Source organism: Zea mays, chromosome 1 (genome assembly GCF_902167145.1).
Source record: "Zea mays cultivar B73 chromosome 1, Zm-B73-REFERENCE-NAM-5.0, whole genome shotgun sequence".
NCBI classification, from domain to species: domain Eukaryota; kingdom Viridiplantae; phylum Streptophyta; class Magnoliopsida; order Poales; family Poaceae; genus Zea; species Zea mays.
Genome location: NC_050096.1, coordinates 194,708,293 through 194,780,381, shown reverse-complemented (window position 1 = coordinate 194,780,381; position 72,089 = coordinate 194,708,293). Strand labels below are relative to the sequence as shown.

The 72,089-nt window shown below is 47.5% G+C and overlaps 1 protein-coding gene across 1 annotated transcript; it reads right to left on the bottom strand.

Moving 5' to 3' along the window:
• Positions 1 to 32,188: 32,188 nt before the first annotated feature.
• Positions 32,189 to 47,506, bottom strand: LOC103642400 (auxin response factor 21). Its single transcript, NM_001365477.1, has 13 exons — positions 47,215 to 47,506; positions 46,216 to 46,314; positions 46,053 to 46,109; positions 45,801 to 45,965; positions 45,629 to 45,713; positions 45,340 to 45,430; positions 35,859 to 36,023; positions 35,654 to 35,776; positions 35,346 to 35,421; positions 35,125 to 35,263; positions 33,213 to 34,969; positions 32,928 to 33,118; positions 32,189 to 32,690 (listed from the first exon to the last, which is right to left on the bottom strand). The coding sequence occupies exons 1-13, from the start codon at positions 47,371 to 47,373 to the stop codon at positions 32,537 to 32,539; spliced, it is 3,261 nt and encodes a 1,086-aa protein (NP_001352406.1). The 5' UTR covers positions 47,374 to 47,506; the 3' UTR covers positions 32,189 to 32,536.
• Positions 47,507 to 72,089: the final 24,583 nt, after the last annotated feature.

Genomic DNA, 72,089 nt, shown 5'->3' with positions numbered 1-72,089 from the left:
GCACCATCATCGCGACCGTCGGGCCCACCTCGACGAGAGGGTGCGCCGAGGCTACCACCCCAGGCGTGGGGGACGCTACGACAGCGGGGAGGATCGGAGTCCCTCGCCCGAGCCGCCCGGTCCACAGGCCTTCAGCCGGGCCATCCGACGGGCACCGTTCCCGACCCGGTTCTGACCCCCGACTACTATCGCAAAGTACTCGAGGGAGACGAGACCAGAACTGTGGCTCGCGGACTACCGTCTGGCCTGCCAACTGGGTGGAACGGACGACGACAACCTCATCATCCGCAACCTCCCCCTGTTCCTCTCCGACACCGCTCGCGCCTGGTTGGAGCACCTGCCTCCGGGGCAGATCTCCAACTGGGACAATCTAGTCCAAGCTTTCGCCGGCAATTTCCAGGGCACGTATGTGCGCCCCGGGAATTCCTGGGACCTCCGAAGCTGCCGACAGCAGCCGGGAGAGTCCCTCCGGGACTACATCCGGCGATTCTCGAAGCAGCGCACCGAGCTGCCCAACATCACCGACTCGGATGTCATCGGCGCGTTCCTCGCCGGCACCACCTGCCGCGACCTGGTGAGAAAGTTGGGTCGCAAGACCCCCACCAGGGCGAGCGAGCTGATGGACATCGCCACCAAGTTCGCCTCTGGCCAGGAGGCGGTCGAGGCTATCTTCCGAAAGGACAAGCAGCCCCAGGGCCGCCCATCGGAAGATGCTCCCGAGGCGTCTACTCAGCGCGGCGCCAAAAAGAAAGGCAGGAAGAAGTCGCAAGCGAAACGCGACACCGTCGACGCGGACCTTGTCGCTGCCGCCGAGTACAAGAACCCTCGGAAGACCCTCGGAGGTGCCAACCTTTTCGACAAGATGCTCAAGGAGCCGTGCCCCTATCATCAGGGGCCCGTCAAGCACACCCTTGAGGAGTGCGTCATGCTTCGACGCCACTTCCATAGGGCCGGGCCACCCGCGGAGGGTGGCAGGGCCCACAACGACGACAAGATAGAAGATCACCAAGCAGGAGAGTTCCCTGAGGTCCGCGACTGCTTCATGATCTACGGTGGGCATGCGGCGAATCCCTCGGCTCGGCATCGCAAGCAAGAGCGCCGGGAGGTCTGCTTGGTGAAGGTGGCGGCGCCAGTCTACCTAGACTGGTCCGACAAGCCCATCACCTTCGACCAAGCCGACCACCCCGACCACGTGCCGAGCCCGGGGAAATACCCGCTCGTCGTCGACCCCGTCATCGGCGACGGCAGGCTCACCAAGGTCCTTATGGACGGAGGTAGCAGCCTCAACATCATCTACGCCGAGACCCTCGGGCTCCTGCGTGTTGATCTGTCCTCTGTCCGAGCAGGCGCTGTGCCCTTCCATGGGATTATTCCTGGGAAGCGCGTCCAGCCCCTCGGACGACTCGACCTTCCCGTCTGCTTCAGAACGCCCTCCAACTTCCGAAGGGAGACTCTGACGTTCGAGGTGGTCGGGTTCCGAGGAACCTACCACGCGGTACTGGGAAGGCCATGCTACGCGAAGTTCATGGCCGTCCCCAACTACACCTACTTGAAGCTCAAGATGCCGGGCCCCAACGGGGTCATCACTGTCGGACCCACGTACAAGCACGCGTTCGAATGCGACGTGGAGTGCGTGGAGTACGCCGAGGCCCTCGCCGAATCTGAGGCCCTCATCGCCGACCTGGAAAGCCTCTCTAAGGAGGTGCCAGACGTGAAGCGTCACGCCGGCAACTTCGAGCCAGTGGAGACGGTTAAGGCCGTCCCCCTCGACCCCAGTGGCGATACATCCAAGCAGATCCGGATCGGCTCCGGGCTCGACCCCAAATAGGAAGCAGTGCTCGTCGACTTTCTCCGCGCAAATGCCAACGTCTTCGCGTGGAGTCCCTCGGACATGCCCGGCATACCGAGGGATGTCGCCGAGCACTCGCTGGACATTCGAGCCGGAGCCCGACCCGTCAAGCAGCCTCTGCGCCGATTCGACGAGGAGAAGCGCAGAGCGATAGGCGAGGAGATCCACAAGCTAATGGCAGCAGGGTTCATCAAAGAGGTATTCCATCCCGACTGGCTTGCCAACCCTGTGCTTGTGAGAAAGAAAGGAGGGAAATGGCGGATGTGTGTAGACTACACTGGTCTCAACAAAGCTTTTCCGAAGGTTCCCTACCCTCTGCCTCGCATCGATCAGATCGTGGATTCCACTGCTGGGTGCGAGACCTTGTCTTTCCTCGATGCCTACTCAGGGTATCATCAAATCAGGATGAAAGAGTCCGACCAGCTCGCGACCTCTTTCATCACGCCCTTCGGCATGTACTGCTATGTCACCATGCCGTTCGGCTTGAGGAATGCGGGCGCGACGTACCAGCGGTGCATGAACCATGTGTTCGGCGAACACATTGGCCGCACGGTCGAGGCCTACGTCGATGACATCGTAGTCAAGACGAGGAAAGCTTCCGACCTCCTTTCCGACCTTGAAGTGACATTCCGGTGTCTCAAGGCGAAAGGCGTCAAGCTCAATCCCGAGAAGTGTGTCTTCGGGGTGCCCCGAGGCATGCTCTTGGGATTCATCGTCTCCGAGCGGGGCATCGAAGCCAACCCGGAGAAGATCGCGGCCATCACCAGCATGGGGCCCATCAAGGACTTGAAAGGTGTACAGAGGGTCATGGGATGCCTCGCGGCTCTGAGCCGCTTCATCTCACGCCTCGGCGAAAGAGGCCTGCCTCTGTACCGCCTCTTAAGGAAGACCGAGTGCTTCACTTGGACCCCTGAGGCCGAGGAAGCTCTCGGGAACTTAAAGGCGCTCCTCACAAAGGCGCCTATCTTGGTGCCTCCAGCTGCCGGAGAAGCCCTCTTGGTCTACGTCGTCGCGACCACTCAGGTGGTCAGCGCCGCGATTGTGGTCGAGAGGCAAGAAGAGGGGCATGCATTGCCCGTTCAGAGGCCAGTTTAGTTCGTCAGCGAGGTACTGTCCGAAACCAAGATCCGCTACCCACAGGTTCAGGAGCTGCTGTATGCGGTGATCCTGACGCAGCGGAAGTTGCGACACTACTTCGAGTCTCATCCGTTAACTGTGGTGTCATCCTTCCCCCTGGGGGAGATCATCCAGTGCCGAGAGGCCTCGGGCAGGATTGCAAAGTGGGCAGTGGAAATCATGGGCGAGACAATCTCATTCGCCCCTCGGAAGGCCATCAAGTCCCAGGTCTTGGCGGACTTCGTAGCCGAGTGGGTCGATACCCAGCTACCGACGGCTCCGATCCAACCGGAGCTCTGGACCATGTTTTTCGATGGGTCGCTGATGAAGACTGGAGCCGGCGCAGGCCTACTCTTCATCTCGCCCCTCGGGAAACACCTACGCTATGTGCTACGCCTCCATTTCCCGACGTCCAACAATGTGGCTGAGTATGAGGCTCTGGTCAACGGGTTGCGGATCGCGATCGAGCTAGGGGTCCGGCGCCTCGACGCCCGCGGTGACTCGCAGCTCGTCATCGACCAAGTCATGAAGAACTCCCACTGCCGCGACCCGAGATGGAGGCCTACTGCGATGAGGTTCGGCGCCTAGAAGACAAGTTCTACGGGCTCGAGCTTAACCACATCGCTCGGCGCTACAACGAGACTGCGGACGAGCTGGCTAAAATAGCCTCGGGGCGAACAATGGTTCCCCCGGACGTCTTCTCCCGGGATTTGCATCAACCCTCCATCAAGATTGACGACCCGCCCGAGCCTGAAGCGCCCTCGACCCAGTCTGAGGTACCCTCGGTCCAGCCCGAGGTACCCTCGGTCCAGCCCAAGGTACCCTCGGCACAGCCCGAGGCGCCTTAAGTTCAGCCCGAGGTACCCTCGGCCTCCGAGGGTGAGGCACTGCGCATCGAGGAGGAGCAAAGCGGGGCCACGCCTGATCAAAACTGGCAGACCCCGTACCTGCAATATCTCCAACAAGGAGAGCTACCCCTCGACCGAGTCGAGGCTCGCCGGGTGGCACGGCGCACCAAGTTGTTCGTCTTGCTGGGCGATGAGAAGGAGCTCTACCATCGCAGCCCCTCAGGCATCCTCCAGCGATGCATCTCCGTCGCCGAAGGTCAGGAACTCCTGCGGGAGATACACTTGGGCTCCTGCGGGGGCTTGCGGCCATCACGTAGCACCTCGAGCCCTTGTCGGGAATGCTTTCCGACAAGGATTCTACTGGCCGACGGTGGTGGCCGACGCCACTAGAATCGTCCGCACCTGCGAAGGGTGTCAATTCTATGTGAAGCAGACCCACCTGCCCGCTCGGGCTCTGCAGACGATATCCATCACCTGGCCCTTTGCTGTGTGGGGTCTGGACCTCGTCGGCCCCTTGCAGAAGGCGCCCGGGGGCTACACGCACCTGCTGGTCGCCATCGACAAATTCTCCAAGTGGATCGAGGTCCGACCTCTGAACAGCATCAGGTCCGAGCAGGCGGTGGCGTTCTTCACCAACATCATCCATCGCTTCGGGGTCCCGAACTCCGTCGTCACCGACAACGGCACCCAGTTCACCGGCAGAAAGTTCTTGGACTTCTGCGAGGATCACCACATCCGGGTGGACTGGGCCGCCGTGGCTCATCCCATGTCAAATGGGCAAGTAGAGCGTGCCAACGGCATGATTCTACAAGGGCTCAAGCCTCGGATTTACAATGACCTCAACAAGTTCGGCAAGCGATGGATGAAGGAACTCCCGTCGGTGGTCTGGAGCCTGAGGACCACGCCAAGCCGAGCCACGGGTTTCACGCCGTTCTTCCTAGTCTACGGGGCCGAGGCCGTCTTGCCCACAGACCTGGAATACGGCTCCCCGAGGACGAGGGCCTACAGCGATCAAAGCAACCAAGCCAGCCGAGAAGACTCGCTGGACCAGCTGGAAGAGGCTCGGGACAAGGCCTTACTACACTCGGCGCGGTACCAGCAGTCCCTGCGACGCTACCACGCCCGAGGGGTCCGGTCCCGAGACCTCCAGGTAGGCGACCTGGTGCTTCGGCTGCGACAAGACCCCCGAGGGAGGCACAAGCTCACGCCCCCCTGGGAGGGACCGTTCGTCATCGCCAAGGTTCTGAAGCCCGGAACGTACAAGCTGGCCAACAGCCAAGGCGAGGTCTACGGCAACGCTTGGAACATCCAACAGCTACGTCGCTTCTACCCTTAAAATATTTTCAAGTCGTTCATATACCTCGCACCCACGCCCAGGCCCACGCGTCACGCAACCGGCGCGCCGGATGCTTCATGCAAGAAACTGCACCGCCACTTGCGCCACCGCCACGCCTCCTCGATTGTGGAACCAATACCGCGACTCGAGGCGACCCAGCGCACGACCCAGCAGCGCCAGCCTGGCGCGGCGGTCAATGCGGTCAAAAATGGGTCGGCAGTAATGACAGTGGCAGGCGGGCGAGAGCAGCGGTCGCGTCGTCAGCCAAGCTCACGTCCCATCCGGGGGCAGCAAGAGAACCCCCTCTCACGGCGTGAAAACAACGCACCCGTGATCCGTTCCTCGAACGGCTCGCGCACGCGCAACGGCCGCCCCGCCAACCACTCGCCCCGTCGCATTAACTCCGCGGCGGGACAGGCGGCGCCTCTGGCAGGAGAAGCGGGCGACGCTTCGCCTTTGCCGTAATAACCGCGCCAAAAAAGGTACGCCGCGTCGTTCGATTTCGTATCCTTTTCCTTTTTTCCTCTTTCTCTCTCTCTTGCAACAGGGACCGGGAAAGGGGGATACCCCGAAAAGGATCCTTCCCCGTGAAGGAACCAGGCTCCGAGCCTCCCTACTGATCAGAGGTTCGAAGGCTGGCCCCCCGAAGGGTTCGACAGCCGCCTCAGATCGCGTGGGCCCTACACCCACTACTGGTCAGAGGTTCGAAGGCCGGCCCCCCGAAGGGTTCCTCGGCCGCCTCAGGCTACTCGGGCTCCGCGCCCATTACTGATCAGGGGTTCGAAGGCTGGCCCCCGAAGGGTTCACAGCCGCCTCAGACGCCGAGCGAGGGATGACCAGGGGTACGTTCGATACATAACCAAGGCTCGGGCTGCGCTCCCGAGGTACCCTAGGACATTTCCGAGACCAGCGGGAGCGATCTTGTAACGGAATCCCATCGGAGGGAGGCATCGAGCCCTCGGACCCCGTCGCCAGGGGACCGGGTCCGGCAGATCACCCGCAGGTACTTTTGGGCGTGCCTCTGGGCCCCTAGCCGACCCCTAACGAACGGGGCACGGACGTTGTAACACCACAAAAACCATCAATTAAAATAATGAATTTAGTTATTATATTAAATAGGGTCATAATTTTTTTTAGTGTTTAATTATTTATTTGCATTTTGATCATTTTCTTTCTATGTGCTTGATTGGTTATCGGATGATTGTTATTTTCCTTTTAAAAAGAAATCCTAGTAATTAAACAATAATTAAGAAATATAGTAATTATTAGTCTAAAATCAAGTACTCCATTTATAAATATTTTTGGTAATTTTTTTATGATTTTTAGAGTTCTTTAAAAATGAATTTCGGAATTGGAAAAAAAAACTAAAACTACCTAGCCGGCCCACCTAGGGGCCCATGCCCCAAACCCTAGCACTAGCACCGCGCGCGCGCTGCTGGCAAATGCCAGGCAGCAGCAGCCGCCGCCTCCCTCATTCTACTCCCTCTCTCCTCAACTCTCTCTCTCCCTCACCTCTCTCTCTCTCTCTCTTCAACGCGCTGGCGCCCAGGCTCGACCGCGCGTGCAGCCGGCCTCCAAGCCGCGTGACCCCGACGCCGCGTCGAGCGCACCCCGTCGCGCGACACCCGAGCCGGCCCCTGCGTCCCACGCGCCTGCTCCCCGCAACCGGCCGAACGCCCTGCCACGCGCACGACCCCGAAGCCCAACCGTCCCGCGCGCGAAGAAGCCGATGTCCAACCGATACACGCGTCGTCCGTCGTTAATGGTGTTTGATTGCGTCCGTTTATTTCTCCTCTCGCTATTACGAGCAAGAAACGACAACTCCATTGATGGTCCATGAAGACCGCCGGCGACCTCTACTCTCCCTCCCTCTCCTCTATAAAACGACGCCGAGCTTCATCTCGCCTCTCTGCTCACTCACACAAGCTTTCCTCCCTCGCTGCTCGCCAGACCACCGAACGTAGCTTTTGCCGGAGCCCTTCGTCGACCGCCGCTAGAACCCAGAGCTCCGGTGACTTTCCTCGCCGAAGTCCGACCTCGCCCTCTGTCAGCCTTTCCTGCTCGCGTCGACGTCGTCCGTCGTGCTCCCATCTATCACTGCGCAGCAAGGTGAACGTAATTTTATGTGTAAAAATTATTTAGACAAATTTTTCTAGCTCAAAAGAAGAGAAAATAAGCCCATGCAATTTTATGTGCTATCACAATCTAATTTCCGTATCATTATGTAATTTTATTTGTATATTTTTGAGTTTGAAACCATGTGTATAATGAATGATTAATTTCATGTGTATGTGATAAGTGTTTTTTTAGTGTCCCCGTTGCCTTTCGCATTTGTGTATTTTAATTTGCTTATGTCTATTAAAATTTAAAATAAATATAGTTTGTTAGAGTAAAGGATTAAGGGATAGGGTACATTACATATTTGTAACAAAAACACTAGATGCACGATTATCTTTGCTCATAAACTTTAGATTTTTAGTCACACCGTATGTGTTCGTATGTGCGAGTATACACAAATTTCTAGTCATGCTAGAGCCTCGATTAATAAAATAATATAGCGACTATGTCCACCCTAATCTAAATAGTATAGTTAAAATTAGTTCTCTTAAATATTAAGGTTATGTGATTTTTAATAATATTGTAACGTCGGCTATATTTATTTTTAGAAAGAAGGAAATAAAAATAAACCCCCATACTATCCGGTAGAAATAATTGATTAGCTAATTAAACTAAATCCATAGAGTTTGGTTTAGCGCTATATCGATATTAATAAATTTATATAGTACACACTTCCATAGTCAAATTTGCCACATAGATCTCTCTAGTGAATTATGCAAGCAAAATAAATAATATGTCGTAGCAAATATAATGATCGTTGATGTGCTTTATATTGTAGTTACAAATTAAGTTTTCTTTTTGGAATGTTTTTCTTTTATATGTATGATTTGTAAAGTGTATGTTTTATTGTTTATTGAATGGTGCGTGTTTATTTATTGGTGAATGATTTCTTTTGTATGTACGATATGCGAATCGATATTAGAAGCGGACTGTGTGGTAGAGAATTCGAATACGTTCGAGGACGAACCACAGGACACGTTTGAGCAAGGCAAGTGGATTCTCCCTCTGCATATTCTGTTTGTACCTATTCATTGCATATAATAATGTTTACTTTTTGATATATTGCATAATTTGATGGGATTTACCTAATTAAGGATTTCCTAGATTTACTACCCGTATTCCTTGTTTAAACTTGGAAAATTATTAAGCTATGCAAGAATTTGTGCTACCGCTCAACTTAATTATTTCTTAATGTCACTCATTAATTGGTTTTAATGTTCCAAAGATTTAATTGGCAATTATGGCATTAACCCGATGGTTAAGATAACTTTATTGAAAATTTAATTGGAACATGGAGTGACCACCCAGGATAACAGTGCAACCACGAGTGCTATCATGGCTCTGGCTTTGGTAATTAGCTCTATATGCTTAGTGCCTAGCAACCTTACCTGAAAGATGGGCAAGAGGGGGAGCGGTAGGTGCTGGCAGCCCACGTTAACATGGGATCGTATTCTTGGCTAAGGTACTTCACCCAGGGGGCCACCACCATCGTCTTAGAAACCTTAGCGGGTTGCTTTGTATTAAGTGTGTTTTGTGAAAACCTCATAATGGATCCCTAGCCATTCACCTCGGCAGTGTCTAAGGGTCCGATCAACCCGGGCTAGATGGGATACATGGCTTGTGGGTAAAGTTGTACCACCTCTGCAGAGTGTAAAACTGATATATCAGCCGTGCTCCCGGTTATGAGCGACCTGGACTCCTCACATGATAATTGAACTTGAAGATGGAATTAAATTGAGATCCGATGATCTGCCAATAATTTGCTTAAGTGGTTTCACTTAAGTGTTTTTGATATATTCATATTCCTTTGTTTACATGGGATATTTGGGATTCACACTTATTAGTAAGACAGGTGTTGTTAATAAAATGTTGACCAACTAAAATGCTTACTGCTCAACCTTAGCCTCACCTTGTTATACCTGCATTAGTTTTTCCCCCACTTGCTGAGCCCCGACCATAAGTGAGCTCACCCTTGCTTAATTTTGATCAGAGGGTGATGCTGGAGACTTTGATGGAGATTTTATCGACGACGATGATTTCTAAGTCTAACGATGCGCCGGTCATCTTCCTGTGGGAGATTGCCCAGTTGTTTATTTCCGCTTACTTTGATGTGATACTTGTTAAAGATACAATGTTTCAGATGATGTAATAAAGTTTTATACTCTCTTTACGCCTTTATTGCATTGTCTTTTGATATATTGCACTTGTGACGTCAACATATGTGTGGAAATGGATCCTGGCACACATATGGTATGCGCTCGGTTCTACCCCCTGGAACCGGGTGTGACAGAAGTGGTATCAAAGCTATGCTGACCCTAGGTCGTTAGATTAGTTAGAAATGGAAAGCCTAGTTGTTCAAAACTTGCTAATTTCATTCCTATAAATTCCTTTATCAGTCTTACCTCTTTGAAATTCAACTAAGTTGACTCTTCTCTTGTAGATGGTTCGCACTCTCCAAACTACCCGCGTCAACACCAGCTGCGCCCCTCAGCCCCGGCAGGTCCTGGTCTACCCAGTGGTAGTCGAGGAAGCTCCAGCGAATCTCCCTCCCGTCCGAGTAGAGAACGTGATCAACCTGGAGGACAGCTCGGAGGAGCAGCTGCCGACCCCCACCCCGTTGGCCGAGTCCCTGGCCTTCGCAGCTGGGTCATCGACGTCAGCATCGTCGGCACCAGCCTTCCAAGCACCTGCACCTGGAGGCAACGACCCCGACGACTCCGGAGACGGCGATGACGAGGACGACGACGACGAAGACGATGGAGAAGACGGACACATCAACGAGGAAGCTGACTACGCCCAGCAGGACCACTTCATGGGGATTGGTCCAGTTGTCGAACATTACACATCAATGTTCGAGACAGGACACTTCCTAAACCTGCTGCAAGCAGTGCTGCACGAGCTAGGAGCCTACGCCCGCCCCCTGTACGAGACGAGGCGAGTGAGCGAGCCTCCCCGGGCTTGCTATTACATCACTCGCATCCATGTCAGGGTAATGGATGCAGGTGACAGGGGATTCAGGACTCTGTCTGCTCACGAGTCCCTGATACCGCTGTCCACCTAAGCTGCCTCGGTCAGCGATGCTGCCCGTCGGACCCTGTGGTCGCTCAGCCACACCTACCGGCAGCAGCTGCAGAACACAAGGTTCAGGCACCTTCCTCAGCGCCTGCGTGGAGAAAGCCAGACCAACATTGTCCCAGGTGAGCCTGGTGAGGACCGCCTCAACACCCTAGCTGGTGTAGTGGCCGGTCTCAACACCGACCTGGACAGTGCCACTCTGGACCTCTACAGTGTGCACTTGGAGCTGGAGAATGCCCACGCCAGGATTTCAGCCCTGGAAGCCCAACTGCAAGGACTGGATCCGCCAGAAGCTCAGGTCCCCACCGTGGCGTTGTCTCCTCCCCGCAAGAGGCTGCGCTATGGAGAGCCCGGATCAGTCACTAGGCTACTTTAGGAGTTTGAGTCATGATGTAATAAGTTATACTTCGCGTTAGACGATGATACTCTCTTTATGTTATCATATTAATAAATATCAACCATGTGATGGTGATTGATTGAAATGTTTGATTTGGATCTTTGTTTGAGTGCAATGGTCTTATGGAATGATGGCCATAAGAACATATAAAAATTTTAAAACTTAAGTCATTTCCCCTCTAGAATCTTTCTACTCTTCTCTTCTCTAAGATGTTCGCTTTCTAACCAATCAGATGGTGAACCAACGTCAAGGACCTAACAACCGGAACCAGCGTGGACAACCACCACCACCACCACCTAATCCCAACATGGAGCAATTCATCGCCGCCCAAATGCAGATTCTGCAAGGACTCACTGCGGCTGTTCAGCAATTACAACAGAACCAACAGAATCAGCAACCCCAGCAGCAGCAGTATGCGCCCCCGGCCAGAGATAAGCACCGGGACTTCATGAGTCATCACCCGCCAACATTCTCTCATGCGGTTGATCCTCTGGACGCTGATGACTGGCTCAAAGTCATTGGGAAGAAGCTGGACATCACTCAGTGCAACGACCGAGAGAAGGTCTTGTACGCCTCGGGAAGACTCGAGGGAGCTGCGTCCGATTGGTGGGATGCCTTCACAGCGGCACATCCCAACGCAGATACCATAACCTGGCAGGAGTTCCAAGAGAACTTCCGCGCTCATCACATCCCCTCTGGAATTATGAAGCTGAAGAAGAAGGAGTTCCTTTCCCTTACTCAAGGGAATATGTCTGTCAGTGAGTATCGTGACCGCTTCACTCAGCTTTCACGCTACGCACCAGAAGAAGTGGACACTGATGAGAAGCGCCAAGAGCGTTTCCTGGAAGGATTGATTGGACCTCTGAACTATCAACTTCAGAGTCACACATTCCCCAACTTCCAGACACTGCTGAACAAGGCAATTAGCCTTGAGAGCAAAAGGAAGGAGCTATCTGACCACAAGAGAAAGTTCCAAGGTCAGTCAAGCAGGAACACTCGTCCGAATAATGCTCAAGGTTCGCAGTTCCGCTCTGGAAATCAGGGTGGAAATAATTATCAAGTGCAACGCTCTGGACAGCAAAGCCAGAGAAGTAACCAAAACCAGAACCAGCAAAGAAGCAACCCCCAGACCAACCAGAGGTCTGGTGGAAATTCACAGAACCGTCAAGGTGGCACCAACAACACGCAGGCCAGAAACAACACACCTGTCCAACCCAATGGATGTTTCAAGTGTGGTGAGCTAGGCCACTATGCCAACAACTGCCCAAGGCGCAACCAGCAGACACCCCAGAAAAACAATACTCAGAGAAATGACCAGAACACCCCCGCTCGTGGATCTGCTCAGAACAAGACACCACAGAACCAGAGCAGAGGAAGGGTCAATCACGTCACTGCAGAATCAGTGCTTGAGGATGCCGACATAGTGTATGGTATGTTCCTTGTTAACTCCATACCTGCATCAGTTTTATTTGACTCTGGAGCATCACATTCATTTATAACTGAGTCATTTGTGGAAAAACATAACATACCTAAGTACCCTCTGAAGAGGATATTACACATTAGTTCACCGGGAGGTGACATGAAGGCCACACACTCATGCCCTCATGTTAATATCAAGATTCAAGGAATAGATTTTACAGTCGACCCAGTGGTCCTAGGATCCAACGGGATTGATGTGATTCTTGGATGCAATTGGTTGAAAAGTTGTGATGGAGTGATACGGTGTGCCAATGGAACAATTATGTTGACAAGTCCTCAAGGTGAAAGAATCCAAGTTAACATAGACAAGTCAACAGATGAAAAAGGGAAGACAGTGATCAATCACTTGGAAGAAAAGCCCTTGGAAAATATCAAAGTGGTGTGTGAATACCCAGACGTATTTCCGGAGGAATTACCAGGTATGCCACCTGACCGTGATATAGAGTTTTCTATTGAATTAGTACCCAGAACCGCACCTATCTCGAAAAGACCTTATAGAATGGATGTTAAAGATTTAGTAGAACTGAAGAAACAAATAGAAGAATTACTAGAAAAAGGTTTCATTCGCCCAAGTTCATCCCCTTGGGGAGCCCCAGTGCTATTTGTGAACAAGAAGGATGGTTCGAGGAGAATGTGCGTTGATTATAGAAGTTTGAATGAAGTAACCATCAAGAATAAATACCCGTTACCTCGGATTGAAGATTTATTCGATCAAATGAAAGGAGCTAAGGTATTCTCGAAGATAGATCTGAGATCGGGATATCATCAGTTAAAGATTCGAGCAGAAGATGTACCGAAGACAGCCTTCACGACGAGATATGGATTATATGAGTTTTTGGTCATGTCGTTTGGACTGACTAATGCACCTGCATACTTTATGAACTTGATGAATAAAGTATTCATGGAATATCTGGATCAGTTTGTGGTCGTATTCATTGATGACATACTGATATATTCTCCGAATGAAGAAAAACACGAAGATCATCTAAGGCTAGTCCTACAAAAGCTTTGTGACAACCAACTGTACGCAAAATTCTCGAAGTGTGATTTTTGGTTGAAGGAAGTTGCTTTCTTAGGACATATTGTTACCGATGGTGGAATTAAAGTGGACCCAGGAAAGATAAGTGAGATACTAGATTGGAAGCAACCAAAGGATGCGTCCAAGATCAGAAGTTTTCTTGGATTGGCAGGATACTATAGAAGATTTATTGAAGGTTTTTCCAAGTTAGTAAAACCACTTACCTCACTACTGGAGAAAGGCAAAGAGTTCAAATGGGATGAAGCTTGCCAGAATTGTTTTGAAGAACTCAAGAAAAGGTTAACCACTGCACCAATACTGGTAATGCCAGACATCCACAAGGGATTTGATGTGTATTGCGATGCATCACACCTTGGACTTGGATGTGTGCTAATGCAAGAAGGAAAGGTGATTGCTTATGCTTCAAGACAGTTAAGGAAACATGAGAAGAATTATCCTACGCATGATTTGGAACTAGCTGCCGTAGTGCATGCTTTGAAGATTTGGAGGCACTATATGATTGGAAACAAGTGCAAAATCTTCACAGATCACAAAAGCCTGAAATATATATTCACTCAGAAAGAACTCAACCTCAGACAGAGAAGATGGCTTGAGTTGATTAAAGATTATGATTTGGAAATACAATATCACCCCGGAAAGGCAAATGTAGTAGCTGATGCTTTGAGCCGTAAGGGTCAAGTGAACAACATCACTACTCATTTGATGTCACAAGAATTGTGCTAGGAAATGGAACGGCTCAACCTTGGATTTCTCAATAATGTAGAAGCAACAGTGATGGAAGTCGAATCTACTTTGGAAGAAGAGATTCGTAAAGGACAAGAGTCCGATGAGAAGATTAAGGAAATTAAAACTTTGATTAGTTTGGGTAAAGCCCCAGATATCACGGAAGATGAACAAGGCACAATATGGTTTAAGAAGAGAATTTGTGTACCGGAAATCGAGCACTTACGCCAACTTATTTTGAGAGAAGCTCATGATTCAACTTACTCTATTCACCCTGGAAGTACAAAGATGTACCAGGACCTTAAAGAAAAGTATTGGTGGTACGGTTTGAAAAGAGATGTTGCTACTCATGTTGCATTATGTGACGTGTGTCAGCGAGTTAAAGCTGAACACCAAAGACCAGCAGGATTGCTACAACCTCTCAAGATACCGGAATGGAAATGGGAAGAAATCAGTATGGATTTCATAGTTGGACTACCCCGTACTCGAGATGGCTATGATTCAATATGGGTCATAGTAGACAGGTTAACTAAACTAGCACACTTTATACCTGTGAAGACAACTTACTCGGGAGCCCAGTTAGAAGAGTTGTACATGTCGAGGATTGTTTGTCTGCATGGAGTACCGAAGAAGATCGTATCAGATCGAGGAACCCAGTTTACCTCGCACTTTTGGAAAAGACTTCATGAGTCCATGGATACCAAGCTAAACTTTAGTTCAGCTTATCATCCTCAAACGGATGGGCAAACGGAAAGGACAAACTAAGTGTTAGAAGATATGCTAAGAGCTTGCGCTCTAAAGCATGGTAGAAGCTGGGATAAAAGTTTGCCTTATGCAGAATTTTCATATAACAACAGTTATCAAACAAGTCTCAAAATGGCACCGTTTGAGGCACTATATGGACGAAAGTGTAGAACACCGCTTTATTGGAATCAGACTGGAGAAAGTCAAGTATTTGGTCCAGAAATTCTCCAGGAGGCAGAAAAGCAAGTGCAGATTATCAGAGAAAATTTGAAGACAGCACAGTCAAGACAGAAAAGCTATGCTGATAATAGAAGAAGAGAATTGATGTTTGAAGTAGGAGACTTTGTCTACCTTAAAGTTTCACCGATGAGAGGAATGAAAAGGTTTAAGGTTAAAGGAAAATTATCACCTCGCTATATTGGCCCATTCAAGATTTTGGAAAGAAAAGGCGAAGTAGCCTACCAGTTAGAGCTACCCGATAGTTTATCAGATGTGCATGACGTATTTCACGTGTCACAACTCAAGAAGTGCTTAAGAGTACCAGAAAAACAGTTACCCCTGGAAGAACTGAATGTTAATGAGGATTTGACTTATTCGGAGTACCCGATCAGAATTCTGGAAACATCTCGCAGAATTACACGGAGTAAAGTCATTAACATGTGCAAAGTTCAGTGGAATCATCATTCGGAAGATGAGGCCACTTGGGAAAGAGAAGATGAACTCAGAGCAGAATTCCCTCAGTTATTCTCGGAAGTTTCTTAATCTCGAGGACGAGATTCTTTTTAAGAGGGGTAGGTTTGTAACACCACAAAAACCATCAATTAAAATAATGAATTTAGTTATTATATTAAATAGGGTCATAATTTTTTTAGTGTTTAATTATTTATTTGCATTTTGATCATTTTCTTTCTATGCGCTTGATTGGTTATCGGATGATTGTTATTTTCCTTTTAAAAAGAAATCCTAGTAATTAAACAATAATTAAGAAATATAGTAATTATTAGTCTAAAATCAAGTACTCCATTTATAAATATTTTTGGTAATTTTTTTATGATTTTTAGAGTTCTTTAAAAATGAATTTCGGAATTGGAAAAAAAGAAAAAAAAACTAAAACTACCTAGCCGGCCCACCTAGGGGCCCATGCCCCAAACCCTAGCACTAGCACCGCGCGCGCGCTGCTGGCAAATGCCAGGCAGCAGCAGCCGCCACCTCCCTCATTCTACTCCCTCTCTCCTCAACTCTCTCTCTCCTTCACCTCTCTCTCTCTCTCTTCAACGCGCTGGCGCCCAGGCTCGACCGCGCGTGCAGCCGGCCTCCAAGCCGCGCGACCCCGACGCCGCGCCGAGCGCACCCCGTCACGCGACACCCGAGCCGGCCCCTGCGTCCCACGCGCCTGCTCCCCGCAACCGGCCGAACGCCCTGCCACGCGCACGACCCCGAAGCCCAACCGTCCCGCGCGCGAAGAAGCCGATGTCCAACCGATACACGCGTCGTCCGTCGTTAATGGTGTTTGATTGCGTCCGTTTATTTCTCCTCTCGCTATTACGAGCAAGAAACGGCAACTCCATTGATGGTCCATGAAGACCGCCGGCGACCTCTACTCTCCCTCCCTCTCCTCTATAAAACGACGCCGAGCTTCATCTCGCCTCTCTGCTCACTCACACAAGCTTTCCTCCCTCGCTGCTCGCCAGACCACCGAACGTAGCTTTTGCCGGAGCCCTTCGTCGACCGCCGCTAGAACCCAAAGCTCCGGTGACTTTCCTCGCCGAAGTCCGACCTCGCCCTCTGTCAGCCTTTCCTGCTCGCGTCGACGTCGTCCGTCGTGCTCCCATCTATCACTGCGCAGCAAGGTGAACGTAATTTTATGTGTAAAAATTATTTAGACAAATTTTTCTAGCTCAAAAGAAGAGAAAATAAGCCCATGCAATTTTATGTGCTATCACAATCTAATTTCCGTATCATTATGTAATTTTATTTGTATATTTTTGAGTTTGAAACCATGTGTATAATGAATGATTAATTTCATGTGTATGTGATAAGTGTTTTTTTTAGTGTCCCCGTTGCCTTTCGCATTTGTGTATTTTAATTTGCTTATGTCTATTAAAATTTAAAATAAATATAGTTTGTTAGAGTAAAGGATTAAGGGATAGGGTACATTACATATTTGTAACAAAAACACTAGATGCACGATTATCTTTGCTCATAAACTTTAGATTTTTAGTCACACCGTATGTGTTCGTATGTGCGAGTATACACAAATTTCTAGTCATGCTAGAGCCTCGATTAATAAAATAATATAGCGACTATGTCCACCCTAATCTAAATAGTATAGTTAAAATTAGTTCTCTTAAATATTAAGGTTATGTGATTTTTAATAATATTGTAACGTCGGCTATATTTATTTTTAGAAAGAAGGAAATAAAAATAAACCCCCATACTATCCGGTAGAAATAATTGATTAGCTAATTAAACTAAATCCATAGAGTTTGGTTTAGCGCTATATCGATATTAATAAATTTATATAGTACACACTTCCATAGTCAAATTTGCCACATAGATATCTCTAGTGAATTATGCAAGCAAAATAAATAATATGTCGTAGCAAATATAATGATCGTTGATGTGCTTTATATTGTAGTTACAAATTAAGTTTTCTTTTTGGAATGTTTTTCTTTTATATGTATGATTTGTAAAGTGTATGTTTTATTGTTTATTGAATGGTGCGTGTTTATTTATTGGTGAATGATTTCTTTTGTATGTACGATATGCGAATCGATATTAGAAGCGGACTGTGTGGTAGAGAATTCGAATACGTTCGAGGACGAACCACAGGACACGTTTGAGCAAGGCAAGTGGATTCTCCCTCTGCATATTCTGTTTGTACCTATTCATTGCATATAATAATGTTTACTTTTTGATATATTGCATAATTTGATGGGATTTACCTAATTAAGGATTTCCTAGATTTACTACCCGTATTCCTTGTTTAAACTGGGAAAATTATTAAGCTATGCAAGAATTTGTGCTACCGCTCAACTTAATTATTTCTTAGTGTCACTCATTAATTGGTTTTAATGTTCCAAAGATTTAATTGGCAATTATGGCATTAACCCGATGGTTAAGATAACTTTATTGAAAATTTAATTGGAACATGGAGTGACCACCCAGGATAACAGTGCAACCACGAGTGCTATCATGGCTCTGGCTTTGGTAATTAGCTCTATATGCTTAGTGCCTAGCAACCTTACCTGAAAGATGGGCAAGAGGGGGAGCGGTAGGTGCTGGCAGCCCACGTTAACATGGGGTCGTATTCTTGGCTAAGGTACTTCACCCAGGGGGCCACCACCATCGTCTTAGAAACCTTAGCGGGTTGCTTTGTATTAAGTGTGTTTTGTGAAAACCTCATAATGGATCCCTAGCCATTCACCTCGGCAGTGTCTAAGGGTCCGATCAACCCGGGCTAGATGGGATACATGGCTTGTGGGTAAAGTTGTACCACCTCTACAGAGTGTAAAACTGATATATCAGCCGTGCTCTCGGTTATGAGCGACCTGGACTCCTCACATGATAATTGAACTTGAAGATGGAATTAAATTGAGATCCGATGATCTGCCAATAATTTGCTTAAGTGGTTTCACTTAAGTGTTTTTGATATATTCATATTCCTTTGTTTACATGGGATATTTGGGATTCACACTTATTAGTAAGACAGGTGTTGTTAATAAAATGTTGACCAACTAAAATGCTTACTGCTCAACCTTAGCCTCACCTTGTTATACCTGCATTAGTTTTTCCCCCACTTGCTGAGCCCCGACCATAAGTGAGCTCACCCTTGCTTAATTTTGATCAGAGGGTGATGCTGGAGACTTTGATGGAGATTTTATCGACGACGATGATTTCTAAGTCTAACGATGCGCCGGTCATCTTCCTGTGGGAGATTGCCCAGTTGTTTATTTCCGCTTACTTTGATGTGATACTTGTTAAAGATACAATGTTTCAGATGATGTAATAAAGTTTTATACTCTCTTTACGCCTTTATTGCATTGTCTTTTGATATATTGCACTTGTGACGTCAACATATGTGTGGAAATGGATCCTGGCACACATATGGTATGCGCTCGGTTCTACCCCCTGGAACCGGGTGTGACAGACGTCCACTCGGATTACCCGCTTGCAGCTCACCGGAGACACCATGTTCGGCGCCCATCGAGGGCAACATGGCGCTTTCCCCCCTCCTCCTTGCGGAAAGGCGACGCAGGGGCGTATGTAAAAAAGCCGAGTTTGTCCCTGATCGCCCTCTCGCCCTGTGCAGAGGCTCGGGGGCTGCTCTCGCAAACCTGGCTCCGGCCGAACCGTTCACAGCGTCAACATACCAGCCCGAGAACTTGGGACCCGACCGTACACCCGGGCTACGGCCAGCTCGCATGAGGGAACAACCAGACCAGCCGAAGCATTACGCAAGGCATTAAGACCTCGAAGGAGTGAAACCACTCCTCCGAGGCCTCGGGGGCTACACCCGACGGGTGCGCTCGCGCGCACCCACCGGAACAAAATGCAACCGAGAAAGGCTGGTCCCCTTGCAAAAAAGTGCGACGAAAGCCTCCAAGCGAGTGCTAACACTCCCTTCGAGGCTCGGGGGCTACTGTCGGGGACCATAATTAGGGGTACCCTCAAGACTCCTAATTCTCAGCTGGTAACCCCCATCAGCATTGAAAGGGAATTAGGCTTACACCTAGTTCCTATATAATTTTGGTGGTTGAATTGCCCAACACAAATCTTTGGACTAACTTGTTTGCCCAAGTGTATAGATGATACAGGTGTAAAAGGTTCACACTCAGCCAATAAAAAGACCAAGCTTTGGATTCAACAAAGGAGCAAAGGGGCAACCGAAGGCACCCCTGGTGTGGCGCACCGGACTGTCCGGTGTGCCACCGGACATGTCCGGTGCACCAGGGGGACTCAGACTCGAACTCGCCAGCGTCGGGAAAAGCCAACGGCTCGTCCACTATAATTCACCGGACTGTCCGGTGTGCACCGGACTGTCCGGTGCGACTCCAGAGCAACGGCTATCTTCGCGCCAACGGCTCTCTGCCGCGCATTTAATGCGGGCTCTGCGTGCGCAGATGGCAGGCACGCCCATGCTGGCACACCGGACAGCAAACAGTACCTGTCCGGTGTGCACCGGACACCCAGGCGGGCCCACAAGTCAGAAGCTCCAACGGTCAGAATCCAACGACAGTGATGACGTGGCAGGGGGCACTGGACTGTCCGGTGTGCACCGGACTGTCCGGTGCGCCATCGAACAGACAACCCAGCCAACGGTCAAGTTTGGTGGTTGGGGCTATAAATACCCCAACCACCCCACCATTCATTGCATCCAAGTTTTCCACTTCCCAACTACTACAAGAGCTCTAGCATTCAATTCTAGACACACCAAAGAGATCAAATCCTCTCCAAATTCCACACAACACAATAGTGACTAGAGAGAGTGATTTGCTTGTGTTCTTTCGAGCTCTTGCGCTTGGATTGCTTTCTTCGTTCTTGATTCTTTCATAGCGATCAAACTCACTTGTAATTGAGACAAGAGACACCAAACTTGTGGTGGTCCTTGTGGGAACTTTGTGTTCCAAGTGATTGAGAAGAGAAAGCTCACTCGGTCCGTGGGATCGTTTGAGAGAGGGAAGGGTTGAAAGAGACCCGGCCTTTGTGGCCTCCTCAACGGGGAGTAGGTTTGCAAGAACCGAACCTCGGTAAAACAAATTTTCGTGTCTCACTTGCTTATTCGCTTGGGATTTGTTTTGCGCCCTCTCTCGCGGACTCGTTTCTTTATTACTAACGCTAACACGGCTTGTAGTTGTGTTTATATTTGTAAATTTCAGTTTCGCCCTATTCACCCCCCCCCCCCCCTCTAGGCGACTATCAATTGGTATCAAAGCCCGGTGCTTCATTAGAGCCTAACCGCTCGAAGTGATGTCGGGAGATCACGCCAAGAAGGAGATGGAGACCGGCGAAAAGCCCACTACAAGCCACGGGAGCACTTCATCGGAAGAGTCCCGCACCAAGAGGAAGGAGAAGAAGAAGATCTCCTCCAACAAAGGAAAGGAGAAGAAATCTTCTTCTCACCACAAAGAGAAGAAGGAAAAATCTTCTTCCCACAAGCCGTGTCGGAGTGGGGACAAGCACAAGAGGATGAGGAAAGTGGTCTACTACGAGACCGACACTTCATCAACATCAACCTCCGACTCCGATGCACCCTCCGTAACTTCTAAACGCCAAGAGCGTAAGAAGTTTACTAAGATTCCCCTACACTACCCTCGCATTTCTAAACATGCACCTTTACTTTCCGTCCCATTAGGCAAACCACCAACTTTTGATGGTGAAGATTATGCTAGGTGGAGTGATTTAATGTGATTTCATCTAACCTCACTCCACAAAAGTATATGGGATGTTGTTGAGTTTGGTACACAGGTACCATCCGTAGGGGACAAGGATTATGATGAGGATGAGGTGGCCCAAATCGAGCACTTCAACTCTCAAGCGACAACAATACTCCTCGCCTCTTTAAGTAGAGAGGAGTATAACAAAGTGCAAGGGTTGAAGAGCGCCAAGGAGGTTTGGGATGTGCTCAAAACCGTGCACGAAGGAGATGATCTCACCAAGATCACCAAGCGGGAAACGATCGAGGGGGAGCTCGGTCGGTTCCGGCTTCGCAAAGGGGAAGAGCCGCAACACATGTACAACCGGCTCAAGACCTTGGTGAACCAAGTGCGCAACCTCGGGAGCGTAAAGTGGGATGACCACGAAGTGGTTAAGGTTATTCTAAGATCTCTTATTTTCCTTAACCCTACTCAAGTTCAATTAATTCGTGGTAATCGTAGATATACTAAAATGACCCCCGAGGAAGTAATCGGGCATTTTGTAAGTTTTGAGTGCATGATCGAAGGCTCGAGGAAGATCAACGAGCTTGATGATCCATCTACATCCGAGGCTCAACCCGTCGCATTCAAGGCGACGGAAGAAAAGAAGGAGGAGTCTACCCCAAGTCGACAACCAATAGACGCCTCCAAGCTTGACAATGAGGAAATGGCGCTCGTCATCAAGAGCTTCCGCCAGATCCTCAAGCAAAGGAGAGGAAAGACTACAAGTCCCGCTCCAAGAAAGTTTGCTACAAGTGTGGTAAGCCCGGTCATTTTATTGCTAAATGTCCCATATCTAGTGACAGTGACCGAGGCGACGACAAGAAGGGGAGAAGAAAGGAGAAGAAGAGGTACTACAAGAAGAAGGGCGGCGATGCCCATGTTTGTCGGGAATGGGATTCCGACGAAAGCTCAAGCGACTCCTCCGACGACGAGGACGCCGCCAACATCGCCGTCACCAAGGGACTCCTCTTCCCCAACGTCGGCCACAAGTGCCTCATGGCAAAGGACGGCAAACGGAAAAAGGTTAAATCTAACTCCTCCACTAAATATGAATCTTCTAGTGATGATAATGCTAGTGATGAGGAGGATAATTTGCGTTCCCTTTTTGCCAACCTTAACATAGCTCAAAAGGAAAAATTAAATGAATTAGTTAGTGCTATTCATGAAAAGGATGACCTTTTGGATTCCCAAGAGGATTGTCTAATTAAAGAAAACAAGAAACATGTTAAGGTTAAAAAGGCTTATGCTCTTGAAATTGAAAAATGTGAAAAGTTATCTAGTGAGCTAAGCACTTGCCGTGAGATGATTGACAACCTTAGGAATGAAAATGCTAGTTTAAATGCTAAGGTTAATTCACATGTTTGCAATGTTTCAACTTCAAATCCTAGAGATGATAATATTGATTTACTTGCTAGGATTGATGAGTTGAATGCTTCTCTTGCTAGCCTTAAAATTGAGAATGAAAATTTGCTTGCTAAGGCTAAAGATTTTGATGATTGCAATGCTACCATTTCCGACCTTAGAACTAAGAATGACATGTTACAAGCTAAGGTTGTAGAATTAAAATCTTGCAAACCCTCTACATCTACCATTGAGCATGTATCTATTTGTACTAGATGTAAAGATGTTGATATTAATGCTATTCATGATCATATGGCTTTAATTAAACAACAAAATGATCATATAGCAAAACTAGATGCTAAAATTGCCGAGCACAACTTAGAAAATGAGAAATTTAAATTTGCTCGTAGCATGCTGTATAATGGGAGACGCCCGGGCATCAAGGATGGCATTGGCTTCCAAAAGGGAGACAATGTCAAAATTAATGCCCCTCCTAAAAGATTGTCCAACTTTGTTAAGGGCAAGGCTCCTATGCCTCAGGATAACGAGGGTTACATTTTATACCCTGCCGATTATCCTGAGAGCAAGATTAGGAGAATTCACTCTAGGAAGTCTCACTCTGGCCCTAATCATGCTTTTATGTATAAGGGTGAGACATCTAGTTCTAGGCAACCAACCCGTGCTAAGTTGCCTAAGAAAATTCCTACTGCATCAAATGAACATAATCTTTCATTTAAAACTTTTGATGCATCTTATGTGTTAACTAACAAATCCGGCAAGATAGTTGCCAAACATGTTGGGGGCAAACACAAGGGGTCAAAGACTTGTGTTTGGGTACCCAAAGTTCTTGTTTCTAATGCCAAAGGACCCAAAACAGTTTGGGTACCTAAAGTCAAGAACTAAATTTGTTTTGTAGGTTTATGCATCCGGGGGCTCAAGTTGGATACTCGACAGCGGGTGCACAAACCACATGACAGGGGAGAAGAAGATGTTCTCCTCATATGAGAAAAACCAAGATTCCCAAAGAGCTATCACATTCGGGGATGGAAATCAAGGTTTGGTCAAAGGATTGGGTAAAATTGCTATATCACCTGACCATACCATTTCCAATGTTTTTCTTGTAGATTCTTTAGATTACAACTTGCTTTCTGTATCTCAATTATGTCAAATGGGCTACAACTGTCTATTCACTGATATAGGTGTCACTGTCTTTAGAAGAAGTGATGATTCAATAGCATTTAAGGGAATGTTAGAGGGTCAGCTATACTTGGTAGATTTTGATAGAGCTGAACTCGACACTTGCTTAATTGCTAAGACTAACATGGGCTGGCTCTGGCATCGACGACTAGCACATGTTGGGATGAAGAATCTTCACAAGCTTCTAAAGGGAGAACACATTTTAGGATTAACAAATGTTCATTTTGAGAAAGACAGGGTTTGTAGCGCATGCCAGGCGGGAAAGCAAGTTGGAACCAACCATCCACACAAGAACATCATGACGACCGACAGGCCGCTTGAGCTACTCCACATGGATCTATTCGGCCCGATTGCTTACATAAGCATCGGCGGGAGTAAGTATTGTCTTGTTATTGTGGATGATTATTCTCGCTTCACTTGGGTGTTCTTTTTACAGGAAAAATCTCAAACCCAAGAGACCTTAAAGGGATTCTTGAGACGGGCTCAAAATGAGTTCGGCTTAAGGATCAAGAAAATAAGAAGCGACAACGGGACGGAGTTCAAGAACTCTCAAATCGAAGGTTTTCTTGAGGAAGAGGGCATCAAGCATGAGTTCTCTTCTCCCTACACACCTCAACAAAATGGTGTAGTGGAGAGGAAGAATCGAACTCTATTGGACATGGCAAGGACCATGCTTGATGAATATAAGACTTCGGATCGGTTTTGGGCCGAGGCAGTCAACACCGCCTGCTACGCCATCAACCGATTATATCTACACCGAATCCTCAAGAAGACATCATATGAACTCCTAATCGGTAAAAAGCCCAACATCTCATATTTTAGAGTCTTTGGTAGCAAATGCTTTATTCTTGTTAAAAGAGGTAGAAAATCTAAATTTGCTCCTAAGACTGTAGAAGGCTTTTTACTTGGTTATGACTCAAACACAAGGGCATATAGGGTCTTTAACAAGTCCACTGGACTAGTTGAAGTCTCATGTGACGTTGTGTTTGATGAAACTAACGGCTCTCAAGTAGAGCAAGTTGATCTTGATGAGATAGGTGATGAAGAGGCTCCATGCATAGCCCTAAGGAACATGTCCATTGGGGATGTGTGTCCTAAGGAATCCGAAGAGTCTCCAAATACACAAGATCAACCATCCTCCTCCATGCAAGCATCTCCCGACTCATATTGAGGATGAAGCTCAAGTTGATGAAGTAGAAGATCAAGCAAATGAGCCACCTCAAGATGATAGCAATGATCAAGGGGGAGATACAAATGAGGAAGACAAGGAGGATGAAGAGCAGAGGCCGCCACACCCAAGAGTCCACCAAGCAATCCAACGAGATCACCCCGTCGACACCATCCTCGGCGACATTCATAAGGGGGTAACTACAAGATCTCGGGTTGCACATTTTTGTGAACATTACTCGTTTGTTTCCTCTATTGAGCCACACAGGATAGAGGAAGCACTCCAAGATTCGGATTGGGTGGTGGCAATGCAAGAAGAGCTCAACAACTTCACTAGAAATGAGGTATGGCATTTACTTCCACGTCCTAATCAAAATGTTGTAGGAACCAAATGGGTCTTCCGCAACAAGCAAGACGAGCATGGTGTGGTGACAAGGAACAAAGCTCGACTTGTGGCCAAGGGATACTCCCAAGTCGAAGGTTTGGATTTCGATGAAACCTATGCACCCGTAGCTAGGCTTGAGTCAATTCGCATATTATTAGCCTATGCTACTTACCATGGCTTTAAGCTTTATCAAATGGACGTGAAAAGTGCCTTCCTCAATGGACCAATCAAGGAAGAGGTCTATGTTGAGCAACCTCCCGGCTTTGAAGACAGTAAGTATCCTAATCATGTCTATAAGCTCTCTAAGGCGCTTTATGGGCTCAAGCAAGCCCCAAGAGCATGGTATGAATGCCTTAGAGATTTTCTTATTGCAAATGGATTCAAAGTCGGTAAAGCCGATCCTACACTCTTTACTAAAACTCTTGAAAATGACTTGTTTGTATGCCAAATTTATGTTGATGATATTATATTTGGGTCTACTAACGAGTCTACATGTGAAGAGTTTAGTAGGATCATGACACAGAAGTTTGAGATGTCTATGATGGGGGAGTTGAAGTATTTTCTAGGATTCCAAGTGAAGCAACTCCAAGAGGGCACCTTCATCAGCCAAACAAAGTACACTCAAGACATTCTAACCAAGTTTGGGATGAAGGATGCCAAACCCATCAAGACACCCATGGGAACTAATGGGCATCTCGACCTCGACACGGGAGGTAAGTCCGTAGATCAAAAGGTATACCGGTCGATGATAGGTTCTTTACTCTATTTATGTGCATCTCGACCGGATATTATGCTTTCCGTATGCATGTGTGCAAGATTCCAAGCCGACCCTAAGGAAGCTCACCTTACGGCCGTAAAACGAATCTTGAGATATTTGGCTTATACTCCTAAGTTTGGGCTTTGGTATCCTAAGGGATCCACATTTGATTTAATTGGTTATTCCGATGCCGATTGGGCGGGGTGCAAAATCAATAGAAAGAGCACATCAGGGACTTGCCAGTTCTTGGGAAGATCCTTGGTGTCTTGGGCTTCAAAGAAGCAAAATTCGGTCGCTCTTTCCACCGCCGAAGCCGAGTACATTGCCGCAGGTCATTGTTGCGCGCAATTGCTTTGGATGAGGCAAACCCTGCGGGACTACGGTTACAAATTAACCAAAGTCCCTTTGCTATGTGATAATGAGAGTGCAATCAAAATGGCCGACAATCCCGTCGAGCATAGCCGCACTAAACACATAGCCATTCGGTATCATTTTCTTAGGGATCACCAACAAAAGGGAGATATCGAGATTTCTTACATTAACACTAAAGATCAATTAGCCGATATCTTTACCAAGCCTCTTGATGAACAATCTTTTAACAAACTTAGGCATGAGCTCAATATTCTTGATTCGCGCAATTTCTTTTGTTAGATTGCACACATAGCTCATTTATATATCTTTGATCGTATCCCTTTCCTATGCTATGACTAATGTGTTTTCAAGTCTATTTCAAACCAAGTCATAGGTATATTGAAAGGGAATTGGAGTCTTCGGCGAAGACAAAAAGGCTTCCACTCCGTAACTCAACCTTCGCCGTCGCTACATACCACTCTCCATCCTTGGGGGAGAAAGCAAAAGGACTTCGTCTTTGGTATAATCTTAACTCATTTGTTTATGACCAAAGGGGAAGAAACTACTTCGCAGGCTCTAATGATTCCGTTTTTGGCGATTCATGCCAAAAAGGGGGAGAAAGGAGCCCAAAGCAAAAGGACCGCACCACCACCGATTTCAAAAACTTAGTGTTGAATATTTATCAATTGATTTTCCTATTGTGTTCAAAAAGGGGAGAAAGTAGTATTTCAAAATGATATATCAAAACCCTCTTGAACACTAAGAGGAGGATCTCCTTTAGGGGGAGTTTTGTTTAGTCAAAAGAAAAGCATTTGAAACAGGGGGAGAAATTTTCAAATCTTGAAAATGCTTTGCAAAAATCTTATTCATTTACCTTTGACTATTTGCAAAAGAACTTTGAAAATGATTTACAGAAGAGTTTGCAAAAACAAAACATGTGGTGCAAGCGTGGTCCAAAATGTTATAAATAAGAAACAATCCATGCATATCTTGTAAGTAATAATATTGGCTAAATTCCAAGCAACCTTTACACTTACATCATGCAAACTAGTTCAATTATGCACTTCTATATTTGCTTTGGTTTGTGTTGGCATCAATCACCAAAAAGGGGGAGATTGAAAGGGAATTAGGCTTACACCTAGTTCCTATATAATTTTGGTGGTTGAATTGCCCAACACAAATCTTTGGACTAACTTGTTTGCCCAAGTGTATAGATGATACAGGTGTAAAAGGTTCACACTCAGCCAATAAAAAGACCAAGCTTTGGATTCAACAAAGGAGCAAAGGGGCAACCGAAGGCACCCCTGGTGTGGCGCACCGGACTGTCCGGTGTGCCACCGGACATGTCCGGTGCACCAGGGGGACTCAGACTCGAACTCGCCAGCGTCGGGAAAAGCCAACGGCTCGTCCACTATAATTCACCGGACTGTCCGGTGTGCACCGGACTGTCCGGTGCGACTCCAGAGCAACGGCTATCTTCGCGCCAACGGCTCTCTGCCGCGCATTTAATGCGGGCTCTGCGTGCGCAGATGGCAGGCACGCCCATGCTGGCACACCGGACAGCAAACAGTACCTGTCCGGTGTGCACCGGACACCCAGGCGGGCCCACAAGTCAGAAGCTCCAATGGTCAGAATCCAACGGCAGTGATGACGTGGCAGGGGGCACCGGACTGTCCGGTGTGCACCGGCCGGACTGTCCGGTGCGCCATCGAACAGACAACCCAGCCAACGGTCAAGTTTGGTGGTTGGGGCTATAAATACCCCAACCACCCCACCATTCATTGCATCCAAGTTTTCCACTTCCCAACTACTACAAGAGCTCTAGCATTCAATTCTAGACACACCAAAGAGATCAAATCCTCTCCAAATTCCACACAACACAATAGTGACTAGAGAGAGTGATTTGCTTGTGTTCTTTCGAGCTCTTGCGCTTGGATTGCTTTCTTCGTTCTTGATTCTTTCATAGCGATCAAACTCACTTGTAATTGAGACAAGAGACACCAAACTTGTGGTGGTCCTTGTGGGAACTTTGTGTTCCAAGTGATTGAGAAGAGAAAGCTCACTCGGTCCGTGGGATCGTTTGAGAGAGGGAAGGGTTGAAAGAGACCCGGCCTTTGTGGCCTCCTCAACGGGGAGTAGGTTTGCAAGAACCGAACCTCGGTAAAACAAATTTCCGTGTCTCACTTGCTTATTCGCTTGGGATTTGTTTTGCGCCCTCTCTCGCGGACTCGTTTCTTTATTACTAACGCTAACACGGCTTGTAGTTGTGTTTATATTTGTAAATTTCAGTTTCGCCCTATTCACCCCCCCCCCTCTAGGCGACTATCAAGCATAAAGCTGCTAAGGCCTGATGGGTGCGATTAAGTCAGGGATCAGTCCGTTCGAGCGACTCGATCACGCCTCGCCCGAGCCTAGCCTCGGACAAGGGCAGCCGACCCCGGAGGATTTTCGTCTCGCCCGAGGCCCCCCTCCGACGGCGAACATATTTTCCGGCTCGCCCGAGGTCCTGCCTTCGCTAAGAAGCAACCCTGACTAAATCGCCGCACCGACCGACCAAACCGCAGGAGCATTTAACGCAAAGGTGGCCTGACACCTTATCCTGACGCGCGCCCCCCGGCAAAGCCGAAGTGACCGCCGTCACTTCGCCGCTCCACTGACCGGCCTGACAGAAGGACAGCGCTGCCTGCTCCACTCCGACTGCAGTGCCATTCGACAGAGTGAGACTGACAAGCAGTCAGGCCCTGCCAAAGGCACCATAGGAAACTTCGCTCCGCCCGACCCAGGGCTCGGACTCGGGCTCAGCCCCGGAAGACGGCGAACTCCGCTCCGCCCGACCCAGGGCTCGGACTCGGGCTAAGTCCCGGAAGACGGCGAACTCCGCTCCGCCCGACCCAGGGCTCGGACTCGGGCTCAGCCCCGGAAGACGGCGAACTCCGCTCCGCCCGACCCAGGGCTCGGACTCGGGCTAAGTCCCGGAAGACGGCGAACTCCGCTCCGCCCGACCCAGGGCTTCGACTCGGGCTCAGCCCCGGAAGACGGCGAACTCCGCTCCGCCCGACCCAGGGCTTGGACTCGGGCTAAGTCCCGGAAGACGGCGAACTCCGCTCCGTCCGACCCAGGGCTCGGACTCGGGCTAAGTCCCGGAAGACGACGAACTCCGCTTCGCCCGACCCCAGGGCTCGGACTCCGCCCTGGCCTCAGCCGACGACCTCCGCCTCGCCCGACCCAGGGCTCGGACTCGGAAGACAGACTCGACCTCGGCTTCGGAGGAGCCTCCACGTCGCCCAACCTAGGGCGCAGGCCAGCCACGTCAACAGGAAGCGCCATCATCACCCTACCCCGAGCTGACTCGGGCCGCAGGGAACAAGACCGGTGTCCCATCTGGCTAGCCCCGCCAGATAGGCAATGATGGCGCCCCGCATGCTCTGTGACGACGGCGGCTCTCAGCCCCCTTACGGAAGCAAGAGGACGTCAGTAAGGACCCAACCGCTCCGACAGTTGTCCCTCCGCCAGGCTCCATCGCTCCTCCGACGGCCACGACATCACACCAGCTGGGTGCCAAAATCTCTCCGGCTGCCACGACGGCATGTACTTAGGGCGCTAGCTCTCCCCCGCTAGACACGTAGCACTCTGCTACACCCCCATTGTACGCCTGGATCCTCTCCTTACGCCTATAAAAGGAAGGACCAGGGCCCTCTTAGAGAAGGTTGGCCGCGCGGGGACGAGGACGAGACAGGCGCTCTCTTGGGGCCGCTCGCTTCCCTCTCCCGCGTGGACGCTTGTAACCCCCTACTGCAAGCGCACCCGACCTGGGCGCGGGACGAACACGAAGGCTGCGGGATTCCCACCTCTCTCACGCCGGTCTCCGGCCGCCTCGCTTCTCCCCCCTTCGCGCTCGCCCTCGCACTCGACCCATCTGGGTTGGGGCACGCGGCGACACTCACTCGTCGGCCCAAGGGACCCCCCGGTCTCGGAACGCCGACACATCTTTTCTCACACCCGCATCCAATTTCATTTAACTACTCATTGGAAAAAAATCATTACTACAATAAAAGGGCTTAGGGTGTGCATCCCACAATTAGGGAAGAGGTTTGGGGGTTCTTGCTTGGCTGCTTTAACCCTGGGAGCACCTTCGATGGGAGGGACCAGATTAGGGAGCAGAGAACGTCGATTGGTGAACCCTTTTTTCAAGTACTACTGTACCACCCTCCCTCCCTTTCTCAACTCATGGACTATGATCAGGATGCAGTACGCCAGATGAAATGAATAATGCAAATAGATGGATTCTCATGTTGGCAGTGGTAAAATTACCACCAACCTATTTATAACCGAGGATGGATTCGATACTAAGGATATTGTGTTTGCCTTCTATACACTTCTACAAAACGACTACATCAAACAAGGAAAATTGGCTCAGTCTTTACAATGGTTTGACATAAAGATACTAGAGAAGTAAGAAAATAATGCAGAAGCCACCTACATTGAGAATGAGGAGGTAATTAATTTTTTATTACATTGATAAGCTTAATATACTTTAATTCTGTCTTACGTAGATTATATAAATATATATTAATGAAAAACGAGCATTTCTTTTCTTTAAACCACTATAAGAAGGTTTTTGATGTTCATGATTTGACTAGGAATAATTTATTGCTACAGGTCTTGATTCCCTTCAAGGTAATCCTGATCTAGAGTAAGCTTACCACAGAGCTCTGTTATGTAGATCATGTTTCCATAAGGCCTAACCCTTGTTTCATGTTCAATTTTGTCAAAAATGGTACCTCAATTTTTTTTCTGATTGTTGTCCATTATCAAATGTGTTTCTCAAAGCAGTTTGTTTATTTATGTTCATCTTCTGAGCAAATATGATTCCATGACAGAATCTGTTTTTTAGAGATAAAGGTAAAACTATGCGAAAAGCTACGAATGTCCTCTGACCACAGTTTACTATGTACCATATCGAATATTTGTATGTTAAGAAAAAACACCGCTCAACAATGGCTGCGAGTGAAAGATTTATTTTGGTTAACTTTGCATGTGTCGTATACATCCCCGTATACAATTTGGCCTTGATGACAATCAATCACTTTTAGAGTTAAATGGTTGTTAAATACAATGAATTCAGATGCCAATTCCTTTTTGGTGGATGGAACATGACATGTGGAATATTTATTGAGTCACATTCTTGTATTTGTTGTTTGCAGTCTCGAGAAACCTGAAGTTTAAACACATGACAATTGATGTGCTTGCCTTTTGTGAATGGACTGGGCTGTTCACTTGACTTTTGTAGATGAAATGAAGCTGCCTTGTAGTTTTCTAAGGTTTATGTATATAATTATGTGGATTGCATCAGCCCCAATATCATGTATATATGGTGCCTGTCCCTACGTGCATCACCTAACGTAGACTTGGATCTTGTCATCTTATTTTGGATTAGTTTCCTACATCTTATTTTTGATTAGTTTTTGTTGTATCAGGTCTGATGTTAAACCTCTATGTATGATAACTTGTGCTAAAACAGAAAACAACTGCTACCACTGCTTTGTTGCTCAGTTTGTCTCACACTGATCAGTTTCATGGAAGATTACATCAACAATTATTTATTATTGATTTCTCCTTGTGCTAGATAGGGCGCACGAAGTGGGATTTTCTCTATGCTGGATAGGACGCCCGAAGGGGCGCCACCTGATCTAGTAGAACTAAATTTGAAAAAAAAAACTTCTACCATCTCCCAAATCTGCATACGTCCACCTGGCGTTTTTTAGTGGAACTGAACAAAATAAAAGGCCATCAAGGTAGGCTCACAAACAATGAAGCATACGTAAACTGAATCCATTTGTCCACTCAGATTTGTATCTGTGGCAAATTATGAACGGTTGTAATTGTCCCTAACAGCCTCCGGGGGGTTCAGCATCCAGCTGCGCCTACATCAAAAGGATATACAAGGCCAAGGTAGTATAGTAAATACATAGGCAGAGTAACTGTAGCACATCGATTGTTAAGGCTGCCACATCGAAGAGGCTACATCAGAGACATTCCTGCAGTTACATTGAACTGCAACATTTTTCTTAAAATGCTAACTGTTTGCACGATCATCTGAGTGCAAAAGTTTGTGCTCAGAAATCGCGTATCATTTTCTTGCTATCGTGGGACGGATTATATCAAACATTTGTGCTCAGGCATAGCCTGCTATTTCTAGTCGCCGGTGACCCTCCACGGACGACCCCCGTCCGAGCTGCTACACGCTTGGTTGCCAAGAAAGCTGTCTCCGTAGTCGCTGGCCAGCCTCATTTGCCTCTCTTCCTGCGGCGAAAGAATCCTGATGCACCGCACGCAGTTCACGAAGTCCCTGCAAATGCATAGCCACCAACCATATGAATATCACAACTGAAGACTGAGGCGTCAATCAAAATACCAAAATGGTTTCAGGTGTTGCATCGCCCCCCCACTGTCACCATTGATATTTACTGTTCATGAGCCATTCAGTTGCACAAACCCATCATGCTAGCCACTTCTCTTTTCCCTCTCATATGCTAGTTATTTCTTTTAGACAAATGGGAACAAAAAAAAAGCTTAAATGACTTACTCCCATGGGTCATCACCAACTAATAGGACATCCTTCTCGTGATCTTCGTAAACCAGTTTCCAGCCAACTCTGTTTTGGTCGCTGAGCTGCCCCTCAATTCCAAACATACGGGCAACGTCATGCTTCAGTTCATCGTAACCAGAATATCTGTTGATGTCGATAGATCTTCCAACAGCGCCACGCTTGTGCACCTGCAGGTATCAGTAGCTCAGTACAGTCCATACGCGCAGAGTGAATGTTACATATGTTGTGAATGGCACATTGGAGCTAAGCCAAATAACGCACCTTGGTGTATGTTCGCATACGTTGTTGAACAGGACCTGGAGCCCGGGAATTTCTGTTTAAGAATTGGATATCATTGATCGACGAATCTATGGAATTGAACGCGATATCAGCAACGCCAAATGGATGTGAGATCATTGAAGATGATAACTCTTGCTGAGAATCCTTTGATGAAATGTAGTTAGAGATGCCGTTTCCTGGCATCTGTTCCATGTACTTGTCAGCTTCGAAGGCAGTTCCAAGCAAATCGTCTTCGTTAAGAGGCTCCATATGGCCATCAATATTTGCCCCAAATAGAAAGTTATTTCCTGCATCTGTAACCTCAAACTCGCTATCTGGAACTGCTTCCCTCAACGGTTGATGCTGATTGAAGGATGAAGGTGGAAAACTTTGTTGCAGCGATCCGTCAGCCTGTGAAAGGCAAACTGAAGTCGCTGAAGATGACGTATCCAAATAATCCAGCTGAGTGCTGTTCATGTAGTCTTGTCCAGTAGCTGGCCTTTCTTCAGCCAGCTTGGGAATCACCATTGGGTGTTGTGTACTGTCACAAGGCTTCATACCCTGTTCAAGTGTAGAACCCAATACAACAGATGACTGAGGAGCCTTTGCTGCAGTAGGTAAACATTGGTTCTTGGAGCTACTTGGAGTTGATCGCAAAATAACAGGATTGTTGTTTGTGGATGGCGATGTTGAAGAAGAGGGAACTTCATCCATCTTCATTGACTGCACTCCACCAGGCACATGCAAAGAGCGAGCACCCACGGAGGTGACAATTTCTGGTTTTACAATAGAAACAGCATTCCCAGGAAAATCTTGAAATGTTTTGAGAGGTTGAGTCTTTTGCTGCGTCGGGTACTGATTAGTGCTACTGCTATGCAAACCAACCACTTGGGTAGCTACCTGTGAGCACTGCTGAGCAGTTGACTGAGAATTTACTGCTTGTTGCTGCAAATCAAATATCATTTTCTGCTGTTCCATGACCAGAGGCTGCTGTGGCTGTAGAGCCTTCAATAGTTGTATTTTCATCTGATCAGATAACTGTGTTACCATGTTGGCATCATTAGGTACCTGAAAAGGCTGTATCTTTATTTGCTGTTGTTCCTGCACTGACTGCTGAACTTGCTGTTGCTGCAGAAGCTGGATTTGTTGAAGGCCACTTTGTATGGTGGTGTGATTTTGAACCAGAGGTTGCTGTTGTTGTAGTTGAGCTTGGACAATGACTTGAGGTTGCTGAGGCTGAGCCTGGAGAACTACTTGAGGTTGCTGGAGTTGAGTATGGACAAGTTGAGGCTGTGCCACACTAACCATTGGTTGGCTGACTTGCAGTGGTTGTGTAACCAGATTCTGTTTCTGTTCAGAACTGGAATTTTGAACTGCCTTTTGTGGTACTATAACACTTCCCAATTGGTTTGGTGTAGCTATTACATTTGCTAACTGTTCGGTCTGCTGGTTTTGGGGAGGTAGCAGCGAAGTGTTGAACTGGATGTTATTTTGTTGCAGGAACTGGGGCTGGAAGCTAATTTGCCTAGATAGATCAGCCGCAGCCAGAGTTTGTACAGGTTTTCCAGCTAACGAATTTAGCAATTCCGGTTGCATAACCGTGTTGGCAAGAGAGGGGTTGTGTTGCATATTCATCCACTGAACCAAACTTAATCCAGGAACTAAACCGTTTTGAGTACTCAGATCTCTCTTGCCAACCTCCTCACCAAACCATGGCATGGTCCGCTTAAAAAGATTGTCCATTTCTGAGCTATCATCATCTACAGATATGATCAGAATACAACAAAAAATTAATCAAGTACGCAGACAAGGAAATTATTATCAATTTGGAAGGAAATGCAATTAAGAGCTTCAATGATACATTCATTAATAGAATTGAATGCTGTTGGGCCAATAATTGTACTTCTGTATTTACCTGTTACCCCAGGTTGCCTCGGACGTTTTGCAGTGAACAATGGCGAGGGATAAATGAAGAATGGAGCGATAACAGGTTCAACCTCCCAAAGGGAAACCCTGGTGCGTCTCTCACTTGGTGCTGCTTCATCCCATGCAACCTGCATGTACAAACACTTATCTTGAAAAAGAAAGGGAGATGCAGCAAGGTTTGCGTATTTAGTATGATTGATCAGGTCAAACCTGAATATTGCGCCATTGGGAGTTTTTCCACCTTAAAGGATCCATATCACTTATACCAGTTATTGTTCCCATGTACCTGCAGGCAGTTGTCAAAAGATCCTAGTTCCCATAAAGAACTGTAAATCTAGGTAGGGAAAACCACATGCAGTTCATAACATGCTACACAAGTATTCTAGATGCACCAAAATACTAAATTCTAGATTAGCTAATTGTATCCAAAAAGACCCACTAATCTTTTTCTAAAGTGATTTCAAAGTTGATATGATAGCTACATAGCCCAAATATTAACTAGAGGTGGAAATTTATACCTTCTTGTTGCAGATTCTTCAGTTTCAAACATCATTCTAAACCGCATGCCAAGTGATAGTTGGTTGCTATAGACGGCCTTCTGGTACTTGGCAAAAGGAATAACAAATTCTGAAGGACTAGCCCTGAAAGGGATAAAAACAGTCTAATTGAAACTTTCAGTACATTACTTCTTAATATATTAAAATTAAAGAAGATGATATTTACCTTGGGTTATAGAATACTGTGAATTGGCTGTTATTGGCTGCTGCATGGGCTGCAGCAGCAAGAATTCCAATATGCATACTGTCGCTAGACAAAACAGATGATGAGAGGTTAACGGGCTGCCTATTTGCTCGCCTTATCCCCAAGAGGAGTTGCTGTCTTCCGTCCCTACAATCACAGGCAGGAAGTTCAGCAGCTTTAGTTATACACTTTTTTTTATCGAACACTCAGAAGAACTGAGCATCATTATATTAAGTAGAGAGAAAAGGTCTAAAGAAGACCACGTACAAGGTGACAAATACAGAAATACCCAAAGAAAGCAGAAAAAAAGACTATACAGAAAAAGGAAAGAGGCTTCAGGAGCCTTGAAAAATAGAGTAACACCACAAACAGAAACTACCACCACTCCCAGGGAAACAGCTAAGACATCCCCAAATCAAGGCCACAACCTTCTCAGGGCCTTAGCACCTGCCAATTCCCAAAGCCTAGCATCCTCATGGATATGTTGTATAACTGAACTCGTGTTTGGAGAAACACCATAAAAAACACAAGCATTTCTATGCTTCCATCCACCAAGCCACAAGAATGACCAATGTGTTGAACCCATTTCTGTGCAATGCTGGCACAAGACCTTCAGCCACACTCCACCAATCTTGGAACATAGATACCTCCAGCCCTGGTGACACAAGCTGCAGCCCCACTCTACTTAAGATCTGCCACCATATATTCCTGGAGAAGACACATGAAATCAAGATGTGTTTGTTGGATTACTATGTTTAGGTTGATTCCTTTCCTTGCATGTAAGGCTTGCATGCCAATATTCCTGCGTACGTAGATTGATTCCATTCCCTGGTGTAAGGCTTGCATGCCAATATTCCTGCGTATGTACATGTCAGGGTCCCAATCAGGCGATCACCTTCCTAGCACCGGGTACTGTTTCTATAAACCGGTTGCCTACGGAAGGAGTCCGGCCTATATTTATGTTGGCTGATCCTCCCATTATACTATCAATTATTACTCTATCATGGTATCAGAAAGGTTCGTTCCGAACCACAGCTTCCGCATTTTCTAGCCACGCCACTCTGCCACCTCGTCGCCATGGCCGACGACGCTGCCGCTGTCGCTGCTCGTCATGCCTTGGAGCAGCGTGTTGCCGGCTTTACTGTTGAAGAACGCCGCGAGGCTGCTCGCCAAGAAGCTGCGCGCCTGGAGGCTACGCGCGTTGAGGCCGAGCGCCGGGAGGCCGCGCACTTGGAGCAGGAAAGACGCGACGCCGATGCCCATGCGCTGGTCGTCGCCGGTGAGGTTGCCGCGGCTACTGCTGCGCTTCATGCTCAAGCCGCGGCGATCCTCAACGTCAAGTCTCTCGTCCCCATCGTCCTCGACTTCACGTCGCCCCACTACAACCGATGGCGTGGCCTCTTCCTCAACACTCTCGAGCGCTATGAGCTCGTTGATCATGTGCTTTCTGACGACGATCGCTCCAACGACGCCATGTGGAAGCGCATGGACTGCACCGTCCTATCCTGACTCTACGGTATGATTAATCCCGAGCTTCTCGAGGTTGTCATGAACCGGGACGACGGTCCTCCCACTGCTCGCCTTGTGTGGCTTGGACTGGAGCAGCAGTTCATTGGGAACAAGGAGAGCCGTGCTCTTCTTCTCGATGCCGAGTTCCGCACCTTCGTCCAAGGCAGCCTGTCCATCTCCGACTATTGCCACCGGCTCAAGTCCATGGCTGACCAACTTGCGGATCTTGGCGAACCTGTTCGTGACCGCACCTTGGTGCTCAATGTCATTCGCGGCCTCAACGACCGGTTCTCTTACCTCGGCGCGCTGATTCAACGTCAACGTTCGTTCCCGACGTTCGCTGAAGTGAAGTCCGATCTTCGCCTCGCCGAGATCAACATGGCTGCCAAGACTGCCCAGCCATCCCAGGCCTTTGCTTCCTCGACTCCTCATCCTCCTATGCCGCCATCGGTCAACTCCGGCGGATTCGGCGGTGGCCGCAAGCCGTCCAGGCGTGGCGGCGGCAAGAAAACCCCTGGAGGCGGTCGCGGTTCTGGTCCTGGACCAGTCACTGCGCCTTGGGCTGGTCATCCGTCATGGCCAACGCCCTGGCAGCCTGCCTTTGGCACGTTCCAGGCGTATTGGGCCGGCCCACCAGGCATCCAGCCCCGCGCCCCTGGTTCTACACCGCAGGCGTTTTACGGTGGGCCCTCTGTGCTTCCTGGACCGCCTCCGACGCAGCCTGGGCCGCCTCCGATGCTGTCTGGGCCGCCCTCGACGGTGCCCTTGCCAGGGTCGTTCCTTCCACCAGTTGCCTCGCCTGGGTCGCCTCTGCCGCCTGCACCAGGCTTCGTCGACGTCGGCCCACCACCACAAGGGTGGCTGCATCCCGGCTTCTCCTGGGATTCCAACATGCTGGCCTCCAACTTTAACACGATGACACTTCAGCCACCGCCAACTCACGAATGGTATATGGATACAGGTGCTGAAACCCACATGACATCTAACTCCGGTAATCTTTGCACCTTTCAAACTCCTTCCTTTTTTACTCCATCCAATATTGTCGTTGGCAATGGTTCTCTTTTACCTGTCACTCACACCGGCTCTGTCACCTTTCCTGCCGCATGTGGTCCTCTACACCTAAATAATGTTCTTGTTTCTCCCCACCTCATTAAGAATCTCATTTCTGTTCGACAATTCACTATTGACAATAAATGTTCTGTTGAATTTGATCCTTCTGGTTTTTCTGTAAAGGACCTCGAAACTCGGAACGTGATCGTCAGGTGCAATAGCTCCGGTCCGCTATATCCGCTTCTGTCATCGGTCTTTCGGCCCTTAGCACTCGCCGCCGGCGTCTCTTCTTCCACTCTTTGGCATCGGCGTCTTGGACACCTTGGTCATGAGGCTTTGTCTAGTCTAGTGTCATCATGCGCTATTACTTGTAATAAAAGTGATTCCGATCATCTGTGTCATGCCTGTCAATTAGGCTGTCATGTGCGTCTTCCCTTTCCCACCTCCAGTTCGAGAGCAACCAATAATTTTGATTTAATACATTGTGATCTTTGGACATCCCCTATTCCCAGTATTTCCGGCTACAAATATTACTTAGTCATTCTTGATGATTGCTCTCACTTCCTCTGGACTTTCCCTTTGCGTCTTAAGTCCGAAACTTTTTCCACTCTTACTCATTTTTTTGCCTATGTCTCCACTCAGTTTGGCGTCACCATTAAAAGCATCCAGTGCGATAATGGTCGTGAGTTCGATAACTCCTCCTCCCGCACGTTCTTTGCTACACATGGTGTCATTCTCCGCATGTCTTGTCCCCATACCTCGCCACAAAACGGAAAGGCCGAGCGAATTATTCGCACCACCAACAATATCCTTCGCTCGCTCCTATTCCAAGCCAGCATGCCCCCGTCCTACTGGGTCGAGGCCCTTCATACTGCCACATATCTTCTCAATCGCCATCCCACTAAAACCTTGGCCTCCGCCACACCCTTCCTGGCACTATTCAAAACCCAGCCCTCCTATGACCATCTTCGTGTCTTTGGATGTAGTTGTTATCCTAATCTCTCCTCCACTGCTGCACACAAGCTAGCCCCACGCTCAGCTGCCTGTGTCTTCCTCGGTTATCCCTCCGATCATAAAGGGTATCGTTGTCTTGATCTTTCTACCAATCGAATTATAATCTCACGTCATGTTATTTTTGATGAGACTTCATTTCCTTTCTCTGAAGTTTCTTCACCTCCTTCATCTAACTTTGACTTTCTATCGGAGTTTGATGATGCACCTGTTATTTCTCCTGGAATCTCACATATTTCAGGTACCACGGCTCGACGTACCGCTGCCCCTATTGGCCCCTCGCCCCAGGCTGCTGCCAGCGGTACCACACCGTTCCCGGCTTCGGCGTCCACAAGGGTGGCTTGCACTCCATCCAGTGCGACCGCCCCTGCGTACCTGGTTCCACACCTGCCACCGTCTCGACCTCGTCTACTCCGGCCACTGCTGCCTCTCCGGAGCCTGCCGAGGAACACACCACCCATGCTCCCGCTGGGAACGCGTCTGGGAGCGCTGCCCCTACGGCGCCTGGTTCGGCTAGCACCACTGGTGCTTCTTCAGTCGACGTGCATGGGAGCACAGCTCTGCATGACACGCTACCTCTTCTCGAGCGGACAACGCCTCCCCATGTTGTGGCCGTTCAGCCTCCAGCCAATGACCACAGCATGCTGACGCGTGGCAAACGGGGTTTTCGTCAACCAAAGGTATTGCTTGATCTGCATGCTGCTACTTTGTCTCCCGTGCCAAAATCATACCGTGGGGCATTGGCTGATCCAAATTGGAGGGCTGCTATGTCTGAGGAATTTTTTGCACTACAAAAGAATAACACTTGGGATTTGGTTCCTCGCCCTTCGGGTGCTAATATTGTGACTGGCAAATGGGTCTATCTTCACAAGTTTCGTTCTGATGGTTCCCTAGAGCGGTACAAGGCTCGTTGGGTTCTTCGTGGTTTCACTCAACGCCCTGGAATTGATTTTGATGAGACTTTCAGTCCAGTTGTCAAACCCGCTACCATTCGTACAGTGCTTACAGTGGCTCTCTTCCATAGTTGGCCTGTCCATCAGCTTGATGTGAAGAATGCGTTCTTGCATGGCACCCTTGATGAGATTGTCTATTGTGTGCAACCTGCTGGTTTTGTTGACAGCTCTCGGCCTGATCATGTCTGTCGTCTGAACAAGTCTCTTTATGGGTTGAAACAAGCTCCGCGTGCCTGGTACAGTCGTTTTGCCACTCACATTCTCTCTCTTGGCTTTGTGAGTGCCAAATCTGACACATCTCTGTTTACATATCAACATGGCCATGACACAATTTATTTACTTCTATATGTGGATGATATTGTGCTGACAGCATCTTCAGACTCCCTCCTTCAATGGGTGATTGCAGCTCTCCAGCAAGAATTTTCTATGACAGATCTCGGCCCTTTGCACCATTTTCTTGGCCTCACGGTGACACGGCAGCCTGATGGGTTTCATCTTTCTCAGCGGCAATATATTCTTGAGGTTCTTGAACGTGCGGGTATGACAGATTGCAAGCCATGTTCTACTCCAATTGACACGAGTAGCAAGCTTTCTGGTACTGAAGGGCCACCTGTTGCTGATCCGACTCACTACCGGGGTTTGGCCGGTGCACTGCAGTATATCACCTTCACTCGGCCTGACATTTCTTATGCTGTTCAACAAGTTTGTCTTCCCATGCATGATCCTCGGGAACCACATTACATGTTGATCAAACGTATTCTTCGCTATCTGCATGGGACATTAAATCATGGCCTACATCTTGGTCCCACGGATGTCTCTACATTGGTTGCCTACTCTGATGCTAATTGGGCCGGTTGTCCTGACACCCGTCGGTCGACCTCTGGGTATGCTGTTTTTCTTGGTGATAACCTTGTCTCTTGGTCATCCAAGCGTCAGCCTACTGTATCCCGCTCTAGTGCTGAAGCAGAGTACCGTGCGGTGGCAAATGCAGTTGCTGAGACCACCTGGCTTCGTCAGCTCCTACACGAAATGCATATTCCCCTGAAGCACGCCACTGTTATTTTCTGTGACAATGTTAGTGCAGTCTACCTCTCCTCGAACCCAGTGAATCATCAGCGTACGAAGCACATTGAGATCGATCTACACTTCGTTCGCGAACGAGTCGCGGCCGATACAGTTCGAGTATTGCATGTCCCTACCTCCTCTCAGTATGCTGATATCTTCACCAAGGGATTGCCTTCGTCTGTATTTGCGGAGTTCAGGTCCAGTCTGAACGTTCTTCAGTGCGGCTGACCACGTTCATCCTGCGGGAGGGTGTTGGATTACTATGTTTAGGTTGATTCCTTTCCTTGCATGTAAGGCTTGCATGCCAATATTCCTGCGTACGTAGATTGGTTCCATTCCCTGGTGTAAGGCTTGCATGCCAATATTCCTGCGTACGTACATGTCAGGGTCCCAATCAGGCGATCACCTTCCTAGCACCGGGTACTGCTTCTATAAACCGGTTGCCTACGGAAGGAGTCCGACCTATATTTATGTTGGCTGATCCTCCCATTATACTATCAATTATTACTCTATCAGTGTTGAACTGTCTCCTGCTGCTGATCGCAAGAACACATTTCTCCGAGTGGTAAAGACCTCTACGTGCTAGACGATCCGCCGTCCAGCATCTATTAAGGGAAGCAAGCCAGATGAAGAATTTGCACTTAGGGGGCGCCCAACTCTTCCATATCCTTTCACCCGGCTCAAAATACACAGAACCAGCCAAGAAACGTTGGTATGCTGAGTACTCCCCCGAAGCACCTGGTAGCCAACGGAAAGCATCAGGTATTCCATGCTGCAACTGAATATTTTGTGTTAAGTCCCAAATTACTAAGAATTTGACAATCACTTCTGCTGGTAAACTACCAGAGATGTCTCTGACCCAACTGTTATCCCTGAGAGCTTGCTGAACTGTTTTCCTTTTTCTCAATCTTTTTGAAACTCTACTTAACAGAGAAGGGGCAATTTCTTTTTTTCTTTCGAAAACGCAGGAGAGCTGTGTATCATTATCTTTATTTTGAGTCTCCATGGCCACGGGTCTAGATGTCTTTTGTTGTTGATTTTTTTCCTTCTTCCTCTAACCTAGTGTATGCGAGTTTGTGTGGAGTTGTACGAGGTTTCTTCTGAGATACGTTGACCATGCAGCCAGCGGTCAGTCCAAAATAGAGTTCTAGCACCATCCCCCACTATGGAGCAGACTGAGGCTGAGAACATGGCTGTAACATTAGGATGGACCTGCACATCAAATTCAGCCCAAGGCATGTCTGGCTGAGTTTTTTTGAGCCACAGCCACCTCAGATTCAATGCCCAACCAAGAATTTTAAGATTGTGTATGCCCAAACCTCCCAGGCTTAAGGGTTTACAAACCCTATTCCATCCCACAACACAATGGCCACCTTTGACATCCTTTTTGCCCTTCCACAAAAATCCGCTCCTGGTTTTGTCTATAGCCTTGACCACCCATTTAGGGCATTGAATTGCAATAAGGTGATAAATAGGGATGGCAGTAAGGACAGATCTGACAAGGGTTAGTCTTCCATCTTGGTTAATTAAAGGAGCCTGGCAGCTTATTAGCAACTTTATCAATAAGTTCCAAGAACACACTTCTAGGCAGTTTCTTGACAGAAAGTGGAAGCCCCAAATATTTGCAAGGAAAACCTATAATGTTGCAAGGGAATAAAGTCTGTGCTTCTCCAACACTTTGATCATTACATTGGATAGGAGTCATACTGCATTTACTTATATTGGTTTAAGCCTGAAGCCTCCCCAAAAATCCTTAAAATCACCATGACCACTGTGATCTCCTCTCTGTTTGGCTGTAAGAATAGTACAACATCATCTGCATACAGGGAAATCCGTTGACCATTTCCATGTCTCAATAGTGGCTGCAACAATCCCCTTTCCTGTGCCTTTAGAGTCAGGGAATTCAAAACATCCATTACCAGGATGAAAAGCATTGGGGACAGAGGGTCCCCTAGCCTTAGCCCTCTTTGATGCTTGATAATCTTCCCTGGTTCACCACTCACAAGGACTCTTGTTGAAGAAGAGTATAACATTTTAGAAATGATGCTGCACCAAACAGGTCCAAAACCCAAATGTCTGAAGATTTCTAACAAGAAGGGCCAAGATACAAAGTCAAAAGCTTTTGTAATATCCAATTTCAGCGGGATACGAGGCACCTTTTGCCTATGAATAGCCCTTGCAGTCTGTTGAACCGAAATAAAATTATCATGGATGTTTCTTCCCTTCACAAAGACACTTTGATTTTTTGACACTAAACAGGGAGCCTGGTGCAAGTCTGGTGGCCAACAGCTTAGTTACATTTTTTGCAAAACTGTTTCAGACTTATTGGCCTAAAATCTTTAACTTCCAATGCCTCATTATTTTTGGCAACAAGGTCACATAAGCTGAATTAAGGAGATGCAGTTTAGAAATAACCCCTTGAAGCACTCTGTTTATAGCTGCCATAAAATCAGACTTAACAACTAGCCATGCCTTTTTATAAAATCTCCCAGCATATCCATCAGGCCCAGGGGCTTTGTCAGATGGGAGAGCTTTAATAATATTACACACCTCCTCTTCACTGAAGGTTTGATCCAGATCATGTAGATTCAAGGCCGGCCTATGGAAGGCATCTAGATTTAGAATAGAGCCCCTGTAAGGTACTGTCCCAAGAAGATGGTTATAAAAATCCCACACTGCCTCTTTTTTATCTTCCTGCTCAAACAATAATCTGTCCCAACCTGCAACTTCCCAATGAAGTTTTTTCTCTTCTTATATATGGCATGCTGGTGAATATGAGGAATTGGCGTCTCCTTCTTTCAACCAAAGTAAACCACTCCTCAGACGGGCTACAGTTCTCTCCAAGGATGCCAAAGCCAAACTATGATGTTTAATTTACGACGAAGCCATTCTTCAGAGGGGGACAAACTTCTAGAATCCCTTTCAATTTCTAGCCTGTGAAGAATCTCTTTGGCCATAAGGAGCTGCTGCTTAATATTGCCCACTTTTTTATGACTCCAGGCCTGCAATTGTCTAGACAACCTCTGCAATTTGGTAGCGAAAATCTGAAGGGGACAATTTGCTTCCACAGGCTGGGACCAAGAAAGCTCAACAACTTCCATGAAGCCCTCCAATCTGGTCCAGAAGCTCTCAAAATGGAATCTCCTCTTCCCTTGGGTGAGCTCATGCAAACCCATTAAAAGAGGGCAGTGATCAGATATTAAAGAAGCAGAGCTTTGAAGAACACAATCTGGAAAACCATCATCCCAATCTGCTGTACAGAAGACCCAATCCAGGCGTACTAAAGTAGGGTTAGCCCGTTCATTGGACCAAGTATATTTCCTTCTCAACAACGGTAACTCCTTTAATTGCAGATCATTAAGAAGCCGCCTGAACCTCCCCATCATAGCCCTGTTCAGGTTATCATTATTCTTATCATCGGCTTGATAAATAAGATTGAAATCACCTCCAATCATCCATGGGCCGTTACAAGCAGAGCAGACCATCTGAAGTTCCTGAAAGAACTGTAATTTGAGGTCATCTGAATGGGGGCCGTAAACTCCTGTGAACCACCATGCTGATCTTCCTTCTTGCTGAAATTGTGCTATAACTGAAAAATCGTCAATCCTTGTCTGAGCAACCCTGCAAACAGAGCTTTTCCAAGCTAACAGAATACCACCACATGACCCAGCCGCAGGCAGAACCAAGGAATCATCAAAATCATTACCCAATAAGGATAAAAGCATAAAGTGAGAGATGGAGGCTTTCTTCGTTTCTTGCAAACACACAATACACACTCTACAGTCTAATTTGCTATACTGACTACCAAAGAATACCATAACAGCAATAAGTTAAACATCCACAGAAAGACAAGGACTTCATTCTCCAAACTTTACCTAATAAACAGGACTGAATCACCAGCAAGGAGTCTCTTTCCACTGACAAATAGGCTCCAGCCAGTAGTCAGCAAATGCCTTTTAGGCTGGCCTGATGAAGGAGAACTTTTAACAAAATATGAAACAATGTGTTTATGAAATAGCAAGATAGGTCTATTATGAGTACAAGTTACTAATAAAATTATGAAATTAAAGAAGGTAAGTGATATTTGAATAAGAACTAGGTGAAGTTTTATTAGTTCCTTTAATGCCCACTACGAAATTTGATGCAGTTTTTTTACAGACTTGCCTCGATATATATGACGGAATGTCCAAATTGCATCGTGCAAATCCCTGGCCTGCAGTTCCTGAGCAGGAGGCTGCACTGAGAAGTCCTGCACAGTGCATCACAGACAGATTAAAACGATTAAGAAAGCCAACAATTCAGCTTTTGACCATTATAGAGTGTAAAATATTCTTACAAGATGGGGGAAAATTCGCTCTGCAGCACGCCGTGGCACAGAGAAACCTCCATGAGTGCTTGTATCACTTGCAGTCAGTGTTTTACAAAAGAACTCTGTCTGTGGTCTGGTTTGTTTCAGTGCAAGCTCTGTTGCCAGCAACGTCTCCTTGTCACAATGCGTCACCTAACAGTACCAATTCCAAATTCAAGGTGGTACAGGTACATCCTATAATACAGCTGATATAATTGATGATAGGGAAGTGTGACCTACATTGCTAACGGGCTGGAGAGTCATTCGAGCGTAAACCTCATCTGTGTCAGGATCAGCCTGTCAATTTTTGTTGATAGATACATTAATCAAAATCGTTTGCATAAAAGAGAACTAGCTCAACAGCAGTTATTTTTCATACTGTATTGAAGGAAGCATTTCTTACAAGCATAGTGACACTACGGAGTATGCATATAAGCTTAGATGAGAGATTTGGATAGCTCGGAATTTTGGCATCTGCATCCTTTCGCATAGATGCTGCTACCTGAAATTGGCATCAAGGAATGAGAATTGTTCACCATGGAATTCCGAACAACTTTCACAATTATTAGCAAATAAAGAAGGGAATTTTTAACTGTTTTATTTTTTAGCTTTTTTATAACCCAAATATAAATCTGGCACACAATACATAGGCATTTCATATGAAATTCCATTTTAGTTGGGAAAACAAGCCAAAGACAGACGCATATAACTAAGATCAGGCCCTAATTCCCCAATCGGTTTGTACGCAAAAAAAAAATACTGCTTGTCTAGCCACTAAAAAAAATCTATACTGAGCTATACATGGCAAACGAGAGCTCAACATCACAGACAATAAATATATAACTATCATGTGAGTTAAGCATCAGCCTTGGCAAAGCAAAGGATATCAAATAGAAACAAATTAAGGCCACACTCCGTTCAGCTGCAGGGAGAAAGATTGGAGCAGTTGTAGAACATCAAGCAAGGGGCACAAAATACTATGTACTCAGTCATGTCATGTCACCCAAAGAAGCTAAAATTAGTTGAAATACAACAACATTACTAACAAGAAACAACCACAAAACTGCCTCAATTGTGAGTACGAGACGCCACCGGGAAAAAATGCTCTTTTTTTTTGTCGGGAGACAAATGGAAAGCAAGCATTCGGCGGGGAAGCTCAAGAACCAGTTGGCGCCGAAAGGCGAACCAACCACGGAAGGACACGCGCGCGGCGCGCATCTCCGGAGAACACGAGGAGGCGACAAGAAAGAGACAAGACAAGGCACGCCACGCCACGGAAATTCGCAGCAAGAGAACAAATTTCAGAAATAGAAGGCGCAATCCCGCTCATCGGGAGCTTGAAGGGGGTGGAAAACGGCAGCTTTGATCAAGAATCGGCGCGAGGGAGGGAAGGGGAAGAGACCTGCTCGCTGTGTCCCTGCGGGAAGTAGACAACGAGGCTCCCCGCCGGCGGCAGCGCCACGAGCGGTCCCGCGCACGCGTACCACAGCTCCTCGTTGACCTTGGTGCCCCCGGCCCCCTCGCCTCCGGCGCCGCCCGAGCTCGTCCCCGGCGCCTCCATACTCCGCGTCTCCGCCGCCGGCGACCACCAGTCACTCAATCTGAAGAGCTAACTATCTCCGTCGCCGCCGCCGCCACCGCCGCCTCTGGCCAGGAGGCATCGCCGGGCGGCCGGCGAGGAGGGCGGGTCTGAGAAGCAGGTCGCGAGCAGAGCAGGCAAGCAGCGAAGTGCCCGAAGAGGAGAAAGAAAGCGAAGACCCGGCACTCGGCAGCGGCGGGCGGCAGAGAAAGGAGCAAGTGAGCAACAGAATAAAGAAGTCCTTTTTCCTGCGTGCGTGCCATTATAAAAGTCGGTATAATCGCCGGTGTGAGCGTATTTCTAAAGTATTTTTGGAGTTGTTTATCTAAAGGAAATCGATCGTATAAGGTTTGAGTGTGACCTTACGCTCACGATGAGGCCATCGCCCACAACCGGCATAGCTTGCCAAGCTCGGCTCGGAACCGCGCGTGCTCTCTCGCTCGCTGGAAATGGCAATAATTACAGTGTCGCTTTGCTCGTGCCACCGTACTGTTAAGCCACTAGTACGTGCTAGTTAATTTCTGGTTAGCTCATTGATTAATCAGAGCACATCTGGAATCTGGATGCAGCAGTACAGCAAGCACGAGTGGACGAGAATTTTGCAGGACTCGCACGCACGAGTGTTCAAATACTATAATACAGTATAAGTAAATTGGGTACCTCTTCTTATCACCTTTTGTAGGTTAAATCTATTGGTGCATACAGTTTAATATACTATACGTGTGAAATTTTCTCCCTTTTTTTCTTGGCTTAAGAGAAAAACACACGTACTATTCTACTTCAAAATGTCTTTATGGTGGAATATGTTAGAAAGTTAGGCATTTTTAGTTTTAATTTAATCTAGAAAATCAGTGCGATATATGTGATGACATGTATGTGCATGTGTGTATAACTACTCGCATAAGCAGTAAACAGCAATGAAACATGCACAAATACGAAGAACAGAGTGTACCCAGCGGAGGGACCGATGCTCAAGGCACCAGTGGCTCCATTCACACGAGACATCTCGTGTGTTTGTTCGATGTAGTCGTACGAAGTCGGTGCAGGAAGATATACGCAGTGCAGTCCCTCGAACGGTCGCCGGGAAGAAGAACAGCAGCACGCGTCAACTTGGGTAGGCGACGAACAGCAAGTTGTGGACGATCACGCGAGCAGTCGCGAAGACGCTCCCCAAAAATCTGATCGCCCGCACACCCGTGCAAGTGTATCTCTGCGGTCAGTGATTTCGGAGGCCTGCTCTCCCACTCTCTCTGTGCTCGCAGAAGATGGGACGGGAATGTGTTGTTTGCAATTCGCGTGACTGGAAGAGCTCTCCCTCTCCATTCTTATAGCCGGTCAGAAGAAGGGAGAAGAGCAACGGACAGAAACGGTCGCGCATTAGAACTGGAAACTGACGACAGTAACTGACGTCCGTTACTAGCCATAAGACAGGAAACGGACGGTTATTATGACGGTCATCAATCCAGGCAAAATGCGCAACCGTTTGAAAGGAATATTCGGACCAAGGTCCGATCTACCACGAGCCACGAGCCACGGCCACGGCCACGGCCACGGCCACGGCCCGGCCGGCGGCGGCGGCGGCGGCGCGCGCGCGCGTGTGGCAGTCTTTCATTCTTTTCTCAACTTCTCAATAGATGCACCAATGGTCCACCTATTTAAGTTGATTGATTTGTCCTTTGAACTTCCAATATGGTACTAAATAATTAGTACACCATAGCATTAAAGTGGGCCATTAGCATTGACTATTATTGAATATTAATTTGGGCCAAGCCCACATTAATCCAACAATCCCCACCAAATGCTAAGTCACACAAAAAAGCTCTCATCATCTCAAACGTTTGATATACTGGTGTTTCGATGGAGACTGTTAAGTTGAACATCCACCTAGAACTTAGACTACACTTGACCACAACTGCACAATGGACTAGGCCTTGAATTGGCAGTTTTGCGTGGAATGAGTTTCATCTAAACTCTTTACCAGTACTAGATTGCTGAACGCATCCCCTCTGGTTGGAGCATATAAGTCAAACTCCATAGCCTTTCATGGGTATCTAGAGACCACCCAGATCTCATAAACTGTGACTAGCAGTTAACCCATATAGGTATGTTCCTCTAAAGATGTTCTGTAGGACAACATCTTTGCTTCACAAAGCCACTTGGAACATATTAAGGTGTAAACACCAACCTACCTTACAGTAAGGAAAGATATGCATCTGAAATGAGCCTTATTAAGGGTCTTTCCTCTCAGTCTACCACTAGCTTGTTTCACCATTCTAATTCACGGGATCTCCGATCACATAGAACAGGTTACCACTATGATAAACTTTAGGTGGGTCTCATGCCCATCTCACTTGATGCACTATCTATCACACTACGTGATAGCCCCTTAGTAAATTGATCTGCCAGATTTTTAGACGTATGGACATAATCCAACGCTATTACTCCGGAGTTTCTCAATTTCCTGACAGATTTCAAACGCCTCTTTATGTGCCTTGTCGACTTCATATTATCCTTAGAACTGTTTATCTTAATTATTACAGTCTGATTATCACAGTTCATGGAGATAGCCGGCACAGGTTTTTCAACCACCGGTAAATCCATAAGGAGTTCACGAAGCCACTCAGCCTCAACTGAAGCGGTATCTAATGCTGTGAGTTCTGCTTCCATAGTCGACCTCGTTAAGATGGTCTGCTTGCAAGACTTCCATGAAACAGCACCACCTCCAAGTGAAAACACATATCCACTTGTGGCATATATCTCATCAGCATCAGATATCCAGTTTGCATCACAATAACCCTCCAACACTGTTGGGTACCCGGTATAATGGATGCCTAAACTCATAGTACCCTTTAGATAGCGCAAAACTCTCTCAAGAGCACGCCAGTGATCATCTCCCGGATTTGAAACAAATCGACTAAGTTTGCTCACAGCAAATGAGATGTCAGGCCTCGTAGCGCTAGCTAAATACATGAGTGAACCAATTATTTGGGAATATCTCAATTGATCCCTAGCTATCCTTCGATTTTTCTTTAATAGCTTACTAGGATCATAAGGCGTTGGAGCAGGTTCACATTCGCTAAAACCAAAGCGACTCAAAACCTTTTCCACATAATGGGATTGCACAAGTGTGATCCCACCAATGCCTTCTCTCAGTAGCTTAATGTTAAGAATAACATCAGCTTCTCCCAAATCTTTCATTTCAAAATTATTAGACAGAAAGTCTTTTGTCTCTTTAATCACATCAAGACTCGTCCCCAAGATTAGAATGTCATCAACATATAGGCATAAAATTACTCCCTCGCCCCCACCATACCGATAGTATACACACTTGTCTGCTTCGTTCACAACAAAACCGGCAGATGTCAAAGTTTTATCGAACTTTTCATGCCATTGCTTAGGTGCTTGTTTTAGGCCATATAAAGATTTCAATAATTTACACACCATGCCTTCTTGACCGTTTGCTACAAACCCAGCTGGCTGCTCCATGTAAATTTCCTCATCTAGCTCTCCATTTAGGAATGCTGTCTTAACATCCATTTGATGGACGAGTAGACCATGAGAGGCAGCCAAAGAAAGTAGCACACGAATTGTGGTCAATCGAGCCACAGGTGAATAAGTATCAAAGAAATCCTCACCTTCCTTCTGTGAATAGCCTTTAATTACAAGCCTCGCCTTGTACCTTTCAATAGTACCATCAGGCCTAAGTTTTTTCTTGAACACCCATTTACTTCCAATGGGCTTACACCCATAAGGACGCTCAACTACCTCCCAAGTTGCATTAGACATAATAGAATCCATCTCACTCCTTATTGCTTCCTTCCAAAAGTCAGCATCAGGAGAGGAATATGCCTCTTCAATGGTACTTGGTGTGTCATCCACAAGATATACAATGTAATCATCACCAAAGGACTTTGCAATCCTTGGTCTCTTACTCTTTCGAGTTGATACATTGTCATTTTCCACATGATTATGTATATGGGATTCCTCAGTGTGTTCTACCGGAATAAAATGCTCATGGGGTATCGTTGGTTCATGTAACGCCCCGAATTTTGCAGTTGAATTTTTTCTTTTCTTTACTCGCCAAAATTCGGGCGTTACCTTTCCCTTTTCTTTTTCCCTTCGCTAAACCTTGACCTTTTCCAAAGTTCTAAGCGGGATTCGGTTTGGAATTCCCGTACGTATAAAAACCCTAAATACTTTATGTTGTTTGATGCACCATGCCGAACCTTGCATTTCTTTTGATTGCTTTGAAAGCGCAATTGCATTCATGTAGAAAGATCGGATTTCGAAAATGTGGAGAAGATCTTTTCTTTCTTTTTTTCTCCCTCTCTTTTTCTCTCCTCTTTTTCTCTCTCTCCCGCGCCGTGGGCCGACCCCGGCCGGCCCAGGCCCCTGCGCGCCCCCCCCCCCTTGGGCCCAATAGGCCCAGCCGCCCCCCCCTCTTTCCCTTATTCCCTAACCCTCTCCCCCCCCCTCATTTTCTCCCTCCCCACCTAAGCCGCCGCCCCTACCCCCTACCCGCCCCCTGCCCTAGGTAGCCGCCGCCGCCCCCTGCTTGCCGCGCCGCCCCCTGCCGCCGGCCGCCCCTCGCCGTCGATCCCCGACGCCGGTAAGCCCCCCCCTCCTCCCTCTCTCCTCCCTCCCCCATCCTCCCTCCCCTTCCTCTCGCCGCTCGGCCCCATGGCCGGTTCGGCCGCCCGCCCCACCCCGCCCGCTCGGCCCCTTGGCTGCGCCCCCGGCCCCCCCGCGCGCGCCCCCATGGCCGGCTCGGCCGGCTCGGCCGCTCGGCCGCCCCCTGCGCGCCCCGCCTAGGGCCGGTTCAACCGCCCTAGGGCCGGTTCAACCGCCCCCCCCCCTCTGTTTTTTTTATTTTTTTTATTTTTTTTATTTTATTTTATTTACTTTCTGTGATCATAATTACTGTATTTTAAGTAGACTAATCACTGTTCATGCTATGGGAAAATAGGAAGTTTAATTTAAAATTTCGTTATGTTATTGATTCACGTAGTTAATTGTTTACCCTGTGCAATGTTGATCAACTAAAAGTGATTAGGTTTCCATCAGTATATATAAATATATATAACAGAATTATTTTGTTAAAAACCAATTGTGTCATTAGTGCATAAGATTTAACCCCCTGCGAGACCTTTCCCGTTTCTTTCTAACCATAACAAATGCAACGTCAAATGTCATACTTGATGCATATTCGCTTTATTTGTTCCCTTGTATGGTGTACTGTTCTTTTGTATTAAATATGTGGATGGATGTATGTATGTTTGCGCTCGCATAGAGAACGATCCGGTCGAAGAGCCCGAGGAATTCGCAGGAGAAGCCCCTGAGCAGCAGTCGTTTGGTGGAGGCAAGTGTCCTTTGACCTATCTCTGTCCTATTCATTCTTTAATTCACCTCCCGCATTACACATTTATACCTAAGGATTGACTAGCTTTTGTTATCCATGTCCTTGTTTACCTATTTGGGTCGGATTATTACTACTTAGTCTGATGCTATTGCTCAACTCTAATCAATGAACATGATGTGATTATCTATGATACGCTGTTTTCCCGTTCTTCTTTATGATTATACTTGTGGTTTTCAAGGGGACTCGAGCGGTTTCTCGAGTGCCTCTCCGTAAGGACCTGTTCTATGGATGACCGCCCGGGAAAACAGTGCAACCATGAGGGTGGAATGGGGTGCCCTTAGCTGAATAATTAGAGGATCCGGGGTGTAGTTCACTTAGCCGTCGTGCCGTCAATGGGGCTCGGTGTATGCGGCTCGCTCTGCCAAGTTTGGGTTCGCCCCTTGGGGAGGAGTGCGGTGCATTTAGGAAACCTAACGGGTGGCTACAGCCCCGGGGAATCTTTGTAAAGGCTACGTAGTGAAACCCTGCCTATTCACCTTGGTAGTGTTTAAGGGTTTGATCGGCCCGAGGCAAGAGGGAATCACGGCTTGTGGGTAAAGTGCACAACCTCTGCAGAGTGTTATGAAACTGATATATCAGCCGTGCTCGCGGTTATGAGCGGCCAAGGGAGCTCCAGTGATTAGTGGTACTTGATCAGAGACATTGTGGTACAGGTGGCAATGAGATTGATGGTTCTGGTTATGATTATGGTCTTGGTAAGTGGTATTCTTTCCGTTTGGAAAGGATACATTGGGTTAATAACTTGGGTTAATGTTAAAACCTGGCTTTCTACTAGTAAGTAATAACCTGACCAACTAAAAGCAACTGCTTGACTTATCCCCACATAAAGCTAGTCCACTACAGCCAAACAGGATGCTTGCTGAGTATGTTGATGTGTACTCACCCTTGCTCTACACACCAAACCCCCCCCAGGTTGTCAGCATTGCAACCACTGCTCAGGCGAAGACGAAGCTGTGGAAGGAGACTTCCAGGAGTTCCAAGATTTCGACGAGTTCTAGGTGTGGGTTAGCGGCAACCCCCAGTCGGCTGCCTGTGAAGGCCGCGTTATCTACGTTTCTTTTCCGCACTTTGATTTATTGTAAGAACTATATGGACGTCTCAGACGTATGATGTAATCGACTATTATTTCCCCTTTTAATACTATTTTGAGCACTGTGTGATGATGTCCATATTATGTAACTGCTATGTACGTGAATAACTGATCCTGGCACGTACATGGTTCGCATTCGGTTTGCCTTCTAAAACCGGGTGTGACATAAGTGGTATCAAAGCCGTGCTGACTGTAGGACCGCTAACCTAGAGTAGAATGGTCGTTCTAAGGATTATAGACCTCTGTCTCTTCCTTGACTTTGATATCCCTTCAAAAGTTGGTCCTACTGACCAAACCTATGTTCTACTATATATAATACCTTGCTGAAAATCATGTTTTATTCTAATCCTTCATCTATTTATGATTCATTACTTGCTGGTCATATTAATTCTGTTCTCACCCTTTTGCTTGCGATGTCTTTTGTAGATGGCTCGACTTAGACACACTGCACGAAAGTCAGTCATCCCCTTCTTACCCTCCCGCCTTGCTGAGCGTCCGCTTCGCCGTCCCGTGGCCGGACAGTCCAGCCACTTGGAGAGACTACACCACCGCCTGCGTGAGGAGCAGGAGCGTCGACGACAGGAGCAGCAGAGCTCTTCCCTCTCGCTCCACCAGGAGATAGAGTCTGTGAGGAGCTGCTCCCCTGTGCTTCCTCTGGAGCCGCCCCCTGCACCACCACTGGGCGCCCCAGCCTCTGGAGTAGCTGCTGGAGGAGACCCAGACGACGGAGGAGGCGACGACAGCTCGAGCCACGACACCGACTTCTCTGCTAACCCTGAGCCGGAAGGATGGGTTGCTCGACCCATCACTCGCGACGCTGCTCGCGGGTGTCACTTCCATGATGCGCTCGACACCCTGCTACGTCGGGCATTTGACCGGCATACTTGGTCCGTCGAGTATCGCTGTGTGGTCTACCAGCATAGTCGCGGGGTCTACCCGGACCGCTGGGAGGCGACTTGCTTGGTGCGCTGCCCGGAGGACAGTCTCCAGGGTGCAGAGGCCTGTTCAGAGCACTATTCTATCTCTGAGCGGGACTCAGCTGAGGCAGCCATGCAAGATGCTGCACGGCGTGCGCTTTCGCACTACTGCTCGGTTTTCGGTGGGGCAGCTGACGGTCTTGACCTGAAGTATTATCCCCGCCGTTCATCTGGCAGCACAGGAGGCGTGATTGTCTCACCTGTCGGTGAGGGCAATCCTAGGTTGAGCAGCACAGTCAACCTAGCCGCCGTGCTAAACACGGAGCTGGACCATGCACTAGACGAGCTGAGTAGGGCTCGTGCTGAGATCGCCCTGCTGCGGGCTGAGCGCGCGGAACGTCGTTATCTGGACGGTGGTTCCCCCGCTCCCGTTGGGACTCAGCACCCGTACCGCTCACCTCAGCGTGGACACCAGTCTTATGGCAATCCCGCCTGCAAGACCAAGATCAACCTAGAACCATAGATCGTTAGAGTTGGATCTTGTAATTAATACGAAATAAATATATACATGGAAGCTTCAGTCTTAGCGTTAGTCTCGGTCTTAGTTAGTTTTAGTTAGACAGGGTAGTTTGCTATATCCTGTGCATTTATGTTTGTCATGATGAACTATGTTTGGTTTGGATCTTTGTAATGATTGTCACCAGAGTGTGGGTATCCCCTGCATTTTGGTTTACATACTATGTCAATAAAGTTAGTTATATAGTTGGGAAAACCTTTATTCTACTTTCCTCTTTATCTGAGAAGCTGTGTGGTCTGTGTTGGAGATCAGTGAAGATGCTCATCTGTTCAGTGCTGTTGGAGAATTCTATACTCTTTTCTTATGCTGCAAGCTTTGCCAGATCAGTTCTGATGTGTGGTTGCGTTCTGCAGATGTCAGAGAACAGGCGTAGAGGAGGAAGGCGTGCTCAGCAGGAGCGAGCCGCTCCGCAGGATGAGGTGCCCCAGCAGCAGCACCTGCCGCCCCCGCCCCCGATGTCGATTGAGCAGATGTTTCTGATGCAGACTCAGGCAGTTCAAGCCATCGGTCAGACTCTGGCCGCCATTCAGCAGCAGCAGCAGCAGCAACAGCAGCAAGCACCACCCCAGCCTCAGATGCCTCAGATGCCTAGAGACAAGCGTGCTGAATTCATGAGAGGTCATCCACCAACGTTCGCTCACTCTTCTGACCCCATGGATGCTGAAGATTGGCTGCGCACTGTGGAGCGGGAGTTGCATACCGCTCAGTGCGATGACCGGGAGAAAGTTCTGTATGGTCCCCGTCTGTTGAGAGGAGCAGCCCAGTCATGGTGGGAGTCTTACCTCGCCACCCATGCCAACCCCGACACCATCACCTGGGAAGAATTCAGAGGTAGCTTCCGTCAGTATCATGTGCCTGCAGGTCTGATGACAGTGAAGAAGGAGGAGTTCCTGGCCCTTAAGCAAGGGTCATCGTCTGTCAGTGAGTATCGGGACAGGTTTCTGCAGTTGTCTCGCTATGCTCCCGAAGATGTCAACACCGATGCCAAGCGACAATACCGTTTCCTGAGAGGCTTGGTTGACCCTCTGCAGTATCAGCTGATGAACCACACTTTCCCGACATTCCAGCACCTGATTGACAGAGCAATCATGACAGAAAGGAAGCGTAAGGAGATGGAAGATCGTAAGCGCAAGATCAGTGGACCCCAGCCTGGAAGCAGCAGCCGTCCCCGTTTCTCAGGCAATCAACCTCAGCAGTTCAGGCAGAACCAGCGTCCACCTCAGCAGCATCAGCAGCGTCAGCAGTATCAGCAGTTCCAAAGGCAGTATCCTCAGCATCAGTACCAGAACCGTCAGAGCAATCAGTCAGGAGGTCAGTTTCAAAGGCAGAATCAGCAAGCACCTCGCCTTCCTGCCCCAGCAAATCAGCAGAACAGTCAGGCAGCACCAGCTCAGGTTGGAAACAGGGCATGTTTCCACTGTGGAGAGCAAGGCCATTGGGTGATGCAATGTCCGAAGAAGGCAGCCCAGCAGCAGTCAGGCCCCAATGCCCCAGCAAAGCAGAATGTGTCTCAGCCTGGAGCAGGCAATCGCTCTCAGCCGCGCTATAATCATGGAAGGCTGAACCATTTGGAAGCTGAAGCAGTTCAGGAGACCCCCGACATGACAGTAGGTATGTTCCCAGTCGATTCCCATATTGCAGAAGTGTTATTTGATACTGGAGCAACGCATTCTTTCATTACTGCATCATGGGTAGAAGCACATAATCTTCCAACTACTACCATGTTAACCCCCATTCAAATTGACTCAGCCGGTGGTAGAATTCGAGCTGATAGCATTTGTTTAAATGTAAGTGTGGAAATAAGGGGGATAGCGTTTCCCGCCAACCTTATAGTAATGGGTACTCAGGGAATAGATGTCATCCTAGGGATGAATTGGTTAGATAAGTATCAGGCAGTTATCAGTTGTGATAAAAGGACAATCAAGTTGGTGTCCCCACTAGGAGAGGAAGTGGTGACCGAGTTAGTCCCGCCTGAGCCAAAGAAAGGAAGTTGTTATCAGATGGCTGTCGATAGCAGTGAAGCAGACCCAATTGAGAGTATCAAGGTTGTGTCTGAATTCCCAGATGTGTTTCCAAAGGATTTACCGGGTATGCCACCAGAGCGGAAAGTTGAATTTGCTATAGAGCTTCTTCCTGGAACCGCCCCCATCTCTAAGAGAGCTTACAGAATATCTGGACCAGAGTTGGTTGAGCTTAAGAAGCAGATTGATGAGCTGTCAGAGAAAGGTTACATCCGGCCAAGCACCTCGCCTTGGGCCGCCCCTGTCTTGTTTGTGGAGAAGAAAGATGGTACTAAAAGGATGTGTATTGATTACCGAGCTTTGAATGAAGTCACGATCAAGAACAAGTATCCTTTGCCCAGAATAGAAGATCTGTTCGACCAGTTGAGAGGAGCCAGTGTGTTCTCCAAGATCGATCTGAGGTCAGGTTATCATCAGCTCAGGATCCGACCTTCGGACATTCCGAAGACGGCATTCATTACCAAGTATGGTTTATATGAGTTCACAGTGATGTCTTTTGGTTTGACCAATGCGCCAGCGTTCTTCATGAACTTGATGAACAGTGTATTCATGGATTATCTTGATAAGTTCGTGGTGGTATTCATTGATGACATTCTGGTTTACTCTCAAAGTGAAGAAGAGCATGCAGATCATTTGAGAATGGTATTGCAGAGATTGCGAGAGCACCAGTTGTATGCAAAGTTGAGCAAGTGTGAGTTCTGGATCAGTGAAGTCCTGTTCTTGGGTCACATAATCAACAAAGAAGGATTGGCTGTGGATCCGAAGAAAGTGGCAGACATTCTAAACTGGAAAGCGCCAACGGATGCTCGAGGAATCAAGAGTTTCATTGGAATGGCCGGATATTATCGGCGATTCATTGAAGGGTTTTCGAAGATTGCGAAGCCAATGACAGCGTTGCTAGGCAACAAGGTTGAGTTCAAGTGGACCCAGAAATGCCAAGAGGCCTTTGAAGCGCTGAAAGAGAAGTTGACTACAGCGCCTGTCCTAGTCTTGCCTGATGTGCACAAGCCCTTCTCGGTGTATTGCGATGCTTGTTACACAGGTTTGGGATGTGTGTTGATGCAAGAGGGAAGAGTTGTGGCTTACTCGTCCCGACAGTTGAAGGTTCATGAGAAGAACTACCCAATCCATGATCTAGAGTTGGCAGCAGTGGTTCACGCACTGAAGACATGGAGGCACTATCTGTATGGACAGAAATGCGATGTTTACACAGACCACAAGAGTCTGAAGTACATATTCACTCAGTCAGAGTTGAACATGAGGCAGCGAAGATGGTTAGAATTGATCAAAGACTATGAGTTGGAGATTCATTACCATCCAGGCAAAGCAAACGTAGTGGCAGATGCTCTGAGCAGAAAGAGTCAAGTCAATCTGATGGTTGCTCGTCCGATGCCTTATGAGTTGGCCAAAGAGTTTGACAGGTTGAGTCTCGGGTTTCTGAACAATTCGCGAGGAGTCACAGTTGAATTGGAACCTACCTTGGAGCGCGAAATCAAAGAAGCGCAGAAAAATGATGAGAAGATCAGTGAGATTCGGCGATTGATTCTAGATGGCAGAGGCAAAGACTTTCGAGAAGATGCAGAAGGTGTGGTATGGTTCAAAGACCGCTTGTGTGTTCCCAATGTCCAGTCTATTCGGGAGTTGATTCTTAAGGAAGCTCATGAGACAGCTTATTCGATTCACCCTGGCAGTGAGAAGATGTATCAGGATCTGAAGAAGAAATTCTGGTGGTACGGAATGAAAAGAGAAATCGCAGAGCATGTGGCTATGTGCGATAGTTGTCGAAGAATTAAGGCAGAACACCAGAGACCAGCTGGATTGTTGCAACCGTTGCAGATCCCTCAGTGGAAATGGGATGAAATCGGTATGGATTTCATAGTCGGATTGCCTCGCACTCGAGCCGGCTACGATTCCATTTGGGTAGTAGTGGACCGCTTGACCAAGTCAGCCCACTTCATACCTGTCAAGACCAACTACAACAGTGCAGTATTGGCAGAATTGTATATGTCTCGGATCGTTTGTCTTCATGGTGTGCCAAAGAAGATAGTGTCAGACAGAGGAACGCAGTTCACCTCTCATTTCTGGCAGCAGTTGCATGAAGCCTTGGGCACGCATCTGAATTTCAGTTCAGCTTATCACCCGCAGACAGATGGTCAGACTGAAAGAACCAATCAAATTCTTGAAGACATGTTGAGAGCCTGTGCGTTGCAAGATCAGTCCGGATGGGATAAGCGATTGCCTTATGCAGAGTTTTCCTATAACAACAGTTATCAGGCCAGTTTGAAGATGTCACCGTTTCAAGCGCTGTATGGAAGGAGTTGCAGAACTCCGTTGCAATGGGATCAGCCTGGAGAGAAGCAGGTGTTTGGGCCAGATATTTTGCTTGAAGCCGAAGAGAACATCAAGATGGTCCGAGAGAATCTGAAGATAGCGCAATCGAGGCAGCGAAGCTATGCAGACACAAGAAGAAGAGAGCTGAGTTTCGAAGTCGGAGACTTTGTTTATCTGAAAGTGTCACCGATCAGAGGAGTCAGAAGATTCGGAGTGAAAGGCAAGCTAGCACCCCGCTACATTGGTCCGTATCAGATTCTTGCAAGACGTGGAGAAGTGGCCTATCAGCTCAGCCTGCCAGAGAATTTGTCTGCTGTGCATGATGTCTTTCATGTGTCTCAATTGAAGAAGTGTTTGTGTGTGCCAGAAGAGCAGTTGCCAGTGGAAGGTCTTGAAGTCCAGGAGGACTTGACCTACGTTGAGAGGCCAGCTCAGATCCTTGAGGTTGCAGATAGAGTCACCCGAAGGAAGACCGTCAGAATGTGCAAAGTCAGATGGAGTCACCACTCTGAGGAAGAAGCAACCTGGGAGCGTGAAGATGATCTGATGGCCAAGTACCCGGAGCTCTTTGCTAGCCAGCCCTGAATCTCGAGGGCGAGATTCTTTTAAGGGGGATAGGTTTGTAACGCCCCGAATTTTGCAGTTGAATTTTTTCTTTTCTTTACTCGCCAAAATTCGGGCGTTACCTTTCCCTTTTCTTTTTCCCTTCGCTAAACCTTGACCTTTTCCAAAGTTCTAAGCGGGATTCGGTTTGGAATTCCCGTACGTATAAAAACCCTAAATACTTTATGTTGTTTGATGCACCATGCCGAACCTTGCATTTCTTTTGATTGCTTTGAAAGCGCAATTGCATTCATGTAGAAAGATCGGATTTCGAAAATGTGGAGAAGATCTTTTCTTTCTTTTTTTCTCCCTCTCTTTTTCTCTCCTCTTTTTCTCTCTCTCCCGCGCCGTGGGCCGACCCCGGCCGGCCCAGGCCCCTGCGCCCCCCCCTTGGGCCCAATAGGCCCAGCCGCCCCCCCTCTTTCCCTTATTCCCTAACCCTCTCCCCCCCCTCATTTTCTCCCTCCCCACCTAAGCCGCCGCCCCTACCCCCTACCCGCCCCCTGCCCTAGGTAGCCGCCGCCGCCCCCTGCTTGCCGCGCCGCCCCCTGCCGCCGGCCGCCCCTCGCCGTCGATCCCCGACGCCGGTAAGCCCCCCCCCCTCCTCCCTCTCTCCTCCCTCCCCCATCCTCCCTCCCCTTCCTCTCGCCGCTCGGCCCCATGGCCGGTTCGGCCGCCCGCCCCACCCCGCCCGCTCGGCCCCTTGGCTGCGCCCCCGGCCCCCCCGCGCGCGCCCCCATGGCCGGCTTGGCCGGCTCGGCCGGCTCGGCCGCTCGGCCGCCCCCTGCGCGCCCCGCCTAGGGCCGGTTCAACCGCCCTAGGGCCGGTTCAACCGCCCCCCCCCCTCTGTTTTTTTTATTTTTTTATTTTTTTTATTTTATTTTATTTACTTTCTGTGATCATAATTACTGTATTTTAAGTAGACTAATCACTGTTCATGCTATGGGAAAATAGGAAGTTTAATTTAAAATTTCGTTATGTTATTGATTCACGTAGTTAATTGTTTACCCTGTGCAATGTTGATCAACTAAAAGTGATTAGGTTTCCATCAGTATATATAAATATATATAACAGAATTATTTTGTTAAAAACCAATTGTGTCATTAGTGCATAAGATTTAACCCCCTGCGAGACCTTTCCCGTTTCTTTCTAACCATAACAAATGCAACGTCAAATGTCATACTTGATGCATATTCGCTTTATTTGTTCCCTTGTATGGTGTACTGTTCTTTTGTATTAAATATGTGGATGGATGTATGTATGTTTGCGCTCGCATAGAGAACGATCCGGTCGAAGAGCCCGAGGAATTCGCAGGAGAAGCCCCTGAGCAGCAGTCGTTTGGTGGAGGCAAGTGTCCTTTGACCTATCTCTGTCCTATTCATTCTTTAATTCACCTCCCGCATTACACATTTATACCTAAGGATTGACTAGCTTTTGTTATCCATGTCCTTGTTTACCTATTTGGGTCGGATTATTACTACTTAGTCTGATGCTATTGCTCAACTCTAATCAATGAACATGATGTGATTATCTATGATACGCTGTTTTCCCGTTCTTCTTTATGATTATACTTGTGGTTTTCAAGGGGACTCGAGCGGTTTCTCGAGTGCCTCTCCGTAAGGACCTGTTCTATGGATGACCGCCCGGGAAAACAGTGCAACCATGAGGGTGGAATGGGGTGCCCTTAGCTGAATAATTAGAGGATCCGGGGTGTAGTTCACTTAGCCGTCGTGCCGTCAATGGGGCTCGGTGTATGCGGCTCGCTCTGCCAAGTTTGGGTTCGCCCCTTGGGGAGGAGTGCGGTGCATTTAGGAAACCTAACGGGTGGCTACAGCCCCGGGGAATCTTTGTAAAGGCTACGTAGTGAAACCCTGCCTATTCACCTTGGTAGTGTTTAAGGGTTTGATCGGCCCGAGGCAAGAGGGAATCACGGCTTGTGGGTAAAGTGCACAACCTCTGCAGAGTGTTATGAAACTGATATATCAGTCGTGCTCGCGGTTATGAGCGGCCAAGGGAGCTCCAGTGATTAGTGGTACTTGATCAGAGACATTGTGGTACAGGTGGCAATGAGATTGATGGTTCTGGTTATGATTATGGTCTTGGTAAGTGGTATTCTTTCCGTTTGGAAAGGATACATTGGGTTAATAACTTGGGTTAATGTTAAAACCTGGCTTTCTACTAGTAAGTAATAACCTGACCAACTAAAAGCAACTGCTTGACTTATCCCCACATAAAGCTAGTCCACTACAGCCAAACAGGATGCTTGCTGAGTATGTTGATGTGTACTCACCCTTGCTCTACACACCAAACCCCCCCCAGGTTGTCAGCATTGCAACCACTGCTCAGGCGAAGACGAAGCTGTGGAAGGAGACTTCCAGGAGTTCCAAGATTTCGACGAGTTCTAGGTGTGGGTTAGCGGCAACCCCCAGTCGGCTGCCTGTGAAGGCCGCGTTATCTACGTTTCTTTTCCGCACTTTGATTTATTGTAAGAACTATATGGACGTCTCAGACGTATGATGTAATCGACTATTATTTCCCCTTTTAATACTATTTTGAGCACTGTGTGATGATGTCCATATTATGTAACTGCTGTGTACGTGAATAACTGATCCTGGCACGTACATGGTTCGCATTCGGTTTGCCTTCTAAAACCGGGTGTGACAGTTCATCATTAGACGTATCATGTGTAGCTTTCATGGGAAATTCGTCCTCAAAAAACGTAGCATCTCTGGACTCCATAATTGTACCAACCAACATGTCCGGTACTCCAGAGTTTATAATTAAAAACCTATATCCAATGCTGTGGAAAGCATACCCAAGGAAAACACAATCAACAGTTTTCGGTCCTAATTTGCGCTTCTTGTTAATTGGCACATTTACTTTAGCCAAACAACCCCAGGTGCGCAAATAGGAGATATTTAATTTCTTCTTTTCCCATTCCTCGAATGGTGTGATTTCTTTGTTCTTTGTGGGAACTTTATTCAGGACATGACACGCCGTCAAGATCGCCTCACCCCACCATTCCTTAGATAGCCCTGAAGTCTCTAACATGGCGTTAACCAAATCAGTTAGAGTACGGTTCTTTCTTTCAGCAACCCCATTGGATTGTGGTGAGTATGGCGGTGTCCTCTCATGAATAATACCATGTTCCACACAAAAATCAGAAAAATCACCCGAAAAATATTCTCCACCACGATCAGACCTTAACCGTTTAATTTTCCTCTCGAGTTGATTTTCAACTTCAGCTTTGTAGGTCTTAAAATAATGCAAAGCTTCATCTTTTGATTTTAAGAGATACACATAACAAAATCTAGTAGAGTCATCGATAAAAGTAATAAAATATCGCTTGCCTCCTTTAGTCAATATTCCATTCATCTCACATAAATCGGAATGTATTAAGTCTAGTGGTGCCAAATTCCTCGCCTCCGCAGCCTTGTGAGGCTTGCGAGGTTGCTTAGATTGCACGCACACCTGGCACTTAGAACCTTTGACTAAATCAAATTTCGGGATTAAATTTAAATCTGCTAACCGCGAGACACAACCAAAATTGATATGACAAAGTCGTGAATGCCAAATATACGACTCATTCGAAACAACATTGTTCACAGACTTATTACACGCATCATGCAAAGATAAGCGGAACAAGCCTCCGCTGTCATAGCCTTTTCCAACAAACGTTCCATACTTAGACAGTATACATTTATTAGACTCAAAGACAATTTTGTAGCCATCTCGACACAATTGAGAGCCACTAACTAGATTCTTTTTGATGGAGGGGACATGCTGCACGTTCTTCAATAGCACCGTCTTTCCCGAAGTAAACTTCAGAATGACTGTACCAACACCAAGAACACGCGCATGTGATCCGTTCCCCATCAGCAAGGCTCCAGTCCCTTTGCACTGATAAGAAGAAAATAAAGAAATATCAGCACACACATGAATATTAGCACCGGTATCAGCCCACCACTCATGGGATTGACACACTGAAAGAACAGTAGGTAAAAGATTACCATACCCCGATGTTCCTTCTGCAGTCTCGCTAACAACCATGTTTACTGTTTTCTTCTCTTGAGCTGGTTTTTTCTCTTGCTTAAATTTGCGGTCTGGACAAGCGCTTGCCCAGTGATCAGTACTCCCGCAAACAAAGCAACCAGCTCCTTTGTTCTTCTTTTTGAACGAGGCTGCCTGCTTGGGCTTCGTGGCATTCTGTTGCTTGTTCTTCTTTTTATTATTATGTGATGCATTGGAGTTCTTCTTTTGTACCATATTGGCACTAGAAGTCTCAACTCCTTTTCCACGAGTGTCTTTTGCTCTCGCCCTCTCCTCAACATCAAGAGAACCAATAAGCTCAGCCACGCTAAACTCTTGTCTCTTATGTTTTAGAGTGGTAGCAAAGTCCGTCCAAGAAGGTGACAGTTTAGCGATAATACCGCCGGCCACGAACTTGTCAGGCAAGACACATGGGAATTGTTCGAGTTCTTTAGCCAGTGCCTGTATTTCATGAGCCTGTTCAACTACAGGACGGTTTTCCACCATCTTATAGTCAAATAGCTGCTCCATGATGTACAGCTCGCTACCAGCATCAGAAACACCAAACTTCTCATCTAATGCATCCCATAACTCTTTTGCAGATGTGCACGTTAGATAAGAATCAACATACTTGTTGGCAAGAGCGCCAATCACGGCGCCTCGAAACAAGTTATCGGCAACGTCGAACATTCTCTCCTCTTCAGGAGTGAACTGTTCGGGTTTCCCCTGTGCGGCGTGATAGCAGTTCATTGCTGAAAGGGAATTAGGCTTACACCTAGTTCCTAAATAATTTTGGTGGTTGAATTGCCCAACACAAATATTGGACTGACTAGTTTGCTCTAGTGTATAAGTTATACAGGTGCAAAAGGTTCACATCTAGCCAATAAAAAGACCAAGTGTTGGATTCAACAAAGGAGCAATAAGGCAACCGAGGGCACCTCTGGCTGGAGGCACCGGACTGTCCGGTGTGCACCGGACAGTGTCCGGTGCGCCCGTAGACTTCGTTTTCTACCCTTCGCCAGAGGACTTCGACTTCAACCCTTCGCCCTCGGGAATTCGCGGAGGCCGGCGCGCTATAATTCACCGGACTGTCCGGTGTGCACCGGACATGTCCGGTGCGCCAACGAACCGCGGCCTCCGGAACTCGCCAGCCTCGGGTTCGCGCGGCAGCCGCTCCGCTAAAATTCACCGGACTGTCCGGTGTGCACCGGACTGTCCGGTGAACCACGGAGCAACGGCTACTTCCGCGCCAACGGTCACCTGCAAGCGCATTTAATGCGCGCTCTGCGCGCGCAGTCGGCAGGCGCGCCCATACCGATGCACCGGACAATGAACAGTTCATGTCCGGTGTACACCGGACATCCAGGCGGGGCCACATGTCAGAGCTCCAACGGTCAGAATCCAACGGCAACGATGACGTGGCAGGGGGCACCGGACTGTCCGGTGTGCACCGGACTGTCCGGTGCGCCATCGAACAGAGAGCTCCCAGCAACGGCCACATTTGGTGGTTGGGGCTATAAATACCCCAACCACCCCACCATTCATTGTATCCAAGTTTTCCACTTCTCAACCACTTACAAGAGCTAGGCATTCAATTCTAGACACATTCAAAGAGATCAAATCCTCTCCAATTCCACACAAAACCCTAGTGACTAGTGAGAGTGATTTGCCGTGTTCATTTGAGCTCTTGCGCTTGGATTGCTTCTTTTCTTTCTCATTTGTTCTTGAGATCACAACTCCATTGTAATCAAGGCAAGAGGCACCAATTGTGTGGTGGCCCTTGCGGGGAAGTTTTGTTCCCGGCTTTGATTAGAGAAGAGAAGCTCACTCGGTCCGTGGGACCGTTTGAGAGAGGGAAGGGTTGAAAGAGACCCGGCCTTTGTGGCCTCCTCAACGGGGAGTAGGTTTGCAAGAACCGAACCTCGGTAAAACAAATCTCCGTGTCTCATTTGCTTATTCGCTTGGGATTTGTTTTGCGCCCTCTCTCGCGGACTCGTTTATATTTCTAACGCTAACCCGGCTTGTAGTTGTGTTTGTATTTATAAATTTCAGTTTCGCCCTATTCACCCCCCCTCTAGGCGACTATCAATTGGTATCGGAGCCCGGTGCTTCATTAGAGCCTAACCGCTCGAAGTGATGTCGGGAGATCACGCCAAGAAGGAGATGGAGACCGGCGAAAAGCCCACTACAAGCTACGGGAGCACTTCATCGGAAGAGTCCCGCACCAAAAGGAGGGAGAAGAAGAAGAGCTCCTCCAACAAAGGGAAGGAGAAGAAATCTTCTTCTCACCACAAAGAGAAGAAGGAAAAATCTTCTTCCCACAAGCCGCATCGGAAAGGCGACAAGCACAAGAGGATGAGGAAGGTGGTCTACTACGAGACCGACACTTCATCAACATCGACCTCCGACTCCGATGCGCCCTCCGTCACTTCTAAGCGCCAAGAGCGCAAGAAGTATAGTAAGATCCCCCTACGCTACCCTCGCATTCCTAAACATACACCTTTACTTTCCGTCCCATTAGGCAAACCACCAACTTTTAATGGTGAAGATTATGCTATGTGGAGTAATTTGATGCGATTTCATCTAACCTCTCTCCACAAAAGAATATGGGATGTTGTTGAGTATGGTGTACAGGTACCATCAATAGGGGATGAGGACTATGACACGGACGAAGTGGCCCAAATCGAGCACTTCAACTCCCAAGCCGCAACCATCCTCCTTGCCTCACTAAGCAAGGAGGAATACAACAAAGTACAAGGATTGAAGAACGCCAAGGAGATTTGGGACCTACTCAAGACGGCGCACGAGGGTGATGAACTCACCAAGATCACCAAGCGGGAAACGATCGAGGGGGAGCTCGGTCGCTTCCGTCTTCGCCAAGGGGAGGAGCCACAAGACATGTACAACCGGCTCAAGACCTTGGTGAACCAAGTGCGCAACCTCGGGAGCACAAAATGGGATGACCACGAAGTGGTTAAGGTTATTCTAAGAGCTCTTATTTTCCTTAACCCCACTCAAGTACAATTAATTCGTGGGAATCCTAGATATCCACTAATGACCCCCGAGGAAGTTATCGGGAATTTTGTGAGTTTTGAATGCATGATTAAGGGCTCTAAGAAGATCAACGAGCTTGACGAGCCTTCCACCTCTGAGGCGCAACCAGTGGCCTTCAAGGCAACGGAGGAGAAGAAGGAGGAGTCTACACCAAGTAGACAACCAATTGACGCCTCCAAGCTCGACAACGAGGAGATGGCCCTAATCATCAAAAGCTTTCGGCAAATTCTCAAGCAACGGAAGGGGAAGGACTACAAACCCCGTTCCAAGAAGGTTTGCTACAAGTGTGGTAAGCCCGGTCACTTTATTGCAAAATGTCCTATGTCTAGTGACAGTGACAGGGGCGACGACAAGAAGGGAAGAAGAAAGGAGAAGAAGAAGTATTACAAGAAGAAGGGCGGCGATGCCCATGTTTGTCGGGAGTGGGACTCCGACGAAAGCTCAAGCGACTCCTCCTCCGACGAGGACGCCGCCAACATCGCCGTCACCAAGGGCCTTCTCTTCCCCAACGTCGGCCACAAGTGTCTCATGGCCAAGGACGGCAAAAAGAAGGTAAAATCAAGGTCCTCCACTAAATATGAAACATCTAGTGATGAGGATGATGATAAAAATGAGGAGGATAACTTGCGCATTCTTTTTGCTAACCTTAACATGGAACAAAAGGAAAAATTAAATGAACTAATTAGTGCCATCCATGAAAAGGATGATCTCTTGGACTCCCAAGAGGACTTCCTAATCAAGGAGAATAAGAAACATGTTAAGGTTAAAAATGCTTACGCTCTACAAGTTGAAAAATGTGAAAAACTGTCTAGTGAGCTAAGCACTTGCCGTGAGATGATTGACAACCTTAGAAATGAAAATGCTATTTTAAATGCTAAGGTTGATTCACATGTTTGTAATGTTTCAATTCCCAATCTTAGAGATGATAACGTTGACTTGCTTGCTAAGATTGATGAATTGAATGCATCTCTTGCTAGCCTTAGATTAGAGAATGAAAATTTAATTGCTAAGGCTAAAAATTTTGATGTTTGCAATGCTACTATTTCCGACCTTAGAACTGAGAATGAAATGTTGCATGCTAAGGTTGAAGAACTTAAATCTTGCAAACCCTCTACATCTAATGTTGAGCATGTTTCTATTTGCACTAGATGTAGAGATATTAATGTTGATGCTATCCATGATCACCTAGCCTTAATTAAAAAACAAAATGATCATATAGCTAAACTAGATGCTAAAATTGCCGAGCACAACTTAGAAAATGAGAAATTTAAATTTGCTCGTAGCATGCTTTATAATGGGAGACGCCCTGGCATCAAGGATGGCATTGGCTTCCAAAGGGGAGACAATGTCAAACTTAATGCCCCTCCTAAGAACTTGTCTAACTTTGTTAAGGGCAAAGCTCCCATGCCTCAGGATAACGAGGGTTACATTTTATACCCTGCAGGCTATCCTGAGAGCAAAATTAGGAAGACTCATTCTAGGAAGTCTCACTCTGGCCCTAATCATGCTTTTATGTATAAGGGTGAGACATCTAGTTCTAGGCAACCAACCCATGCTAAGTTGCCTAAGAAGAAAATTCCTAATGCATCAAATGATCATGCCATTTCATTTAAAACTTTTGACGCATCTTATGTGCTTACTAGCAAATCCGGCAAGGTAGTTGCCAAATTTGTTGGGGGCAAACACAAGGGCTCCAAGACTTGTGTTTGGGTACCCAAAATTCTTGTTTCTAATGCCAAAGGACCCAAAACCGTTTGGGTACCTAAAGTCAAGAACTAAAATTGTTTTGTAGGTTTATGCATCCGGGGGCTCAAGTTGGATACTCGACAGCGGGTGCACAAACCACATGACCGGGGAGAAAAGGATGTTCTCCTCATATGAGAAAAACCAAGATCCCCAACGAGCTATCACATTCGGGGATGGAAATCAAGGTTTGGTCAAAGGGTTGGGTAAAATTGCTATATCACCTGACCATACTATTTCCAATGTTTTTCTTGTAGATTCTTTAGATTACAATTTGCTTTCCGTATCCCAATTATGTAAAATGGGCTACAACTGTCTTTTTACTGATATTGGTGTTACTGTCTTTAGAAGAAGTGACGATTCAATAGCTTTTAAGGGAGTGTTAGAGGGTCAGCTATACTTGGTAGATTTTGAAAGAGCTGAACTCGACACTTGCTTAGTTGCTAAGACTAACTTGGGTTGGCTTTGGCACCGCCGACTAGCCCATGTTGGAATGAAGAATCTTCACAAGCTTCTAAAGGGAGAACACATTTTGGGACTAACCAATATTCATTTTGAGAAAGACAGGATTTGTAGCGCATGCCAAGCCGGGAAGCAAGTTGGAGTCCATCATCCACACAAGAACATCATGACGACCGACAGGCCGCTTGAGCTACTCCACATGGATCTATTCGGCCCGATTGCTTACATAAGCATCGGCGGGAGTAAGTATTGTCTTGTTATTGTGGATGATTATTCTCGCTTCACTTGGGTATTCTTTTTACAGGAAAAATCTCAAACCCAAGAGACCTTAAAGGGATTCTTGAGACGAGCTCAAAATGAGTTCGGCTTAAGGATCAAGAAAATAAGAAGCGACAACGGGACGGAGTTCAAGAACTCTCAAATTGAAGGCTTCCTTGAGGAGGAGGGCATCAAGCATGAGTTCTCCTCTCCCTACACGCCCCAACAAAATGGTGTAGTGGAGAGGAAGAATCGAACTCTATTGGACATGGCAAGAACCATGCTTGATGAGTACAAGACACCGGACCGGTTTTGGGCCGAAGCGGTCAACACCGCCTGCTACGCCATCAACCGGTTATATCTTCACCGAATCCTCAAGAAGACATCATATGAACTCCTAACCGGTAAAAAGCCCAACATTTCATATTTTAGAGTTTTTGGTAGCAAATGCTTCATTCTTATTAAAAGAGGTAGAAAATCTAAATTTGCTCCTAAAACTATAGAAGGCTTTTTACTTGGTTATGACTCAAACACAAGGGCATATAGGGTCTTTAACAAGTCCACTAGACTAGTTGAAGTCTCTTGTGACGTTGTGTTTGATGAAACTAACGGCTCTCAAGTAGAGCAAGTTGATCTTGATGAGATAGGTGAAGAACAGGCTCCATGCATCGCGCTAAGGAACATGTCCATCGGGGATGTGTGTCCTAAGGAATCCGAAGAGCCTCCAAGTACACAAGATCAACCATCCTCCTCCATGCAAGCATCTCCACCAACTCAAAATGAGGATGAGGCTCAAAATGATGAAGAGAAAAATCAAGAAGACGAGTCACCTCAAGATGATAGCAATGATCAAGGGGGAGATACAAATGATCAAGAAAAGGAGGATAAGGAAGAACCAAGACCGCCACATCCAAGAGTCCACCAAGCAATCCAACGAGATCACCCCGTCGACACCATCCTCGGCGACATTCATAAGGGGGTAACTACTCGATCTCGGGTTGCTCACTTTTGTGAACATTACTCTTTTGTTTCCTCTATTGAGCCACACAGGGTAGAGGAAGCTCTCCAAGATTCGGATTGGGTGGTGGCAATGCAAGAGGAGCTCAACAATTTCACGAGGAACGAGGTATGGCATTTAGTTCCACGTCCTAACCAAAATGTTGTAGGAACCAAATGGGTCTTCCGCAACAAGCAAGATGAGCATGGTGTGGTGACAAGGAACAAAGCTCGACTCGTGGCCAAAGGGTATTCACAAGTCGAAGGTTTGGATTTTGGTGAAACCTATGCACCCGTAGCTAGGCTTGAGTCAATTCGCATATTATTGGCCTATGCTACTTACCATGGCTTTAAGCTCTATCAAATGGACGTGAAAAGTGCCTTCCTCAATGGACCGATCAAGGAAGAGGTCTATGTTGAGCAACCTCCCGGCTTTGAAGACAGTGAGTACCCTAACCATGTCTATAGGCTCTCTAAGGCGCTTTATGGGCTCAAGCAAGCCCCAAGAGCATGGTATGAATGCCTAAGAGATTTCCTTATTGCTAATGGCTTCAAAGTCGGCAAGGCCGATCCTACACTCTTTACTGAAACTCTTGAAAATGACTTGTTTGTATGCCAAATTTATGTTGATGATATTATATTTGGGTCTACTAACGAGTCTACATGTGAAGAGTTTAGTAGGATCATGACACAGAAATTCGAGATGTCGATGATGGGGGAGTTGAAGTATTTTCTAGGATTCCAAGTCAAGCAACTCCAAGAGGGCACCTTCATTTGCCAAACGAAGTACACTCAAGACATTCTAAACAAGTTTGGGATGAAGGATGCCAAACCCATCAAGACACCCATGGGAACTAATGGGCATCTCGATCTCGACACGGGAGGTAAGTCCGTGGATCAAAAGGTATACCGGTCGATGATTGGTTCTTTACTCTATTTATGTGCATCTCGACCGGATATTATGCTTTCCGTATGCATGTGTGCAAGATTCCAATCCGACCCTAAGGAATCCCACCTTACGGCCGTAAAACGAATCTTGAGATATTTGGCTTATACCCCTAAGTTTGGGCTTTGGTACCCTCGGGATCCACATTTGATTTACTTGGTTATTCGGATGCCGATTGGGCGGGGTGCAAAATCAATAGGAAGAGCACATCGGGGACTTGCCAGTTCTTGGGAAGATCCTTGGTGTCTTGGG

Coding starts and splice junctions, on each gene's coding strand:
- LOC103642400 (NM_001365477.1), bottom strand. CDS start 47,373: ATGGAGGCGCCGGGGACGAGCTCGGGCGGCGCCGGAGGCGAGGGGGCC. Junction 35,264..35,345: donor CCCAATGGCGCAATATTCAG/GTTTGACCTGAT, acceptor TTGTACATGCAG/GTTGCATGGGATGAAGCAGC. Junction 34,970..35,124: donor GAGGCAACCTGGGGTAACAG/GTAAATACAGAA, acceptor TCATATCTGTAG/ATGATGATAGCTCAGAAATG.